Source organism: Megalobrama amblycephala, linkage group LG22 (assembly GCF_018812025.1).
Source record: "Megalobrama amblycephala isolate DHTTF-2021 linkage group LG22, ASM1881202v1, whole genome shotgun sequence".
Taxonomy (NCBI): Eukaryota; Metazoa; Chordata; class Actinopteri; order Cypriniformes; family Xenocyprididae; genus Megalobrama; species Megalobrama amblycephala.
This window is the reverse complement of record NC_063065.1, coordinates 33,768,019-33,840,107: the sequence shown is the minus strand read 5'-3', so window position 1 is coordinate 33,840,107 and position 72,089 is coordinate 33,768,019. Positions and strand designations below refer to the sequence as shown.

The 72,089-nt window shown below is 36.8% G+C and overlaps 1 protein-coding gene and 1 long non-coding RNA gene across 3 annotated transcripts; one reads left to right on the top strand and one right to left on the bottom strand.

Annotated features, from left to right (window-relative positions):
- Positions 1-16,603: 16,603 nt before the first annotated feature.
- On the bottom strand, positions 16,604-21,075 carry LOC125257570. 2 transcript variants are annotated; one of them, XR_007182419.1, is made up of 3 exons: positions 20,839-21,075; positions 18,607-18,659; positions 16,604-17,917 (listed from the first exon to the last, which is right to left on the bottom strand). It is a non-coding gene; the product is annotated as an uncharacterized LOC125257570 (long non-coding RNA). The 2 variants fall into 2 exon arrangements; XR_007182418.1 differs by lacking the exon at positions 18,607-18,659.
- On the top strand, positions 19,947-57,684 carry pfkpa (phosphofructokinase, platelet a). Its single transcript, XM_048174012.1, is given in 23 exon segments — positions 19,947-20,202; positions 24,888-24,961; positions 25,726-25,803; positions 27,272-27,461; positions 27,724-27,889; positions 28,023-28,067; positions 28,222-28,330; positions 31,631-31,726; positions 33,585-33,677; positions 34,181-34,306; positions 34,624-34,688; positions 36,121-36,190; positions 37,962-38,108; positions 41,288-41,358; positions 41,476-41,563; positions 42,578-42,619; positions 42,621-42,731; positions 50,105-50,269; positions 50,465-50,526; positions 51,767-51,878; positions 52,163-52,262; positions 55,511-55,616; positions 57,082-57,684. Coding segments are annotated over 23 exon segments (2,364 nt in total). The 5' UTR covers positions 19,947-20,111; the 3' UTR covers positions 57,239-57,684.
- The last annotated feature ends 14,405 nt before the right edge of the window (positions 57,685-72,089 follow it).

The window sequence follows — 72,089 nt, the reverse complement described above, 5'->3', positions numbered from 1 at the left end:
TTGAGACTGACTGTATGTCATTTCCATGTACTGAACTCTTTTTATTCAACTATGCCGAGGAAAATTCAATTTTCAATTCGATGGCACCTTTAAGACTTCTTTATGCAGTATTTATACTATATAATGTGCAAGTAGAGGTTTTTAAAAAATATTTTAAATATACTAAAAGGGCACATTCTATAAAATTAAGCACAAAGCTTAAACTAAAGTGTTACCAAAAAATCATCACAGTATTAGCATGTCCAAAACTGTAGTACATTTCCAAACAACATGGAATTCCTATTGGTACATGTACAAAACCAAGGTAATACCACTGAATAACTGTAGGATCTTTCTAAGTGGACTAAGTATTTGGACATGCATTCAGCGATTCAAGAGTGCTGTACGTAAGTGCATAGCAACCCATTGGTTTCAGTTTTATAAATTAATTCGCCATCCCTGTAGTCGTAAAGCAAGAATACATAATGTACATGTCAGCTACTGAAAATGTAAAGTTGAAATGCTAGCCCAGAGTAAATTTCTCTTCCCTAACTCGGTTTCATTTCCCTCTTTCACTCTAGCTCTCCATTTTTTTGTCTCAGGATCTGAAGTGTGTCCCTGGGTAATAATTGCTGACACGCCAAAGCCAACAGTGCACACGGGGCCCCTTAATAGTTTTCATTTTTCTTCTTTACAGGCTAGCCTCTGCGCTGCCATTATGAATGATCAGGGCACAGCAGCCTGCCATCGAGAACTCTCTCTCTCTTCTCGGAGGCTGACCCACGCCTCGTTGACCATTATCTCTCCCTGTGTCTTCCCTCTTTCCATTTACTCGATCTCCCCACACAGACAATTTATATAAAAGACTTTCCCCTAGCTTTCATCAGGGCCCAGGTAGCAAAGCCCATTTCGTGACATTAATTTGCCACCTTTGCTGACCCCGACACATCAATTCGCTACTTTATAAACTATTTCGAGAATCAGATTTATCAGGCCTGACAGAACTTTTTGCGCCGATATAAACAGCGTTAGCGGCCTGGCTAGCTCCCCTGCGCCAATTCATCATTATCTTATTTGGAGGGCCTAAAAATTCTTTGACATTATTAATAGTAAGATGAATCACTGGAAAACTACAGATTCTGTGCCTGGCGAGGCCGAAATAATCCACTTGGGGTAGAAAATATCTGGGTGGAATTGTGTTCGGTGATGGTCGAGCTCCCTGTCATTAGCATTGGTCTATGCATGGGTGGTGAGCTACTGAGGCATGGCGTTCTTTGAGAGAATAACATCGCTGTAGTTCTCCACCAGCTACTGCCTTAACAACAACAGCACACGCTGGGACTGATACTTGATCCTTTGGACTGGAATTTGAATTCACCTGTTCAAGTAGAATGGTTGATGCTAATCTACTGTAGAATGAGGAATACTTGATAGTCTGAGTTTGCGATTACACAAGGTGCCCCCGGTAATTTTTTCCCTACACATGAATAGTGCATTTGAAAAATTGGTTTAAAATCATGTACTCTAATAACAAAATCTATTATTGTAAATAATTTTGGCCATGATACCGTGTAGTGAAAATCTAATGTCATGACAGTCCTAACGTATACTCATTTGAGATGACTCTAGTCATATCAGTAGCCTAATGAAAGCAGTTATCTTTCGAATGGAACTCGCACTGCGTGCTAGGACACTAATGGGAATGCCTCCGGCATGCAGGTGTCTAAAGTACGTGTCAAATCATGACAATGACATTGACCGGCGACAGCCCATGGCGTCACTACTGGTGTGACCAGAGTATAAATTGGGCAGCTGTAGTATACATCATCCTCTTTCTAGTCTTCAGGAGCCCTTTGTTGTAACATGTTGAAGGCAGTATGGCAGCTAAATCTTTCAGGAAGTGTGTTCATCCTTGCAAGTGCTCTCTGACACCTGATGACACACACAAGCAATGTGTGATTTGCTTGGGCAAGGAGCATGCTGGCTCAGTCCTCAAAGGGACTGAATGCGAGCATTGCAAGAGTTTTTCTATGAAAAAACGCTTTCGTTTGTCCCTTTTCTTGAGGGATTTGGGACAATCATCTGTTCCCTGTGGATCAGGACTTGCTTCAGCTGAGGCAAAGAGGAGACTGAGATTGTGTGGCTCTCAGATGGAGCTAACCAAGGAATTCGAGAGAGGTATGGCTATTTCTCATTCTTCGGTAGCTGACAAGGGTGAGCTGATGTGTTATCGCTCACATTCTCCAATCTGGGAGTGAGTGAACTCCTTGCTTCAAGCCAAGAAGAGCAGGATATGGCTGATGAGGATAATGTTATTTCTGAATTCTTACAGCCGTACAATGAGTTGCTGGAGTTTGTCTCACAAGAGATGCAAGCTTGCTCGCAGCCGGTTAAATGAACTATATCTTTGCTGCCATAATCTCCCAGCACTCGTGAGCCTTCCAGTTCTTCCCGATCTGCATGCTGAGGTGGAAAGATTGCGGAGGAAGCCATATTCGGCCCGAATTCATCCATTTCAGCATGCTAATTATGCCAGAGTGGAAGGGATGCGTGAGCATGGATATGAGTCGATGCCACCAGCTGAAGAGACGCTGGCTAGCTATCTCTTGCTGGGAGAGGCATCAACATTGAAGGTTCCCACTCTGCTGACCAAACCGCTGAATGAGATGTCACGTTTAAACGGCAGAGTGTATGCCAGGGCTGCGCTGCACACTATGGCGGTGTTGCGGAGAAAGACCTCTGTTATAAGAGCCCAGCTGGTGTGGTTGTGGCAGGTTATATGGCTCTCTTTGAGCCTCCTTGGTGCAACCACCCTTTTGGGGATTGTTAAGACCTGGTTTCCTGAGAGAGTCATCATGCTAAAACCTCTGCTCCTCCGCTCCTCAGAGCTCCGCATTAGATACCCGTCTGAGTTATGTGAGGTTATCACCTCCTTGGTGAGGTGGTCTTTTAGCGTAGAGCGTATTTAGGTTTCCCCTCGCTATAGAGGGTTGTTATGCTGAAGCCTCCCCTCTGAGAGCTCTGTGAGGGCAGTAGACTGGGTGGTTGGCTCTCTTTTGGAGCCTCCCTGGTTTACTGCATTGCTAGGCTTCCTTTCTTTAGAGAGAGATTTTTTCTGCAGAAGACTCTGCCCCAGAGGTCCGCTTGGATAGCAGTATCAAGCATTAGACTTCTTTGGGCCTCCTTGATAAGCAGTCCTTAGCGTAGAATGTAGTTAGGTCTCCTCTCACTTTAGAGAGTCGATTTTGCTGAGGCTTCCATTCTTTGAGTTCAGCTGGGGTGGCTGTGAGCCTCCCTCATCTAGCCACCACTTGGGAAGTGTTGTTAGGTTTCCTCTTGATTTAGAGAGTCAGCTCAGCTTTAAACATCTGGTCTAAGTAGCATGGCTCTCTGTGACCCTCCTTGCTGAGGTGATCTGTTAGTGTAAGCGTAATTAGGTTTCCCCTTTGCTATAGAGAGTCATTATGCCGAAGCCTCCGCTCTGAGAGCTCTGTGAGGGCAGTAGATAGGGTGGTAGCTCTCTTTTGGAGCCTCCCTGGTTAACTGTCCTCAAGGTGGCATTGTTAGTCTTCCTGCTGAAGCCCAATGGGCTCCGCTTAGATGGCAGTATTGAGTGTAAGGCTTCTTTTAGTCTCCTTGGTTGGCAGTCCTTAGCATAGAATGTAGCCAGGCCTCCTTTCGTTTCAGTGAGTCTTTCTGCTGAGTCCTTGAGTGTTGCTAGGTCTCCCTTCGTGAGACCTCCACTCATCAGGAGTGCTTCCTCTGCGGTGACTGGCAGGATGTTTTACCCTTGGCCATATTCCCTTAAAGGTATTTTTACCAGGCCCTGTGCTAAGCTGCCCTTCATAGCCAGGGGTTGACTGTCCATGTCTCATTCAGACAAGAAGTGGATGACATGTACTACAGGTGACCTGTTTATATTCTGGTTGCACCGGTAGTGACGTCATGGGCTGTCGCCGGCCAAAGTCATTGTCGTGTTTTTACACATGCTTCAGACACTGGCATGTCGGAGGCATTCTTCATTAGCATCCTAGGGCGCAGTGTCTCATTTTCCTTCTCAGGGAACCATGGTTACATTCATAACCCAAGACATTTTAGCGCACATGGAATGGGTCGCCTCATGGTGGCCACCATTTTGAAATCACATGAATACTACTTGCTTTAACTCAGTAACCTAGTCTTGCAGACTAGGCAGATGAACTTGAGCTTGCAGAGGTGGATTTAAGTGCACTAAAACTTCTGTTAAATTAACTGTGGTTTGTGAATGTAGATGCTTTAATGACAGATAATTTATTGGAAGCATTTATGCTGTGATTTATAGGTTGTGCAGCGACATGTAAATTTAAACTATTACGGGGAAATATATGTGGTTTTTTAAAGGGGAAGTATGCAGATTGTTGGTAACAAGCGATGCATCTCAAAGATGATGACAAACTCCAACTGAATGTTGCCCTAGTTTTTCCTTACTTTGTTCCTGTCCATTGTGTGGGCACAGGATCCATCACCTTAGGTCAGGCTCTCTCTGCTCGGGCTCAGAAGTTTTGGCTGGTCCCTGAGCCTCTCAAGCCGCTGGCTGCTCTCCCTCATGTGCTGGATCTCTCACTATAGGCTACTGAGGGTTGAGCTTTGAGCCAAATGACAATTTGATTATTTCCTTTCCACTAACAGTTATATTTCGATGCTTGTCAGTGCCGATGGGCCTTAACAAATTCTCAGCTGTACATCAGTCAAGCTGGTAACTGATGTTTTCTGTTCTGTTACTACTCAAAATATCCAGTTTTAGTATTGTGATTTATCATTCATTGGAATGGAATTTAGAAACTTTTATTTATATGGTGTTTTTATATAGATTAATTGTGCCCTTAATGTTTTTGAGATGAAAAATAATAAACATAATTATATATACATTAAAATAAATAAATAAATAATAAATAAATAAATAAATATTTGTTTACTTTGGTTGGTCATGTCCTTTCAATTCTACCAGTCCAGTTACCAAATAGTGGCCTGAAAAACTACTAGAGTTTGGACATTTTAAGTAAGATTCCATATCATGTGGAGTGTATGTAAGGAATAATCGATGACGGGTTGTTGAATTATTAGAAAAAAAATAATGCACACCCAAGATGCATTATTTTTTTAATAATTCAATGGTCCTGAGTATACTGATATATGGCCCAGGTATACTGAACACTATGTAGAGAACCTTTAAAAATACACTATTATGCATACAATGCTCATGGCTTCATTTATCATGGCTTCATTTATCATGGTATTCATTCATCTTCACGCTATCCACACCTGATTAAATAATTAATAATACATTAATAAAATGAATTCTGCTGTTGTATTTCACTAGTAAGTCAGAACAAATGCAGTGAAGTTTTTCGAGACAATTGATTTGGTATTTATCTTGTGCATTTTCTGTTTAAAATAACCAGGTATTTCCATGTTGATAAATATTTTACATGCATATGGCACATTTGTGCAAAATGACATTAGGATGCAACGTTTTGCAAGTTTCATGACACTTGTCCAGCATGTTCAGCATGTTCAGTTTTATCCAAAACAGATAAAAGTGAATCTATGTTGTCTTACGTTGTTTGTTGTACATATCACGGCATTTCTTAATTGAAATGGCACTAAATGCTTAGTTTGTACCACACTAAACCCTAAACTAGTCACTCTGTAAAGAAGAATTGCTGGTTTAACTTAAAAAAGTAAGTTACCTGGTTGCCTTAAAATTTTGAGTTCATTGAAATGAAAAATTTGAGTTAATACAATGAAGGCGATTGGTTTCATAAACAGAAACTCAAAATATTTTGTTATCTGAACCACATTAAATTAAGTTGATTTGACAACAGAAAAAATTTTTGAGATAAATCATGAAAATATTTTTACAGTGCAGTTCAGTGTTGATTCAGTTAGTTGTGAATAATTTATTTGAACATACATATCCCAAATTAATATCCAGCTCATTTTTCATTGTTTAAAACCCAAAAGTATAGCTGTAAAAAATCCTGTTCCTTGACACACATGGAACCTTTGCTAATGATCTGATGACATCTAATAATATTGAATAATAATAATAATAATAATAATAATACATTTTATTTATAATGAGCTTTTCTTAAACACAAAGCACAACATCTGAGTCATATATTAGATATCAGTCCATCATTTAATGTCATGTTGGGGCCTCCTGGAGACTGCAAAACTATTATTAATATGAATATTATTAAAGTTTGTTATTATTTTTTAAAATAAAAATATATCCTTTCAAATATTTTGATATTAAAAATAAAGTTTTTTCTCTATAATCCTTTATTGCAAAACTCAATGCAACTTTTTAATGTACTGTGGCATTTGTGCGTACTTTTTAATATGAAGTCCTGTACTTTATTAAACAAACCGGTCGAAGCACTCAGCTAATACTCACCGAGGCTGCTGTGGATACGACAGAGAAAAGCTTGGTGTTCTGATTTCTAACTGCTTCTCTTCTGGCTGCGAATCCATTTAAATTCACTTTGAAGAATTTGAAAAATTCACTGTCCTTTGTTTCTTTATTTAGATACATGTAATGTATATTTCTCTTTTGATGTATAAATGAAAGTTATATGCAGTTTATTTTGGAACATCAATGTGCCTAAGGTAAATATAATAAACTAGAATGTATGCATTTATGTATACATATTGCTTATTTAAGCTACTCATTAGGTTGTATTCATCCTCTTTTGATATGGCCAGCTACTTTTCTAAATTAGAAGAAATGATTTAGTTACTGATGACTGAATTCTTCCTTTGTTATGAGAGAAGCACAGCCTGTACTTAAAAGCTTTTTTTAGTAAACACTTACGGTTGTGCTTTATGAGTCATACAACAAGCTTGTTCTTAATATTCTTCTCAGTATAGCACAATATCTCAGTATAAAACAAATTAAGTTGCATTCTTAGAAACGGTAAATAAATGTGTCTATTTTTGGCATGGCAGTTTTTCTTGCTATTTTGTCAGAGGCAGTGTAGTTAATCTTTTCAATTATTCTAGTCTGGGAAGGAACTTTGAATCAGCTATTAGTGAACTCTCATGCTGCTCTTTGTGTCTAATGACATTGGGGAAACGGTGAGAGCAGAAGTCACTTCTATGTGTCACTGCTGCCCTCTGCTGGTCACACTGTTACATGATATGCAAAACACCCCTACAGTCCAGTCAAACCATTGCTAGGTACAACACATTCATTTGTGGAGGCCTCAAAACATACACAGAAAACTGTTCAGATCCATTTGGTGTCAGAGATTATGTATTGAGTCTGATTAACTAGAGCCAACTAAGTGTAAAACTAGTTTTTGTCTTATTTTGAACAGTTTTATCACTGCAGGCATATACTGTACGGTAATAATAAATTTGTATATTGTTAAATAAAGATTATATCTGATAGGCTATATGCTGAAGTTTTCATTATATACTGTAGGCCTACATAACCGTTCAAAAGTCGATTTCTTTTTGAAAAATTAAATAACTATACTTTTATTCACCAAGGAAGTGTAAAAAAAATGTTAGGTGAGCATCCAACTAAAAATTTCAGAAAGAAAAATAAAAAACTTTCATGAACAATGTATAAATAATATTTTTGTACTAGCGTTTTGAGATTATTATAGACCTGATAACTTTGAATAAACATTTAATGTAATGTCTGTTCATAACTTTGATGCCAGAACATTAGCCAAAACACAAAAACAGGAATAAATTACACTTTAATGAAATATTATATAATAATGTTATATAAACATTATTTTTATTTTGAAGAATATTTTTAATAAAATATATGTTATATTTAATAACAATTTAAAGGTACATTATATAACATGTAACATTATTTAAAAAAAAAAAAAAAAAAAGTAAATGCATCATCAATCCTACTTCCAAAATGTATTATTGTCTTACCTTGATTCACTATCTTAAAGGATTAGCTCACTTTCAAATGAAAATTACCCCATGATTTACTCACCCTCAAGCCATCCTAGATGTATATGACTTTTTTCTTTCTGATGAACACAATCAGAGAATTATTAATAAATATCCTGATGCATCCAAGCTTTATAATGGCAGTGAACAGGGTTCACGAGTATGAGCTGAAGACCAACTCTTTCCACTTTTGATGTCACTTCTAGCTAGAAATTAGTATTGTAGTAATTAAAGGGGTCCTTAATTATGACTTTAGTTAGTTTGATCATAAACAACATCTGCAAAGTTACAACACTCAAAGTTCAATGCAAAGGGAGATATTTTCTTTTACAGAAATCACTTTTTAAGGACTACAACAAACGGCTGGTAGGGACTACAACAAGCTTCTTCCCAGGTTGATGACATCACAAACCCACAATTTACATAAACCCCACCCCTGAGAACACACAACAAAGGGGGCGGGGCCATGTTGGGCTGCTTTAGAGAAGAGGAAGAGTTGTTGTAGTAGAGTGTTGTTGACATGCCGTCATTTTACACCGGACTGCTTCACAAACGAGGATCAATTCAACACAAAAGATGAACATGACGGCACATGCTAGTGGATGAGTTGAATCAACTCCACAGCAACTACATAAATTTATCCACTATTACCATTCAGAAACGTCTAAAAGTTGGAACTTCTTCCTGAGTCTCTCCATCAGTGTCGACTCCGGTTTGAACAATGTAAGGCTGAATATACCGTTACTGACAATCCTCATTTTGGCTGCGTGAGATTCTCCAGCTTTGTTGTTGTTGAGCTGTTAAAGCTCCGCCCTCTTCTGGAAAGGGGGCCGGGAGCAGCAGCTCATTTGCATTTAAAGGGACACACACAAAAACGGCGTGTTTCTGGTCACAACCAAAAAGAGGCAAATTTGACAAGCTATAATAAATTATCTGTGGGGTATTTTGAGCTGAAACTTCACAGACACATTCTGGGGAAACCAGAGACTTATATTACATCTTGTAAAAGGAGCATTATAGATCACCTTTAAATATTTGCTTATAGTCATCACCAACGCACTCCGTTAAACCGTTACGTTGCCTCAGAAGTCATCCGAAATCAGTTTCATGAGGTATCTTTGTGCGCAAATGCTGCCTGCAAAGTCATTGCCTGATAGGGCAGCGAGACAAGTCAACAGCCTAAGCCTTCGGACACAGCCTATAGTGTAAGATGTTTCCTAATAAACACTCCAGTATCATCAATCTACATCATGAGGAGGTAGAACTGATGTAGGTGCATTTTGAGTGATCATATTAAACCATTAACAATGCATTTAATATGTATTCATGTGTTGTTTGTTTATATAATTTATTGTTGTTATATTAATGTAATCCATTTGCTGTTAAATAAATAAAATGAACATGTGAGTACAAACACAAAATCTGCTTTGCTGTGAAAATGCACGCAGGTCATTAATGAAAAATGTCTGTCTCACACATGACAACCTTCTACTGGCTGTCTTCATCTGCCACATTAAGCACAGATCTGTGAGCCGTGAGCTTTCTATGTGAAAATAACCATCAGCTCATTGTCTTCCTATCAGACACCCACGCAGCAGTAATATGATTCTTATTACCATGGACTAATAGTTTATTTAATGGGCCAGCAAGTTCCCGCGGATGGCTGGTCAATGGGGGCACTGCTCATTAGCCAAACAAATGTTAAATTACACTGCATCATAAAATCTCCCTTATTTGTGAAATGCAACATGTATTGGCTAAAGGGAGATCGCATCTCACTGAACAGTGTGCTTTCAGCGTTTTCAACCACTGTATTCTCCATTATAGCAAAAGGAAAGAGTAAGCAGATAGTGTCTGCAGTGGATACATGATTCACAACACATGATGAGTTAAATAAAAAAAAACACCTGCCATTACAGTGTGAAAGATAGATGATATCATGATATATGTGTGGAAAGAGTGTCTAGAGGGAGACACGGCTACATGCGAATCTCTGCTATCTCAATGCTTTGCATTTACTTATGTTTTATTATTATTAGTAGTAGTAGGATTTTATAGATTTATTAAGATTATTTCAAAAGATTTGGTCTTTTTTCAGTTTTGAATTCAACAGTAACATTTTTTACTCTGCCCATTAATGCTACACTATGTAAATGTTTTGCCGCTAGAGGTCGCTCATTCAAAACAAAGGTGTAGCTTGATGACGCGGATTTCACTGAATCATGGGAGATGTTGTCTTCACTTCTACAGCCGGTGGAACAGAATCAGGATGGCACTCGGACAGGAATCATGTTCATGAGATTACTATAGTATGAAGCAGAGCAGGGCGAGTGCTGTGAGAGCTGAACGAGGCCACTGGAGCGATTGCTAATGAGAGACGAGTGCGACATGTTTCAAGAGTAGCAGATACCACGGTAAATCAAGAAAACGAGATTTAAAGAATAAGACTGTGTTGAATTATAAAACAATAATTAGTTTTCTGTCAATGAATGTATCCAAACAGTTGCTCACCTGTCTAATAAAACCCATCAAATATTAAAGCGTCTTTGGTGTTTCCATGGTTTCTACAAAATAAAAATGGAAATCGAGCTGGGTAACGTGGGTATGATGTCATTGATAAGCGACATACGAACACTTCCCAAGTCCTGGTTAAAATTGCTCTGGATTTTGAACATTCTTGGATGCATTTGAGATATTTTTATTGAAATATATTTAATTGATATATATTTTTATATATATTTTAATCCAAAAATTTTACATATTGTTCCTCTATGTCTCATGCAAAGCATGCTGGGAACTCCAGTTTCAGTTATGTCAACATCATAAATCATCTTTGAGAACTTGATTGGTGCAAATTCTCTACAAATTTTTATCTAGTAGATTGTACTTTTTAGAGCATTACATTAAAGGGTTTGTTCACCCAAAAATGAAAATTCTGTCATACACACCCATGTCGTTCCACACCTAAATTAAGATATTTTTGATAAAATCCGATGGCTCAGAGAGGCCTCCATTCCCAGCAAGATGATTTCCTTTTTCAACACCCAGAAAGCTACTAAAGACTTATTTAAACAACTACTACAAAATAATGACTTATATCTAGTGATGGGCGATTTCAAAACACTGCTTCATGAAGCTTCGAAGCTTTACAAATCTTTTGTTTCGAATCAGTGGTTCGGAGCGTGTATCAAACTACCAAAGTCACGTGAACCATTAGAATTTCGAAACACTTATGACGTAACGAAGCCTCCTTTACTGAAATCACGTGATTTTGGCGCTCCGAACCACTGATTCCAAAGGAAAGATTAGTAAAGCTTCAAAGCTTCATGAAGCAGTGTTTTGAAATCGCCTATCACTAGGTATTGTTGAATAAAGTCATTATTTATTTTTTTGGTGCACAAAAAGTATTCTTGTCGCTTCATAACATTAAGGTTGAACCACTGTAGTCACATGAACTCTTTTAAATATGTCTTTAGTACCTTTCACAATAAACAAAAGCTCAATTCTGAAAGTTTTCACCTCAAATCAAAAACTGCAGTTCCTTGTTGCACTTAATTCTGTTAAAAGTCAGTATGAAATCAAAATGTATTATGCACGTTATTAAAAAAATACTCTTCTACTCCTCAAGCACTTTGCTACACAGAAGAAAAATGACAAACCAATTTTGGGATTGAAAAGACATGATGAGCTGAATAACACTAAAGCTAGTGTGTATGCATGCTATATGACTGTTAATTTGCATTTTGCAGGATATGGTTCAAACCCTGTGCTGGGATCCCCCTGTGCCCTAGAGCAAGCTGCCTGACTTGCGGGACTGTCCTCGGAAATGCATGTTGCTTTGGAATGTGAAACGAGAACTCTGGAACTTTACACATTCCATATAATTTGCATGTTGGTTCATAAATTATTTTAAACTGATAATGCTTTCAAATACCAAATGGCCCTTTAGTTGTGTTATGTGGCATAGATTTCCACAAATAGTGTGCTTTTCAGTAAATATGCTCATGAAGTGGTAAAAACGATTGGATATTACACTGTAAAAAAAATCCCGTTGTTTCTACGGAAAAATACCGGCAGCTGTGGTTACCAGAACAATACTGTAAAAATGACATCAAACCGTAAACATACTTACGGAGTTACATGTGAATTTTACATTTTAAATATGTATATTTAACATTGGATTTCAGTACACTGTAAAAAAAAATCCCAGTAAAATTTACGGTAAAATAACATATTTCATTAACTGATATAATGTTAATTTACCAGCCTAATGAAGTACTAATATCTGTTTTGTATCTTTATAATACACTGACAGTCACCAAACACAGTGGTGATAAGAGTCACATGATGAATCAGAGTTCATCACAAGCAGCTTTTCCACAAGCTGAGGAGGACAATACTAATATATAGAAGGAGCACACAGTGTCATTCACACACACACTAAACACCATCATGGTAACATGCATGAAATTTTAAAAATGCAATAAACATTAATTTAACAACATTAGATGTAACATAAAACCCTAATGTACATAACTGATTAGAAAAAAATGAGAAAAACTAAGAAGAAACAGAGTTATTTCAACAAAAATATATCAAATGTGAAGTGTCACGCAGGGAATTGTGGGAATTTACGTTTTTTCACTGTAAATTTTACAATGAATTGTTATTTTTCACTTTCAAAAACTGTGAATTTAACGGTATTTTACCGTAAAATTACATTAAATGTACCGTTAGATCTATTACAGTTATTCACCGTATATAGTACGGAAACTTTCTGTAAACCAATTAACAGTTTTTCACCACAGCATTTTTACAGTCTTTTACTGTTAAAATCATGGTAATTTTTTACAGTGTATATCCTTACGTGGAATAAAAATGAATTTCAAATGTGTCTCAAAGTCATCTGAACAATGAGAAACCTCAGGTGATAATATTAGTGTAAGTGAACAGAACTGTTCCTAACACAACTATGATGGAGATTACTGCAAACTGACCTGGGAATCTTTTCCTTTGATACTATTTTAGCAATCATGTAATGTGTTTTGTATTAGCTGTTTAGAAATTCGCAAATAACACACTCTTTTGATTCGTTCGGACAATTCACTCACATGACAAAATAGTAACTGGATAATTTATTAGACAGAAAACAAACCCATGTGAAAAATAAGTGCACTTAATTGTATTAAATGTGCACTTAAAATCTTTAAAGGATATTTAAAAAAAAAAAAACTGTATCACAAAACTGTACTTGCAGATAATAATAATGAAATAAAAGGCTACTTAAAGAGAGTTCACTTTCATGACTGTTTCTTACACTCAAGTTCACTGAAAAAACACACACTCAACACACTTAATTTTGTATGTTTTAATAATCTTTTGTCATGCTTTATTTTGATGTTTTGACTAATATACTAAAGCATACGTAAGTACTTGATTACAATTTTGTAAAACTAGAGTGTGATATTAATATATTTTAATTGTACTAAATTGCAACTTCATTATTGCAAATGTGTAATTACAAATTTATTTAAGTACATACAAGTTTCAGTAGAAACTGCATTAAAGTATATTTTAGTTTACCATAAATGCTTGTCAGTACATTCAACAGTACGTTAACTATATTTCAAAGACAATAGAAGTAATTATGCAATGAAAAGATGTACTTAAGTCTTATTTAAGTGCGTCAAAAGTTCATTTGCATTTATTGGAAATTTTTAGATGACATGCAGTTAAGAAGCACATACAAAAGACCTGAACCGAAAGTGATGCGACCTGTTTTACAGAATACAGAAGTTTGTTGCCATAACTTAGAAAAAGGAGTTCTGCACAATAAACTAATGTGACAATTTCGATTTTGATTGACTTGTTTTTGACATCTGTTCACATACTGTGTCTTACTGCCCCAGCGGGTTTGAGGATTTACATTAATTGTGGCTCTTTCTTGAAACACTGACATCACTGTTGTGCTTGGAAGATTGTTTAGAATTCCTATCCACTGCTGGGATTTTTAACTGAAACCACAGACGGTTTCAAAAAAAAAACAAACAAAAAACATGCAGGATGCCATATATATATTTATTTTAATTCAGTCCCAGACTTCTGGAATTTTATTTATTTATGAAATTTATTTATTTTAGTAAAAAAAAGGCAACTTCTCACATTCAACTTGTTAAGTTAACTCAACTTAAAGGGGTTAGTTCACCCAAAAATGAAAATTCTGTCATTTATTACTCACCCTCATACCATTCCACACCCGTAAGACCCGTAAGATTAATCTTCGGAACACAAATTAATATATTTTAGTTGAAATCTGATGACTCAGTGAGGCCTGCATAGGGAGCAATGACATTTCCTCTCTCAAGATCCATAAAGGTACTAAAAACATATTTAAATCAGTTTATGTGAGCACAGTGGTTCAATATTAATATTATAAAGCGACAAGAATATTTTTGGTGCACCAAAAAAAAAAAAACGAAATAACGACTTATTTAGTGATGGCCGATTTCAAAACACTTCTTTAGGAAGCATCGGAGCGTTATGAATCAGCGTATCGAATCATGATTCGGATCGCGTGTCAAACTGCCAACGGCTGAAATCACGCGACTTTGGCGCTCCGAACAGCAGATTCGACACGCTGATTCATTTATGCTCCGAAGCTTCCTGAAGCAGTGTTTTGAAATCGGCCGTCACTATATAAGTCGTTATTTTGGGTTTTTTTGGTGCACCAAAAATATTCTTGTCGCTTTATAATATTAATATTGAACCACTGTACTCACATGAACTGATTTAAATATGTTTTTAGTACCTTAATGGATCTTGAGAGAGGAAATGTCATTGCTGGCTATGCAGGCCTCACTGAGCCATCGGATTTCAACTAAAATATCTTAATTTGTGTTCCGAAGATAAACAAAGGTCTTACGGGTGTGGAACGACATGAGGGTGAGTAATACATTACAGAATTTTCATTTTTGGGTGAACTAACCCTTTAAGCCTTCAGTATATCTATCTTCAGTCTCATATCCTTACCTGTTCTGCACTGCCGCTCAACTTTGCTTGCTTTCCACAAATAAAGACTGTAATTTTGTACTCACCTTGTCTGCCTTCTTCTGTTTGACAGATTTATTATTAGTATTATTATTATACTCTTAAATACAGAGGCAAACATTTTACCCCAATAGGCAAATATATTGCATACAAAATGACAGCTAAATAACAGTGACAACAACAGCAGCAGCAGCAGCAGCATAAATTAAGCCAGTAATTGCAAAGCAATCCTCATTTTTTTAATAATAATAGTTAACAACTTACCACATAATTTTTTCCAGCTGCAATGCATGCTGGGAAATGGCACTACATTGTTCAATGTAAAATGGTTTGTTCAGATAACTCACTTTGGACACATTTGGACAAATACTTGAGAATCTAAGTAAGTCAACAAAGCAACTTTTGTTAGCGCCATGTTTAGTATAATCATCTTTGTTCAGCTACTTTTTTTGAAGAACATTTTATAAGTAGTATTTTTACAGTGTGGACACTGCTAATTTTAATAAATGCCTTTGAATATTGTTGTGGTCAGCTGTGGAGCCAATAAAGTTTAGAATCACTTATCTAAACAGTGAAAACCAGATCGTTTATTTCTTCTTTGATGCCTCTTCTAAATAAATAAATTGCCTCTGGACACAACTACTGATAACATGAGGGATAAAAGTCATCCTGACCAAGCACTTGGCAGCTGAAGATCAATAGAGTCAAGGTGCTAGTCAGATAACTGTTTCAGATCAGATCAGAGTGCTGGAGCTTTTTTCCGATTCGTTTGTGCAAAAATGCAGTTGCAAAGTTGTTCTTTATTGTTTTTATTGTTGCTAGGGTGTTGCTATGTAGGTGGTTGCTGATGTTGGTATGATTGCAGTAATATCACTCCTTCTCCTCAACAAGCACCATGACATGTACTTTCCACATTCTAAATAAAGCACTAACCTGCATTTTTGCTGTCAAAATTGCATCACCGGGGTAGATTAATGAATAGATACAATATTTCTACGTGGTTTCCAAGAAAGGTGCTCTGCAGTGCATGTTGGGACAGGCTTTATTTCGTATAGTGGTGTCTTCTGCATGGAAGAGCCTGTTTTTCTCCACTGGATTTCAGTTTTCTTTTCCAATAATGGAGCTTCGGCTCAGTGCATCATCACAATTTCCAGGCAAATAGTTACATACGTTTCAAGTAAACAATGGTTTAGTGGAGGTTCAAACAGGGATTCCACACCGTTTGACTGCTAAATTTCCTTGAGCTTCCAGTCATTCATGAATTTATATTTAAATATATACATTTTATTTATTTAAAATGTTGAAAATGTTGCACTGTTTTATTTTTATTAAATATAAAAATTTCCATGACTTTTCCAAGATTTGTTTTTAATGATTTTATTGATTTCTATGATTTGGCCTGGAAATAACACTTTTCAAATGTCAAGTTTTCCCTGACTGTAAGGACCTAAAACTATTTGTGCAGGATTTGATTGTGCAAAACAATGTTTAGTGACAATCTTTGTAATAAATGAACGTTTTTCACATTGCTTTGCGTATGCTTCGCCACATGGTGCATGTTGTAAGAGGCCATTAAGAGGAAAATGTGCAGTATATGCATCTCCACCAACTGCTGTTCAGTTCCACTAAAGTGATTCTCTTGTGTCAGCATGAACAGTGAGAGCACTTTCACTTTCATTTCCAGCTACAGGCCTTCCAACTTTCACCATAACACGTCACACGTTTGACATGAGCAGGGAACCTTCAGTGCCGAAGGGAAAAGAAATGACGTCAATCAGAACAGAACAATGCATCTTAAGCTTTTGATAAAATGATGCTTTACCGTTACACCTGGGTGACTTTTCTCGTAATACATCTCAGCTTCTCGTACTCACAACGTGCGATCATTGTTAGTAATTATGTAATTACTATCAAAATAACTGAATTAAGTTCAACTATACTTGATAAACCAAAACATGCATCTGCCTAATGCATTTATGTGCATAGCTTTTCCACTACATATTTCCACCTTTCCAACAAAAAAATATGGATAATGTGTCTAAAGTTTTATGAATATTGTTTAAAATGTTGCTTACTCATTATTTTGATGGACATTCTGTTCATATTTAAACTTTATTAACTATAAAAACTAGCTTCCGGCAGACGACGCATCGATTTTGTGGTGGAAGAGTGACCTCTGACCTGATGCATGACGCAATGATGAACGCGGAAACGCAGAGGAGAGAGCAAAACAAAACACCGGTCACGAGTTAGAAGTCTAAAACTATCATTTTAGAGAGAAATGTCAGAGGATTTTGATATAAGAGGAGCTTGAGTTTGTTGACCAGCCCATTTGTTTGAACCGCAAAGACATCTAAGCTTACGATACTCATACATTGCATGTAAAATGCAATTTAAAAATGGACATTTTTCTTACAAAAATGCATCGCTTCACTTCAGAAGGCCTTTATTAACCCCCTGGAGCCTTCAAAAATCTGAATGAGCAAAAAATGGAAGAGCAAGGATATTTTTAAACTGATTGTGTTCATCTCAAAGAAGATAGTCATATACATCTAGGATGGCCTGAGGGTGAGTGCATAAAAAGATTGTTTGAAAATAAAAAAAACATCTAAAATATATTCAGAAATCATATTTATTTAGTGGAAAAGCAGTTGCAACGATGCTGTAACATGCCGCCCACAGTATCAGTTAAACACCCCCACACTTTCACACTGACAGGAACTTCCTCCAGGAATACCAGAATTTAGGCATTCAAAAAAGATGTCCTGTTTCATTTTTACCTTACCTGACAGGTGTGGTCAGTGTTTTTGGCCCGTTTCATTTTGACCCAGCCTGACTGACAGGTGTGGTGTTCAGGTGACATTTCTCAAGGTATAAAAGACACAGCACAATGTCACATCAGCATCTCACAGCATCTCATCTCCACTGCCTGAAGCAGAACAACAGAAGGTGAGAATTTTTGCAAACTTTGTCATTTCATGTTAAGTAAAATCTTTTGCATGATTGTGTGTAAATGTGATTAAGATTCTCACTCTTCCTTCTATGCTTTCAGAAAATATGGTCTGGATTCGAATCATCGTCATTTGCATGTTCATATCTCTGCTGCAAGCCCATAAGGAGTGCACAAGAGACATAAAATGGGGACATCTCATTCAGTCTTTAAATTCAATGGTGAGTGTCCTTAATACAACATAACTCTGATTTACCCTGTGTATTTTCTGTTAAACTTGCAACATGAACTTAACATACATGCTTTGTCTTTTCAAAGGGCACTGCGATATCTCACGATTGTGCATTTGATTATGAAGAAGACAGTCTGTGTGATCCACGTCACCTGCTCAAAATGGTTCGTACATCTGCAATCCTTCTGTATGTTGCTGATACAAGGTGTTTTATAGAAGTACAAAAAAGATTAATGTTTTGCTATTCACAGGTGGATCATAATGCAATCCTTATGATCGACATTACTAAGAAAGCAGAAACAATGTACAGGGAGAATCCGAAACCACAGGCGTTTATTGAGGCTCTTCATCACACCCGTCATACCCTGAGCAATTGTGTAAGAATCACAAAAAGTTATAATACAGTCACATAGCTTATTGTCAACATGATAATCACGTTGTCTGTATTTCTTCGGTAGGTTCATCACTCTGACAGTGTTGAAAAGGAACCTGTGACCACATGCTTCAACAAATTAGAGGCTTTTCTTAAGAAAAAGGTAAGAGTATCTATCTATCTATCTATCTATCTATCTATCTATCTATCGTATTATCGTATCTAAATGTCTATATATTTCTATTGTTTTCAGTCCCACTCACATTGTGCATGGGAAATCATTAATTCAAAACTGAGGGAGATTCTTCAGAGGCTGGAGAAACGCTCCGTCAGAAGGCGCCGTTAGAGACTTTATACATGTCTTTTGATGCATATTTTAAAAATAATATCCATATTTTATGAAATGTACATAATATGCAAAATGTTTCAAAGTCTGTTGAGTCATAATTGCTGTGTGAGATAAACTTGATTGATATATGTATTTTTTTCTACTATTTTTAAAATAAAATGATGTTATGAAATGCACATATTGTAATGCACAAAATGTTTCAAATTCATATTTTGATCCATGAACAGTTACTGTGTGAGATTATTGTGTACTTTGTATATTCTAGATTATTTATTTTTACTGTTAAAATGTGTCTTCATAGTGCTGTATGTCTATATGATCTGTACTTGAACAAACATAATAAAGAATATGAATTAAATCTCTTTTACTATATTACTATCTCTTTTAATATTTATTAAATTTTATATATATATATATATACATACATACACACACACACTGTAAAATTGATTTCTTTTTCTTTTGTCAAATCAACTTAAATAATCAACTTAATATAATCAACTTGTCAAATCAACTTAAATAATATAATAAATGTATAATAATACAACTCAACTAAAATAATAAATGCCATTTGATCAGGTAAGAATAGCCTACATCAGAATATGGTCTTCATTCTTAGAAACAATTTGTTTCAAAACGGTATTTGTTGTCATTCATTATTTTCAAGAAGACATACTGCATGAAAATGATGCTTCTCCAGTGGAAATTCCCTTGCAGTTCTTATACTAACCAACAGACGACAGCATACTCTAAAAATAACGTTTTAAAAGCTACCAAAATGACTAGCAGGATTGTAATAACGCCAATGTTAAATTTAATTTCTAATTTCATTGCACGGCAAACAAAATTATAAGTGCAAACCTCCCAGAGATAAACTTACTGTAAATAAAATGTTCAGTTACCGGATATAGTAGCAGGACCATATTTGTCCAATGCAAAATTATCGTCCCGTCTACATCATCTTCCTACACGGAAACGTCGCCGAGAGCGTCTACTATTGGTCAACATTCTGACAAGAATGCGTGATCTAATCAGCCATTGGCTGAGAACGCTGTCAATCACAAGGACTGTGCTGCAGGTTGAGGAGAGGACGTGCAGGAGGAGACCGCTGGAGAGAGAAGAGGAGAGGGGAGGATAGAGTCCCCCAACCGGCACACTCTCATACAGAATTTAATTTATTAATTATAGTTTTAACATATTATAAATATTAAAAGGGAAAATGGCTCAGCCAGACAATAAGAAGTTCTTTGAGAACCTGACGGGCGCTGGGAAAGCCATAGCAGTGCTGACGAGCGGAGGAGATGCGCAAGGTACAGTAGAAGAGCACATCTCATGACTGTAATACTCGATTATCAGTGTTATATTCTATTAAAGTGTTCAGAATCATCTCTACATTGTATTATTGTGACATCTGATGCTGAATGTTGTACAGTGCGGTTCACGATATCATGTTAAACGGACTGTTTGAACCTCATACTTGGATTTGCTTCTCGTTAGGATGGATGAAAAGGCCCTTGAGGGTCTGAAGGGATGGAAATGTAACCATAGGTTAATCACAAGGTCATAAATATTGCGTAGCGATACGTTTGAATGTCACATGGTTGACGTTTCATAGTGTCTGTCATCAGATCCACCACAGCTGGCTGTTCAGCTGGCTGTTTATTTATTACAGTCTACGGTTCAGACTGGCTAATATTAGTAAAAATGCAGGTTGAGATGATGGTGATGAAGCATACATACATTTGGGCTCCTCCTGCCACATTATGGATGAAAGTGAAGCTTTCATTTCTGTCATATAACGGTCAGATTTTTCTCACGTCTCTCTATAAATGTCACTGCATTGCGGAATCATGTGACCTTCACGAAGATCACGTCCAGAATCGAGCCTAAAAGATTCGTATGCTAGCTTATGTTTGCTTAATATTAATAATCTCCACATCTTTTACCTCATGTCAGCGCTTTTCTGTCTGTCAATCATCGATATGAAGATTTGGCGTCTTCAACCAGGAAGTTGCCGCGCTTTTCACCGTCACTTTCGCATGTTTATCGCGTGCGGATGCTTTTTAAAAGTCATGTTTGTTTCTTCATTAAACGATTGTGTAAAGAAGAGGTGATTTCAGGTGACTGTAGGGTGTTTAGAGGATGCGTACGTGAGGGTGAGGAGCCGCGTTTGAGCCGCCGAGATACGTCACAGGAAAGTGAGTCATGTGACCAACGCGCGCTGCTCATAAACCGAAGTCACGTTTCACTCAGTCATGTAAAACATCACATCTTTGCTGTAAGGATTGAATACGAGCATTGAATACTTTAAGAGGATGGTTGACCTTTACAATGACTTTTGTAACCCAGTCTAGTCAGGATGATTCAGTCATATTAAACTAATAATAATAAAAGTGGTTAGTGTTGATGTGCACGTGAAGTGCACTTTTATAACCAGCTTGCAAAGATTGTTAGTTTCTTTAGAAATGACAATCTAGTTTATGAGATAATTTCAGGCACTACTGAAAGAGGAGTGTGCTTAATTATATTGAATGTGCTCTTGTACCTCTAATCTTAAAAGTATATTTTAAGAAACTGCACTTCATATAAAAATAATTTAATAGGTGTACTTAAAGAGAGTACACTGTCACGACTATGTTTCTTAACACACTTAAGTAGACTTTTTAAAAAAGAGCACTTTATAGTCTAATCATTTTTTAAGTCATTTTTTTTTTGTGGTTTAAAGAAGTACGCTTATTTTCATGTAACAATAAAGCATATCTATCTATCTATCTATCTATCTATCTATCTATCTATCTATCTATCTATCTATCTATCTATCTATCTATCTATCTATCTATCTATTCTATTTGACCTACAAGTTTCATTAGAAATGACAGCGGATGTAGGGCAGGCTGTAACTTATTCACAATTCATGTCCTTCTTTCTTCAGTCGAAAAGAAATTACGGTTTTTGCTGAAAACATTCCAGGATTATTCTCCTTATAGTGGACTTCAATGGCCTCCAGACGGTTGAAGGTCAAAATTAGTTTCAGTTCAGCTTCAAAGGGCTTTAAACGATACCAGATGAGGAATAAGGGTCTTATCTAGAGAAACCATCAATCATTTTCTAAAAAAAAAAAAAAATGTAAACAATTTAACCATAAATGCTCATCTTGAACTAGCTCTCTTCTTCTTCTTCTTCTCTATTACAATTCCAGCAGTGTAGACACTAAGTGTATTACTGCCCTCCTCAGGTCAAAGTTTGAACTAAATTGTCATGTACAATATGCTAGTGCAAGTACATAACAGGGGTTATGTACAGGGCAGTAATACACTTAGCAGTGTCTACACTGCCAAAATTGTAATAGAGAAGAAGAAGCGAGCTAGTTCAAGATGAGCATTTATGGTTAAAATGTATATAATTTTTAATTTTTTTTTAGAAAATGAGTGATGGTTTCTCTAGATAAGACTCTTATTCCTGGCCTGGGATCGTGTAGAGCTCTTTGAAGCTGCACTGAAACTGACATTTGGACCTTCAACCATTTGGAGGCCAGTTGAAGTCCACTATATGGAGAAAAATCCTGGAATGTTTTCATCAAAAACCTTCATTTCTTTTCGACTGAAGAAAGAAGGACACGGACATCTTGGATTAAATTATCAGGAAATTTTAATTTGAAAGTGAACTAATCCTTTAAGTATAGTATTTGTAAGCATATTATTTCTGTAATAAATACTCTTTTTAGAAGTATGCTAAAGTGCTAAAGGGACTTCACTGCAGCTCACATGAGAAATGCAAATGTTCTTGTTTTGTAAGTTACTGTGTGGAAAAATGCACATATAATTTCATAGTAGTTAATGAGTCACCATAGATGCCATGTGTCACTTCTGTAGTGACTCTTATCTGATGTAACTTACATGCAATATTAGTCAGTTCAGAGGCTTGTATACCTGCATGTTTCTCAATCAGTCAGTAAATGTTATAGATGAATTCACTCGTTGACACTTTAGATCACTTTAAAGCAGCTGCAGGACATACATATCAGGACTGCATTCTTTGTCTGTTTAGATAAACTGACAGTGACAGACTCAAAAGATTGAGCTCATGTTGACAGTCATTGACGCCTTCAGTCATTGATTTGAGTTTTTTGAGTCTCTTTTGACATCAATCTTAATACTTTGTCTGGCGAACAATGAAACAGGTGGAAATCCCAAAGACTTACATTGTAGGAGGAACACAAACTAGCATATCAGAGAGACTCTTGAGCACCTGCATTGTTTTTCCCATATGATTTCATTTCTCCCACAGAACACAAAATAAAGGGGAAAACATATGAAATGAAGATTGTTTTCTTAGGGCAGGGCTATTCAATCTTCTATCACAGACCCTCAAATATGATCATCCACATGCAAGCAACCCCCTTCCTAAAATTTAAAAGGCAGCTATATATTTATCTTCATGTATAAATTATTACTGTGAAATACTGTAAAAAATAAATTTAGTTTGTATTACATTACATCATTGTGTTTTTCCACTGTAGAACTGTACTGTAAGAAGTTAGATGCATTTTATATTAATTGTAATCAAAATTAATTATGCAATCAAATCTTTCAAATTGTTATTCAAATTATTTATTTATTTATTTGTTAATTTAATCAATTTATTTAGTGACAGTTCAATTTTATCTTTATTTATTTTACATTTTACACTGCTTTTCTTTTTTATGTAAATTAAGCTTTATTTTGTAATTAAATTGTTTTTATTTCTTTATTTTAATAAATTTAATAATTTATTATTTATTCATTTATATACATAATATTTATTTAAATAATTTGTATCTATGTATTTTAATCAAATGTTTTCATTTATTTATGTTTATTTAAATAAAAATGCATTTGTTTATTTTTAATTTATTTAAATAAGATTCATTTATTTAGATTTATTTATTTATTTATTTTTGGCACACTGTTTTAACTCTTCCACAGACCACTTAGCACTCCTTAGTTTGAAAACTCCTTAATACTCACTTAAACTCTAGTTTAAATTAATATAAAGAACTTCTTATCTATAATAACCTCTGGAGAGAAATGGCATAGACACTGGACAGATATGAAACTTTCTATGTGTCGAGTGCCTGTGTTTGTGCACGCTATCAGATTGACTAAAATGCTGCACATTTGGCTGTATGCAAATGCTAAGCGTTCACATCCGAACTGAACGTGAAGATTAACAGTAAATAATGACACAAATGACAGCTTGTTTGTCACATAAAGCTATTATATGACTTCAGAGGACTAGGGATATATAGTGCATGAGTGTTATGAACTGATGTTATGGTGCTTTTCCTTCCTTTTTGAAGCTTGAAAACACCAGTTTTTTTTAATTTACATGGAAAGACCACGGAAATCAATTTTCACGTTTTCTCTTTTTCTGTATTTTTCAGAAGAAAAAAGTCATAAAGTTGAGTGAATTATGAATTCATTTTATTTTTTGGGTTACTGTCGATTCAGTACAAATTCTTTCTTAAAACTGCTGAAATTTAATCACCTACAATATTTATCCTTAAACTGTGTTTGTGTTTTTAAGAAATTGAGCTGTTCTGCTTTTCACACTAGTTCTTTCTTACTCATTTCTTCCTAGTCAGTTGTAATGTGTTGTGTAATAACAGATTTCAGTGAGCAAATTATATTAAACCAGATTAAACTTTTTTTTGTTATGAACATCACTCTAGCATACAGAAGGACTGTATTGAGATTGAATGCTATATTTCTAACCCATTGTTCGCACAGAGAGGTACTTTAAGTTTGAAGTCCGAGGCTAGCAACAGCTGACCAAATATGGCAGAAAATGCCTCCAGAGAGGCCTGCAAGTTTTTATAATATGCTGCATATCAACATTCCAGTAATCCTCAAATTACAATATCAAGTGCAAATCCTCAGTTCTAACCTGTTTTCCCAGTATTATGCTATAGATATCACTCCATAAATTGATTTGTCTGGTGTTTCTCTTCATCCAGGGATGAATGCTGCTGTCCGGGCTGTTGTCCGTATGGGAATCTATGTGGGAGCCAAAGTCTACTTCGTTCATGAGGTCTGTCTCAAGTTAATTCATACAGAATTCAGATGATACTAGAAGATTGGTATGTCTTTACAAGCTGTATACATTTATATTGATGTGTAAACATTAATAAGACAAACTGGTGTCAGTGCTGTATAACATAGGAGCCTAATGGCTCTCAATGTTGCCGTTCACCCTTTCCAAATGGCCAATCATTTACTGCCAATATAAAAATGTTACTACTCAAGACGTATTATGAATACACATAGCCTTTTTAGTCATGGATTATAAATAATATGAATCTACTTCAGAGTTATTGGCATAGCAGAACTGTTTTGAATTGAAGGCTCATATATCTGGCCTCATATAAACATGATTTTTCCTTTAGCATCACATGGCATGTAAGCCCCGAGATGTCTGGCTGTGATAGGCCAAATATCTTCGCCCACTGTGCTCTTATGCAACGGCTTTAGTGAAGAACCCACACATCCATTTTCTCCTGATTCCACCCTCATTCTTAAAGGTGAAACGTGTCATTTGGTAAATCGTTTGCTAAGGCAAGCATTTGCAAGTGCTGCTAATGATGCAATAACACACATCACCTTTAATATCAAGATCGTGCCATGTAGAGACATTTTGTAAACACAGTCTTTGCCAAGCCAGATCATTGCTTGCCAATCTCAGTAAGCTGGTTCATATGATTACCTGGAGAATTGAATTCATTTCTGGTGACTAAGAGGTCATTGAAGGATAGGAGGGAGAGGGATTTTAACTGTGTTTGTGTGTGTCTCTTACAGGGTTATCAGGGTATGGTGGATGGAGGCGACAACATCAAGGAGGCGTCATGGGAGAGTGTGTCCAGCATGCTGCAAGTGGTGAGTGTGATGAGATTCATACGGCCCCTCAAAGCACATACCTTTGCCTGTACTGTCACAAGGTTACCAGTTAATATTCATGGTCCCCATTTAAGGCCACATAAAAGTCTTAGATATCTTAAATGATTTAAGAAAAGTCTTAATTATGATTTCAAGAGGTATTTGGGGATAGGACAACAGGAATCACAATACAGCTTAATGTGATTGATTATTTAACTTAAATGTTAAATGTTAGCGATGCAAGATTCAAAGTAAAAATGCAGCGCTGTTGCGCATTCTATAGGCTGGCGGTTTCAGAGCAGTTCACAATCAATGTATACCATGCATTTATGCCAAGCGATTGCTTATGATCAACTCTTGATGAATTATGACAATGTTTACCTCATGGTGTTTATATCATAGATGCAAACTATTTGCCTCTTTCTAATAAACGTGGTTGCTTTGTAAACGGGTTACCAGCACCACCTACTGTCAGAGAGTGGATTTACATTTTCATTCAGCCTGTCTGCTTTTTTAGTTCAGACCAACATGAAAATCAGCCCATATTTTTATGCAGACATCGGAAAAACGTTAATGTGCATAAGGTATATATAAATTATAGTATCACATATATAATCATACATTTTTAAATTAATATACATATGATCATTTCAATCATGACAACTCTGAATAATTTTAGCATGTTCTTGATTATGGCAATTTTAATATATTTGTTCTTGGTGGACTAGATCTGCTATGCTGCTGTTGATTATTGCTGCTGTATGTATGGACTTGCAACTGCTAATAGATACACAGACATGTTGCTGTGAGCATGTAAGATAAGCTGCTGCTGCATAAATAGGCATATATAAATCCCATAGCAGATTTAGGCAGGTGGAGCTGGGGGAGGTGGAGGGTTTCAGAGGAACTCTGATAGTGCATCGCAGGACTAGCTTACAGCAAACAGTCAACCAGTTTAAATGTTGAGCAAGCAATCTCATTGGCTGCAGGATCAGCAGAGTCCAGTCAGCTTATGTCAGGCAGTAATGATGTGATTGCTTGAAGATTGCATGGAATCAGCCTGCGCCCTCTAGAGTTTCATGCCTGAACTAGATATTTATAATGTTGATTTTGATCCATTTTCTTAAAAAAATAGTTTAAAGACTCAAATGTGAGGTTTATCATTCTATAAAAGTTTTTGGCTTTGTCAAAACTAGTATTATTTGAATTTGCATTATCAAAATCATTATATTCACAGTCATTTTACTTTTAGGATGTTAACATAGACATTGCCCTACATTACCCATATGTTATTAATTTTATAAGTCTTAAAAAAGTCTTAAAAACCTTAAATTTGACCCTGCAATCGTGACCACCCGTGATCAGAAATTGATGCATTTAAATGTCACAAGGTGCTCTGACCATTCAGCAAACACCCTTTTCATTCGCATGTTTACAGGGGTTAAGATTTTGTGTGATTGTTTTTTAGGGCGGCACTGTTATCGGCAGCGCACGATGCAAAGATTTCCGCTCGCACGAGGGTCGTCTGAAGGCGGCACATAACCTGGTGCAGAGGGGCATCACCAACCTGTGTGTGATTGGAGGAGACGGCAGCTTGACTGGGGCCAATCTCTTCAGAGAGGAGTGGAGCGGCCTGCTGGCAGAGCTGGTCCAGCAAGGTATGATCTGCAGACACATAGTAAAAAAATAGTTTATTGAGGATGTTGTTTGTTTTACATACAAATTTACACATAAAGCATTTTAGCTGTTTAAAACCTTTACTTGAATTGATTTTAATTTAGAAAATATCAGTCAAGAACTTTTTTATGATTTCAATTAGGCTTAAATTAGCCAAAAAATAAAGATCAAACAGAGCAGATAGAGAATTTGATCTTCTAAGCTTTTACATTGCATTTTGTTGCTGTTTTTTTTTTATTGTAGGTCTGATTGATGAGGAGGCGTCTCAGAAATACTCTGCTCTTCACATTGTGGGTATGGTGGGCTCTATTGACAATGACTTCTGTGGCACCGACATGACAATAGGAACAGACTCAGCCCTTCACAGAATCATCGAGGTGGTGGATGCAATCATGACTACAGCTCAGAGGTACTGCAACAGTCCATAACAAAGCAGAAAATTTCAAAAGTTACCAGATGTACCAGATGTTTTTTTGTGCAATAATATGCCTATTTTTGAACGATTCCCATTTATTGGCTAAACATTTTTTTGTGGATTACAGTCACCAGAGGACATTCGTGCTGGAGGTGATGGGCAGGCATTGTGGGTAAGATTATTACATATTATCACCAGCTATTTTGGCCTGGATTTGGCCAAAAACATATTAATGACATGGTTTTTGTGCTTGATAGTGAAATGATGCTGTCTACTGTCAAATCAGACACTGTATTCGATATATCTGTGTGCACTTGTGTATGAAGCTATCTAGCATTGGTGAGTGCCCTGGCATGTGGAGCTGACTGGGTGTTGATTCCTGAAATGCCCCCTGAGGATGGCTGGGAAGAGAAAATGTGTGAAAAACTCTCTGCGGTAAAACAAAAATACATCACTTCTCAGTTAATCTACATGCAGCACACACTTGATATACTTCTTATGTTATAAGTGCTCACGTTTTCATTCGGATTAATTCTTACTAGTTTTTTACCTGGGAAATTGTCAAAACCTTTAAAAGTATGCTTGTGGTTGTACACAGTGTTGGGGAAGTGACTCTAAAACGGTAGCTTATTAAGTAAATTAGATTAACTACAGTTAAGCTTCACTTATGATAAAGTAGAATGTTCACTGGAATTTATAGCTTTACATCACTACTTGTTAGAGACGTAGCTTGCTCAGTTAAGTAAACAGACACACTACTTGAAAACAATAAGTTAGCACATCACTACTCTACAACATTGGTTATACATACACATTTACAGATTACATATGGTATTTATCCCAGAGTCATCTGTGTAAAATTAATCATTTTTCCACTAGCCCCAAAATGTATTGTTTATTTGAGCATATTCTTTATGTAACATGCCTATGTTTTTGTGGAACAAATGTGTTCACCGCCCCAGACTCGATCCAGAGGTTCAAGGTTGAACATAATCATAGTCGCTGAAGGAGCCATTGACAGACATGGAAAAGCTATTACTTCTAGTATAGTCAAGGATGTGAGTACTGAATGTTTTCAAAGGGAGAGAGCAAAAATCTGGAATCCTCTAGAACTGGAGTTGCCCATCTCTAATAAAACTAAAAAAAAAAGGTGCAAAGATTTGCTGCAAAAACATGCTACAAATTCTACTACATGCCACACTGTGTACAAGGGATTTCACACTGACAGCAATTTGCATAAAGTAGTTGAAAAAGCAGTCCACTAGTCTTGCTGGCCTTGACCAAAAGTACAGTGACTTGGAAACTTTTACCAAAGGTACAGCGACTTCAATCAACAGTACACCAACAGTATATGACCTGTGACTTGGTGACCTCAATTGACAGTACAGCAACTTGCCGATCAACAGTATATTAACTTTAAGACCTTAACTAACAACATTAGCTCTGCGAAGTCTGCGAACAACAGTATAGAGCAAGTGTGGCCAACACCGGTCCTGGAGAGCCACAGTCCTGCAGAGTTTTGTTTCAACCTTGATAAAATCTCACCTGCCGTAGCTTTCTAGTAACCCTTATGACCTCGATTAGCTTGTTCGGGTGTGTTTGATTAGGGTTGGAGAAAAACTCTGCATGACTGTTTATCTCCAGGACTGACGTTGGCCATCGCTGGTATAGACACTTGGAAACCTTGACCAACAAAAAGTATAGCGACTTGGTGACCATGATCAACAGTAAAGGGACTTTTCAGACCAAAAAAGTAGTTACTTTAAGGCCTTGACCAACAACACAGACATCAAACAACAATATAGCTACTTTAGACATTGACCAAAAGTACAGCAACTTGGTGACCTCAACCAACATTATATCAACCAACATTATATGGACAGCCACTTGAAGATCTCGACCAACAGTACTTGGTGACCATGATCAACAGTACTGCAACTTCTCGATCAACAGTATAGTTACTTTAAGACCTTGACCAACAGCACAGCCACTTTGGGACATCAGACAACAGTATAGCAAATTGTAGACATTGACCAACTGTACTGCAACTCCATCCTTATAGTTACTTAAAGACCTTGAAGAGTGCAGCCACTTGGAGTCCTCGACCAACAGTACAGGGCATTGGCAACCTCGACCAAAAGTACAGCAACTTGGCAAACAATTCCAGACCTTGTCCAACAACACAGGCATGTGGGCACCTCGAACAAAAGTATAGCAACTTTGAAACCTAGACCAACAGTGTACGGACAGTGACTTGGTGACCTCTATCCACAGTACAGCAACTTGCTGAACAACAGTATATTGACTTTAAGACCTTGACCAACAGCATAGCCATTTGAGGACCTCGAACAACAGTATAGCGACTTTAAGACCTTGACCAAAAACACAGCCATTTTGGGACATCAGACAACAATATAGCGAATTGTAGACATTGACCAACAGTACAGCAAATTGCCGACCAACCATATAGTGACTTAAAGACCTTGAACAACTGTGCAGCCACTTGGAGTCCTCAACCAACAGTAAAGTGCATTGGTAACCTCAAAGAAATGTACAGCAACTTGGCAAACAATTCCAGACCTTGACCAACAACAAAGCCACTTGAGGACCTCAAACAAAGTTACATCAAATTGGAAACCTCGGCCAAAGGATACAGTCAGTGACTTGACAACCTTAACCAAAAGTATAGCGACTTGGTGGCCTTGATCAACAGTACAGCCACTTGGAGTCCTCAACCAACAGTTCAGGGCATTGGCAACCTCAACTAAAAGTACAGCAACTTTGCGAACAATTCCAGACCTTGACCAAAAACACAGCCATGTGGGCACCTCAAACAAAATATAGCAACTTGGAAACCTTGACCAACAGTATACAGACTTGGTGACCTCAATTCACAGTAAATCAACTTGCTGACCAACAGTATATTGACTTTAAGACCAACATCATAGCCATTTGAGGACCTCGAACAACAGTATAGCGAATTGTAGACATTGACCAACAACAAAGTCAGTACAGCAACTTGCCAACCAAAATTGGAAACCTCGGCCAAAGGATACAGAGTGACTTGACAACCTTAACCAAAAGTATAGCGACTTGGTGGCCTTGAACAACAGCCACTTGCCTCACAGCAGCCACTTGGAGTCCTTGACCAAGAGTACAGGGCACTGGCGACATCAACCAAATATACAGCAATTTGGCCAACATTTCCAGACCTTGACCAACAAAAAGCCACTTGGGGACCTTGAACAAAGGTACATCAAATTGAAAACCTCAGCCAACAGCATATGGACTTGTGACGTGGTGGCCATGATCAACAGTACAGAAACTTCTTGACCAACAGTACAGCGACTTTGGGACATTGAACAACAATATAGCAACTTGTAGACATTGAACAACAGTACAACAACTTGCCGACCAACCATATAGTGACTTAAAGACCTTGAAGAGCAGTATAGCCATTTGGAGTCCTCGACCAAAAGTACAGTGACTTGGTGAACAATTTAACTGAATTGCTGTCAGGGAGAATGCACCTTAACTGGGTCATGTGGTGTAGAGGTTGAAGATCTGTAATCTTGTTATTAATTTGCTCTTGAGCAAAAGTTGCTTCATTAGGAATGGTGTTCCAGTAAGTGTCAATTTCCTTCATTGAGCCAGTTCTGCAGCCGGAATTCCAGCTTTTTGAATCTCTCGCTTTGTTTTTGTCATCAGTTTGTGACGTGTCTCTTACCCTCATAGAAACGGGCAGGAATGAAAAGGCTGAATATCATAATAGTAGCTGAAGGTGCGATTGATCGTAACAACCAGCCCATTACCTCAGAACATGTAAAGAATGTAAGTACATGAGGTGTATAGAGATCCAGCTCCTGCATTGATCCCTGACCTCTCTGAGCTCTGTATGTCCTCCCTCTCTGGCTTTGTCCTGTGTGGTTTGCTTAAACACACCCACACTCTTTTCTGGTAAGGCACTTGTGGTCACCTCTAAACATAACCAGCTATGGCTATCCTCTACTTACTGTATATCTTAACTGCTGCACGGCATCAGTGCATAAGTGTTTTGAATGCTACCTGAAGCAGGAGCATGCACATTTCCAGTGCTTTACAGTTCAGTCTTATCTGTTCTTTTTTTTAGAATACTTTGTGTTGCAAGAAACATTAGGTAAGCGCCACTATTAGTATTGCTCATACTTTATTTTTAAAAACGTCTATCCCTAAATTGTAAAATTCATTGCACATCTTGTCCTACTTTATTTGTGCAACTGACATGAATGATACACTTGCAACAAAAAATTTGAAAAACTTTCCAGAATATCATAGAGACACAGGGGTAATTTACTGCACATGCGTGGGAACCCAAGCCTTATCCTGGCACAAAATATCTTAGAAATATGGGAAATTAACAGGATTTTCTTTACATTTTCTTCTTTACATTTTCATTCAAAAATCGAGTTATAGTCGTGCTTGTGGAAACATTTATGTTTTCTTTGTTCAGATTATTGAGTGAACGGAAGTACATTTCCTCACCCTGAAAAAGGTCCTACAGGAGTTGAATTATTTACAATGTTTAACACAGTCTCTAACACTAACCACTAAAAAATGGGTTATAATTTACTGACTAGCATGCTAAATGCTAAAATGCTAAATTTCTCTATCTCTGCATGTGTGTTGCAGCTTTCTTGTGAATCTTTCTGCTGAATGCATGCAGTATTACCATTGATTTGTGTCTTCTGTGCTTGAACTAAGGTTTATCATTAAATAACTTTATACTGTATAAAATTTAAATTCAGCAAAACATAAAAGAATAGTTCACCAAAAAATGTAATTTCTAGCATCATGTACTCATTAACGTCTCATGTGACATTCTTTTTTCAGTAGAATGCCAAAGGAGATGTTATATGTTAATGCAGCTCTCTTAAAGGGATAGTTCACCCAAAAATGACAATTCTGTCATCATTTACTCACCCTCAAGTTGTTCCAAACCTGTATGAATTTCTTTCTTCTCTTTCTACACAAAAGAAGATATTTTAAAGAATGTCAGTAACCAAACAGTTGATCCCATTTACTTACCATAGTATTTTTTTTTTTTTTTAGTATAGAAAGAAATTCATACAGGTTTGGAAAAAAAAATGAGGGTGATTAAATGATGACAGAATTTTCATTTTTGGGTGAACTATCCCTTTAAATACAATGAAAGTGGATTGTGACCAAGGGCCATCTAAAAAACAAACAAACAAAAAACAAATGTATCGTAAAATTGGTCCATACGACTATAAACCATACAATAGCTTTGTGTTAGGAACAGACCAAAATTTAAGTTGGTAAATCTTTAAGTAAATCTTATAACTACATCTTTTTATTGTTTTTTTTTTTTAAATGGTGTGGTCACAGTTGACTTAATTGTTTGGAAAAGAGCAGCTTGAACATTGATGCTATGAATAACTCCTTTTTTGTTCTGAGTAAATGCCGTATTTCAATTTTGGGTTTAAAATTCATATTTTACTGAGATTAAAAAAACATTATGGAGACATTTTGTTCTTAAAATTCAAAATGCTCATAGACATTTGCTTTATTTGGAATTAAATGTTATCGTGCATGATGGACAAGAAGTTTTGTTGACAAAATATGACCTAAAACCTCTAAATTCCCTTGATTCCTAGAATTCAGGTCTAAATCTTCTTTATTACTCCCACAGCTGGTGGTTCAGCGTCTGGGCTTCGACACGCGCGTGACCATCCTGGGCCACGTCCAGAGAGGAGGGACCCCCTCAGCTTTTGACAGGATTCTGGTGAGAAAGTCTTTGGGATAAAAACAGGAGGGTTGGGGAGGGCTTACATTAAGTACATAAACAGATTTGATGTCCACACGCTGCATGTGCTCCTGGGGAATTGAGAAAAGGATTATGCCGGAACAGAAAGACAAGGTTTTTCCTAAGTGGTCCATGTATTTTCAACATTATGTTTATGAACATCTTCTGTGGCACGCTGTCGATTAACAAACAACACTTACAGTTGCTTGGAAAAGTATATTAACCCTTGGTCCTTGAATAAGCAACAACAAACACAGTCTGCTAAATAACAAATAACACACAAACAGTATTCCCTTTTGAATATCTTTATTGAACACATTCTCAGTGCAGGGAAGAGTATGTAAACCCCTGGCCTAGGGTGATTTAAAATGCCATTTTCTGTTTACATAGAATATGAAACAATTTCTATGCATAAAGCGAAGATTGCATTAGAGCAGGCTAAAGCACTACAGATTGCAATGCTTTTTTGTGTTTGTTGTCAGGCCAGTCGAATGGGTGTGGAGGCGGTTCTGGCGCTGCTTGAGACCACTGCAAACACGCCAGCCTGCGTGGTGTCTCTGTGTGGGAACCAGTCTGTGCGGCTGCCCCTCATGGAGTGTGTGCAGATGGTAAGGCTTGGACAGATGCCACGTCGGGTTTAGTGCTGTGATAATAAAGATCACACTCACGCAGTTCAGCAGAGAAATGAGAACTGAGCATTACTGCAGCACTCATGAATCATTCTGGCATTTGCATCCCTATGAGCTGAATTTAATTGCATTTATTTATATTTAAATATTTAAGAACATTTAATTTAATAAAAAATATGTCTGGACAGGATGATTTACATTACTTCATTATAGTAACAAAAATTAGATTTATTTCAACCCAACAAATCGTATGTCATAAAATCATTATAATGGAAGTGCTTTTGTTTGTCTTGTAGACTCAGCAGGTGCAGAAGGCCATGGATGAGAAAAGATTTGAAGAGGCCGTGCGGCTACGTGGCAGGTGCTTTTGCTACATTTTGTTTGTATCTTGTAGTGTTGCTAACTACTTTTAGTAGCTTGATTGTAGTTTGACTATGAGTGGCATGTAGACTACAATTCTAAAGTTTGGGGTCGGTAAGATTTTGAGGTTGAAATCCCCCGAGAATCGCCACCACCTTTGATATTCAGTGTCCCATGATCCTTCAGAAATCATTCTAATATGCTGATTTGGTGGTCAAGAAATATTTCTTATTATTGTCAATGTTGAAAACAGTTGCGGCATAATTTTTTATGGAAACTGTGATACTTTTTTTAGGATTCTTTGATGAACAGAAAGCTCAAAAGAACAACATTTACTTGAAATAGTTTTTTTTTAATTTTTTTTTATAACAATTTAAAAGTCTTTAAGGTCCTTGCACACCGAGTGTGACTATATGACCTCACGTTGTGTCAATCACGTTTACACTCTGCCTCCGAAACTTTCATCCATCATATTCGGATCTGTTTCAATTTTTCTTTCGAGAGGTGTTTTGACACTTCAGATCCACCGTACAAGCGAACTGCAAAATCCAGAATGGCTTCTGACAAGTTGATCCACTTCGTCTCTCAACACAAAGCACTGTATGACAAACACAGTGCAGAATACATATACATTGGTGGTCTTCTTTTTAATATGTGGCTCCAGTATCGCTAGCAAAGCTTCAAACTGAGCTACGCATCCTGAAGTAAACTTTGAATCGCTCGGGATAATCCCGCAGCTCCTTAATAAGGAGGTGGAACTCTCCTTCCTCTCTACGCAATCTCAGGATTGGATGGACCCAATATTTCCTCTTTCTTTTTCTCTTAAGAAGAGAGAGGACAACAAAATCTTCCTAACTGCTTGAAGATTCCATTTTGTATTGTTTTACGAATTTTTTCACAATGGATTAATTATTATGCATCAGACTCAGTGTGCAAGGCTTCTGTGCGTGACTAATTTTTAGGATGACAAATACGAAAAAAATATATAAGAAAATTAGGTCTAATTATTAAAATGTGAGAGTTCTTTTGCCTTGAAAAACGATATTGGCATTACAATTTGCCATAGGAATGTAAAATTAATTTTAAAAGTTAAGGAAACTTTAAACTGGTTCAAAGTTGTCTACATTTAGTAAATATTCATTGAAAATATTTCCTTGCAGTTTCCTTGTTTTCTGCAGTTAAGGGTTAAAAAAAAAAAAAAAAACAGTTGCTCTCTGTATTTGTTTGCCTTTTGTTTTTTTGAAATCAGACTTAGAAAAATGTATATCAAGATTTATATTTTATCTATATATCGCCAATATATCGGTTATTGGCTTCCAAATATAAAGAATTATCGGTTATTGGTATCAGACAAAATTTCCATATCAGTGCATCCCTATATCATATGTTATTAAATATATCAATAACACTTATTTGTTTGTGTATAAATGCAGGAGCTTTGAAAACAACCTGAAGACTTACAAACTGCTGGCTCACCGCAAACCAGAGTCTGAACTTCCTCACGTGAGTGTCGCATCCTCAGAGGGACACTGTTTGTTTTAGCCTGGTGATCTCAAACACCTCTGTTGACTGCCATCAGCATGCTGTTGGACCAGACTTTGCTTTCACAACCCTCAGTACATGCTGTGAGACAGAATTCCACCCCTAGCAGATGTTTCCTGAGGAAACCAAAATTAATTAGTCCTGTCACACATCCTGTGTGAATATTTCTGCTTGTGGATAGTTATTTTTAACTCTATTATCCAGCTATTATCATCTCAATGTCACGATGTCCTTAAAGGGCCCACTTTTTGTTGTGATCGGGAATTACAATTTTCACATAGTTAATGATAAGATCCATATTAAAGGAAGCAAGTAATATTTAGAGACCATAATATCATAGAGTTTTTGAAATGGACTCTTTTGACTTTGGGCAATTTCCCCAAACACCCTAGGAAATACATAGCAATCCCTTGACAACCATACATGACACATTAGCATCATGGCGGCAACAACAATTTGACAATTTCCCACCAACAGGCTATTTTTGCTACTCTACCTTTAGTGCATCTTTATGCAAATGACCTCTTTTGTGATTGGTTACCCTTCACACCACTTCACACTGTTGTTAATCAATTGCTGAATTTTGAATATTCATTGATAAACAAGTGTAAACATGGTTAATAATTATGATTGTGACATCAATAACTTTTTTTTTTTTTTTTTTTGCCGAATACAAGCAGTTTCTGCAGCTTAGATTTGATAAATAGTCTGTATGGAGCATAACATAATTAAATAAAATAATTATAAATAATTGAAATAAGGAAATCCCATAATTCCAGACATTTCAATAACTGATTATTCTTCAAGGTGTACACTTTTTATTACCAATGAATTAGCATGATTTTTTTTTTTTTTTTTTTTTTTTTTTTCTTCACAATTTCTTCACATAACTAGAACATCATTAGTTCCATAAAAAAAAAAAAAAAAAAAAAACAGTGGATTTTGAATGTGGCTAACATTCTATTTTAGAATGTTATGCAAACTAGTGCATATTTAAATAATGCCTTATTTCCATATTTAATCATAACATTTAAAAAAAAGCTAAAACATTTAATACGTGTGGTGTCTTGCCTTAAAATAATAATAATAATATTTTATTAATAATATAATATTTTAAATTATTTGAAGCTATTTTGGGGGCCCCTTGGCTGAGGTCCTCTCGTGAGTCCCAACCCCCTGGATGAGATGCATATTATGATTTCTGTTGCTTTTCTAAAAGCCTGGTGTAGACCAGAGAACAGGAGTCTTGATTGGAAAAGCTGCTGCATCACAGTCAGAAAAGTCAAAGGGCTGCTTGTCCAGAAGTGTTTAGTCAATAATCATTCTCTCTTGCTCTGGGCTGTGTGTCGAGTTAACAAAAATTACCCTGTGCCTATTGGAATGGAAAACAGATTGATGAATGCCAACGGCTGGTTGGAAACATTGTTAAATTCTTAATAGGCATTGAGTGGTAAAAACAAAAACATGATGATAAATAAGAAGTACCAAACCTCAAATCTATAGACATTTCTGCTAGTTATAAAATGAATACTGCCATTTTAGTTTACTTTTCACGTCAGACCATGTATATATCCAGCAGGACTCTTGTTGTATTTATTGTAGACAACTGAACATAAGTCAATACTATAGCTGAAGCCTTATGCTTGCAAATGCTCGAGAAATGACCTACATGTAATTTACTGTCATATTTGTCAGAGTAATAAGAGATGTTATGTCTTCATCCCCCATTCAGAGCAATTTTAACGTGGCTGTGTTGAACGTGGGCGCCCCCGCGGCGGGCATGAACGCAGCCGTGCGCTCTGCTGTCAGAGTGGGCATCTCCGAGGGACACAAAATGTTTGCTGTTAATGACGGTTTTGAAGGATTCCATAAGGGACAGGTAAATAACTATTTATTTTACATTCCATTTTTAAGAATCATCCAGTATGATTTAAATTCAAGAAACATTCTGGGAGACGTAACGCAAGAACCACAAACAAGCTTTACATATGAACAAAATCTTGTCCCACTTGGACCCCAAGGGGAAACCGTTTATAACGCCAAATCAAAAATGCATATCATGTCTTTTTGTATGTAGTCCTGATTGAACATGTAGATAATAAATAAATAGTAGGATGGATGATAAAAGACTTCTTTCATATGAGACTTCTTTCAAAAACATTAAAGGATTAGTTCACTTCAGAATTAAAATTTCCTGATAATTTACTTAACCCCATGTCATCCAAGATGTTTATGTCTTTCTTTCTTCAGTTGAAAAGAAACTCCGTCTCATTTTCTCCTCCAACTTCAGAATCGTCCGACATCATTGTTTTTGACTAAGTCTTTTAATTAATCATTCTTGGTCAAACGGTTTTTAAAAACTGTCCATGATTCAGTTTTGGGGGCCGCAACAGAAGTTTGATGCTGTCGTGGAACAAGCAACAGCCGGCATTTTTCCTCCTCCCGAGTGCCTCATGTTCTTAATCTCCTCACGTAATGATTAGATTTCGATGACTTACATTTCTTTCCCACCACAGAAACCACCACAGGTTCATCAATGGCGTCAAAATTAATCATTTTTCTGTTTTTGTTGATCGCAAATTACAATGTAGATAAGTAAAACTAGGATGCCGCGTGTATTCAGAGCGCCGCCATTACTGTTTACAGTACATGGAATGGTGCGCTGTGATTGGTTTAGCGGATATATCGCATTCTGCAGAGAAGGAAGACGTTTGTCGCGGTTTTGAAAGAAAGGGAGAAAACATGACAGAATAACACGGCGGATATATATATATATATATATATATATATATATATATATATATATATATATATATATATATATATATGGTCATTGAAATTGCTAGATAAGACTCTTATTCCTCGTCTGGAATCATGTAGAGCTCTTTGAAGCTGCACTGAAACTGACATTTGGACCTTCAACCCGTTGAACCCCAGTGAAATCCATTATATGGAGAAAAATCCTGGAATGTTTTCCTCAAAAACCATAATTTCTTTTTGACTGAAGAAAGAAAGACATAAAACATCTTGGATGACATGGAGGTGAGTAAATTATCAGGAAACTTTCATTCTGAAGTGAACTAATCCTTTAACAAATGTTACCGAACACAAACGTTTGATGGTAGTGTATATTCATATTTAATTCATATTTTCACATGCACACATGTTTTGTTGTGTGCACATTTACCACATATTAACATCAAGTTTCAATTAAAAGTACCCTTTTTACAGGCCACATATACAAATGTGAACACAAACACTGTCCACATCCAGTTGTGCTAAATGTACTGCTTCAGTAATTGCATTAAGAGCAAGAAGTACTCAACACATTAAGACGTTTAACCCAAGTAGGTGTTGAAAACAGCAGCGTTGCCACCTCTAGCCCTGCACTGCTGCTCTTTGCTCTGACGCAGAACACGACAGGATTAACATAAACCAATTTACCACTGTAGTACCACGCTGTACTGATAGGGGGCGATGTGTAATCCCATTAGCCGTATGCCGAGAGCTGTTGGAGGAATCGAGATAAACACCGAGCAATTAATTACATTACATGGGCTGGGCTCTGGTGAAGATTAAGACATGATCCACTAATCGTCTTGTTGAACAAACGCAAGGAGGATTACAAACTCGGGTAGAGTAAGCAGTGCCTCATCAAATCCATATGTGTTATTATCAATAGCTTCAAAATTGATATTCTTTTAACAACTTCTAGCGATTTTGAATTGTTATTTTCTGCACGGCCCTGAAACATGAACTTGTTATTTTTGACTAAGAGATGTCTCATCCATGGCTGATCTCCATTATGATCTCTTCAGCCAGTTTAATCCAATAAACCAGTGAATTTAGAAAGCACATAAGTGGTGATCACATTTAACCCATTTGCATTTCCATTTGAAAAACTACATTAAAAAAACAAATTACCCTACGGGTACGTTTACACGACAATGATGTACTAAAAAAGGAAATGTTTTTCCATTGTATTTTTTCGCATACAGACGAAAAAACGATCCCCGTTCAAACAGATCCGCAAAAATGAGTAAAAATGCAGTATTAAGCTGCCCGGCCAGTAGTTGGGGATGTCACTTTGTAGTAAAACACTGTGCACCTATAGGGCCCTATTATAACAATCTAAGCACATAGTCTGAAGCGCATGCCACAGGTGCACTTAAAGCGTGTCCGAATCCTCTTTTGCTAGTTTAACGACAGAAAAAATGGTCGGCGCGCCAGGTGCATGGTCCAAAAGGGTTGTACCTATTCTTTTAATGAGTCATGGGTGTGATTTGGGCGTTACGTGCAATAAACCTATCAGAGTCTCATTGCCCTTTCCCTTTAAAAGCTAGGTGGCTCGTGACATGGCGGATTAATATTTACATGGCGGAAATTAGACACCCTCAACCTGACGAGTTATGACTATGCATTATGACATGTACATTATGGCATTTTTTTATTTTAACAAAAAAAACTGCACCATTGACTTTAGACCAGGTTTCAGTCGGTCATTGGCACTGTCGTTTTCAGTTGCCTCAAAATAGCAACACGCCAACAATGCACCTGAACACACCTTGTTTTCAGACCAGCACACCCATGGGCAAACAAATGGGCGCAAGTGTATTTGCTATTTAAACAACATGGCGTTGGACGTGAAAATGATAACTGCGTTGGGCTGAAACTAGCAAAAAATACTTGCGTTGCGCCTGGCGTCACATTGCACCGGGTGTCTGATAGGGCCCTTAGACTAAACATGTAATACGCATATGCATAAGTAGTTTACACTTAAACGATAATGGTATCATTTTCAAAAACTTGCACTTTGAAACCCGTTTTCATGCGTTTGCGTTTTCAGGCACTCAAAACACCATTGTCGTGTAAATAAACGGCCAAAACACATACGTTTTCTGTTTTTAGTTGAAAGTAGGATGGTGTAAACAACCCCTTTGAGGATAGCTACCCATGTAGATAACTAAGCTGCTCATTCGCATTTTGCAGTTTTAAAGCACCATTATATGAAAACGTTGGCCCAACACATTTTTGATCCACTCCGCTCTCTTTTTTCAGATAAAAGAGATCAAATGGGCAGATGTAGGTGGATGGACGGGCCAGGGTGGATCCCTCCTGGGAACTAAACGGTATTTATCCCATATACAAAGTTTATATTGCCTGCCGATTTCAGTAATGCAGCTGATTTTGAATGTAATGTGCTGTGTTGTGCTTAGTGCTTCTCTACAATGTTTTCAAATTTGCAGAACGCTTCCTGCAAAGCACATTGAAAAAATTGCAGAACAGATGCGGAAGTATAACATCAATGCGTTGTTAGTGATCGGAGGATTTGAGGTATGTTTTCCAGCCCAGGCTTTAGTCGTTTTGATGTTTTATCTTGCATTTAAGTGTGTTGACAGGGTGGTCATTTTAATGAATGATTTAAAAAAGTAGTGTGCTTTGGTGTTAATATTTATATTGCATAATAAATATATATATATATATATATATATATATATATATATATATATATATATATATATATATATATATATATATATTACATTTATTTATATATTAAATATATATAAAATTAAATATACATTTTATCTTAAACATTATTAAATTATTAAAAAGAAAAGTAATATTTTTAAATATTTTAATTAATATTTATTTAAAATGTAATTATATATATATATATATATATATATATATATATATATATATATATATATATATATATATAATTTTACACTTTAATGACTGTACATTTAGTTTTATAAAACTTAATTCTCAATTTAAAAAGTCTATGACTAAGTTTTGTTAACTTGCCTGCCCTTTTCATCATGTTTTTCCTATGTAGCATCACCTAAAGCTTACTCAACTTCCTGTGCTCCTGTGCTTTTCATAATGAACATCCAAAAGCATTCAATAATGAGGTGATAATCACCTTCTTAGCAGGCACTGGTTATCTTCCAGCTGTTGGAATATAACATTCACACAGCTGAGAAGACAAATGATGCCATTAAAGACTGATTAATAACCTTCAATTGCAGAATATCTCCCTTGCTTTTCTGAAGTCATTTCATGCTGCTGAGTTCAGGCTCATCTTCTCTCTTTCTATACAGACATCATCAGGATGTGTGTGTATGTATTTTAAACAAATGTTTCTATTTGAAGTGTGTGTACGGAGTGGATCCTCTGTCTCATGCTCTCCGTCGTGATGGCCATGGCTTTCCACTTGGTTCCTTCCCAATCCTGCCTCGTCTCTCTCTCTCTCTCTCTCTCTCATTTCCTTTCTGTCCCCTCATTCCATCCCCGTTTCCTGCACTGGTGGAGGTTCACTAAATCCCCGGCTCTGCCCTGCAGGCCTACCTGGGGATCATGGAGTTGTTAGCAGCCCGCAGGGACTTATGAGGAGTTGTGTGTGCCAATGGTCATGGTGCCGGCCACCGTCTCCAACAATGTGCCCGGCTCAGACCTCAGCATTGGCGCAGACACGGCTCTGAACGCTATCACTGATGTAAGTGAGGATGGTGGACGCCACCCACCAGCCAATCACATCAGAGGTTCTGTCTTCTCTTTACAAGCCAATCACAGAGGCTCCGCCTTATGTTTACCAGCCAATTAAGCTACCAGCAGCAGTGGTTTCCGTAACCTAAAGGTGCGGTCACATTTTCTGCAGTTCGGAAAATTTTCATGGGCGAAATCTAGTAATTTCAACAGGATCTTGAATTTTGTGTGAGGACAAAAGGTTCACTGCTTGGTATTAAAAGTGACTTCTGTGTGAGCTGTGCTTCATACATTGCCACACCATTGACAATGGATGTTTTTAGTCACAAAAAATAAAATTTTGCTATCGTGACCGCAACTTTAGTCAGTTCCTTTACTGCCAGGTCAGTCAGTTTCTCAACAGGATCGTGTATGAAGGCACCACTTAAGGGAATTGGTTTCATACAGGCATCCAAGACACCGTAATGTCATGTGTAATGATCTAAAATAATAAATTCAAGTGAGATTTAGACAATTTAGTGTCTACAGTGCTCATTTGTGAGTATATAGGATAAAAAAAAATTAAATTGGACACTTATAAACATCTGTGCTGCCTTCAAAACCACATGAAGGCATCTTAGTAGACAAGATGTTACAAAATTAACTACTTTAACAAGCACGCAAGCCAAGAGCATCCTTAAGAAAAGAAGGATGAATCTCACAAAGAAATGTCATATTTAGGCTTTTTTTTTTTTTTTTTCGCCAAATATTATTCCTTATCGACTTTGGGGTAAAATATGACCTGGACATGTTTTGTGATATTTATCCTGAAGCATATCTACACTAACCCATTAATGTTTTGGCTGGTAAACGCAAAGGCGAGTCGTTAGCTAACAGGTAAGTGGAGATGACATGATGGCGGCATGTTTTGAGCTCTGCTTTTTTGTGGCTGTCATGTGACTGAGCCTGCGCTGTGCTATGATCACACTGCATTAACCCGTCATAACAAATCACTGACCCCAGCTAATGCTGGCTGAACTGGAGTCTGTCTGCATAGTTTCATAGTTAATGGGTTAAATGAAGCCCTACAAAAGCACAGGCCAATACAAACTAACTTTATTCATATAAGAAATAGTTCAGCTAAAAATGATTGGTCATTTGTTCACCCTCTTGTCCTTACAAATTCAACTTTATCTTGTCTGTGGAACTGAAATCCAGAGGTGTTTTAAAGATATATTGGATGTTTACCTTGTTCTTTTTAATACAAAAAAATCAAAATTTACTTTTAAAAGTAATGCATTACAATATTGCGATACTTGCTAAAAAGTAACTTAGTTACATTTTTGTGGAAAGTGATCCGTTATGTTACCTTGGCATTATTTTTTTCTCACCTGGTTGAGACTCGTTCTCTTTATTGCAAGCGTTTAACACAGTAATGCATTCAACAAAATAGCTTATATGCATAAGATACGCTTTCATTTTCTTTTAAAAACAAATATTATTATATTCTGACCACTTAGAATATTTCCTGACCCTTAAAGCCCTTTCACACTGAACGCGATGCGAAAAAGCAGATGAACGAACCTTTCGCACCGAACGCAAAACAACTGATCATCTGCACGCTAGGTGGCGCTGATCAACAATGCATTTGTCCTCATGTATGTGTCTTGTATGTGGCTTTAACATCATCCTGCTACATAATATACAGCATTAAATTAAGATGAATAAAGTTACTACATTAGAATGTCTATCTATAATGCTTGCAAGAAATCTATAATGCTTGCAAGAATACATCATAAAATATAATTAGAGGTACAATTAGCATCAAGCTACATTTCAAAATGTATATGATTATTAATGTCTTTGCTCAAAAGGCACTTTAAACCATCATCGAGTTATTGTAATAACTTCTGATATGATCTAAAGTGGTTTTTGATTCGATAATGGGCAGACATGCATTCTTTGTACATTTGGATTGAATGCTAAATCTGCTTGCCATAAGCATCCTTTATTGTAATAAAAAAATACCATTAGCTGCATAAAAAACAGAAAACATATTGTCATAGTCATATGTCTATTTATCTTATTTTATCTGTAGAAAAATGTTTCTCTCAATTTTTATATACGGAAGAGCAGGAGATAGGCTATGATTACATGATGATTGATGGATGTAAAACGCGCTCTCATAATCATAACACTCGTGCACATGGAAGAAAACGGACAGTGATCACATAATTCAGTGGAAAATTAATAGAAATTATATTCTGTATAAAGAACATGTGAGAATAAATCTGTTCTCAGATACCAATGATAATCACCTCCTGGATACTCTTCTTTGGTGTTTGTTTACACTAGTTTTCGAAACAGCACCACCACTCTCGCTCTTTTGTGCAACAGCAGCTGCTCCGAGCATGTGGTTTTAGATGCAACTGTAATAGAGTACCACAGGGATGACGTGTTTTTGTAGGCCAACCCGAAAGTTAGCGGCGCACGGGTTCCCTCGATCGAAAGCCTATGCATTTTTCCCATAGACTTTTGGAAAATCACAGAAAATAAGCTCTGTTTTTAACAAAGGGTTATGACACACGTTTTGTCTATCAAGATAATCTTTACAAGTTAACACAACATTTATACATTTTGAAGCCTAAATAAAGTCATCAGATATAAAGGGCTTACAGTAGGCTATAAACGGACTACAGCACACCAAAGTCGCGGATCAACGTCGTCACCACCAAGCGTCCTCACACTTTATTTAGAAAACAACTTTATTTATAAACATGCTCGCTGATTATGATCTGTGCTGTTATGAATACTTATCCACTTTTTCATGAGAAATGCTGTCCAAATGTCCCATTTTTAATGATGACGTCTAAAGTCCCCGCCAAAGGAAGTAGTCCCTCTTAGCAATTTGTTAGTAACCGCCGATTTTAAGACACAGTAAAAGTTTAAAAAAATCACAAGCGGGTTATAACTGGTGTGTTTTATGTCATAGATCAAAACGTGAAAGTATTTAGAGGCTTTGTTAACCACAGACCTTATTTCAGGCGATTTAGCAAAAACCCATTCAAAAAACCCACTGACTTTGGGGCGTTGGAACCGGAAGTCCTAAAATGCTAACTCGCTTCCGGGTTTTGCCTACAAAAATGCGTCATCCCTGAGGCACTCTATTGGATGGCCCGTTTCATCGCGGAGCGACGGGGTAAAAAACACACAGGTCGGAAAAAAAATCCTCGCTTTTCGTGTTGCGAATGTTCGCGCCCAGTGTGAATAGCCCCATAGGGATCTATTGTTTCGATTCAAGAGCGGCATCGCGGCGAACATTCGCATTCAGTGTGAAAGGGCCTTTAGAGTTATTTATGAAGAACACCAAACTGTAAATCTTCTCTTCCTCTGCAGCTCCCAAATACCATTCTCTCATACATTTAACCATAATGCATCATTGATGTCAAACCTTGTGTTTTACATATTGACATGCCATGTTTGAAAATTATCAGCAAATAATGGCTTAACCCTTAAATGCATACCTCGGGTCTTTAGTGACCCGGGACGTCATTCATTACCCTCCTCCTCGTTCATTTTTTAAAGTTAGACATCAACCTTCTTGGTATTCCTCAGTCAATTCATTATAAAGAATATAACAAGAAAAAAATCATAAAATTATAAAAGAATGCCTATTTTTGTATTCATTTTTTTGTAAAAAATTGCATAGGGTCGCAAACGACCCGAGGTGTGTATGAGTGTACATATATTTTTTTCTGCACAACAATAATTGAATCTTAGATGACGGAATAAGTGCAATTCACCTTTTTTCCACAAGGTGGCAATGTCTGATACACAATGCTGAAGTGACGACTCATTCAGACAGAAAACGAAATAAGAAAAACATGAAATGGCTCAGCGATTTACTGCAGAACAAGTACTGAAAGCAATAAAATATGACTGTAACTGTTACTGGATGGATCTGGTGAAGCGGTTAGCGATCGAAATATTGATTTTGAAGGTGTTGAAAATTATATAGTTTTGAGAATACGTCTGAGATCGCGAATGGGCTCATATTCGTGACCTCAAACATAAAACTAGCCCATTATTTGCTGAATTTACTGGCAAATGAGCTCTGACGAGGACAGTGATGATGGCATAAAACATCTGCTCAAACTGCTCAAAATCTGCTCCCCTTTCAAGCTCCAAAAGGTAACAAAATATGATTTATTTTATTCTTCTGTAATTGTTATTGTAATATCAGAGGAGTTTTATATTATCGCGACAGGTAGAGATCCTTCCGTGTTAGATATAGATCCGGGTCGATAAAGACCCGAATATGTAAGAATGATTGGCGTAACAGTCATGCATTTAAGGGTTAAATTTGTTTGTTCCTCCTCACACAAAGCTATTGTACTTCTTCAGAAGATTTGGAATATAGTACCCAATTCATATATAATTCTGGAAAACATTGTGGTTTGTGTTTTATGGAGGAAATAATAGCAATAATGGCATGAGGGTGAGTAGTTTTGGGTGAACTATCCCTTAAAGTGTTAGTTCACCCAAAAATGAAAATTATCCCATGATTTACTCACCCTCAAGCCATCCTAGGTGTATATGACTATCTACCTTCAGATGAACACAATCAAAGATATATTTAAAAATATCCTGGCTCCGAGTTTTATAATGGTAGTGAAGGGGGAGCCACATTTTGAAGCCAAAAAAATGCATCCATCCATAGTAAAAGTAATCCATACGGCTCCAGGGGGTTAATAAAGGCCTTCTGAAGCAAAGCGATGGGTTTTTGTAAGAAAAATATCCATATTTAATATTTTATTGACTATAATGACCAGCTAACTAGGCCGTATGCATTGATTTGTGACGGAAGAGTGACCTCTGACCCGACGCATTACATAGAGGATAGAGCAAAACAAAACACTGGTCATGAATTAGAAGTCTAAAATGATCATTTTTAAAGAGAAATGTCGTAGGATTTCGATATATGAGAAGAAGAGCTTGAGTTTGTTGCACAGCCCTATTAGGTGTCTAAGCTTACGATACATCATCACGTCAGGGGCGCAAGTCGACTTTAAGTCGATTTTAAAACACTACCATTCACTGCCATTATAAAGCTTGGAGGAGCCAGGATATTTTTTAAATATATCTTCGATTTTGTTCGTCTGAAAGAAGATAGTCATTATACACCTAGGATGGCTTGAGGTTGAGTAAATCATGTCATAATTTTCATTTTTGGCTGAACTATCCCTTTAAATATACTGATACTTTAGTATACAAATGGATGTAAGGAAGAAGACCAGCCGCAATTCATCATACAGATGTTGCATTACTGCATTATTGCTGTACATTTCGAATGTTGATGTGTGAACTGAATCATCTCGCTGCTGCTACAGTATGCCTGTTAAAAGTGTGCAGAATCCCTGCCTTCTAGCTTCAGTGTCTTGCCACATGACTGCCCTGTGTGCGTGTGAGTGCAAACGTCGAACCCATCCCCATCTGTACCCCCTTCCTCTTCCCCTCGACTCCCAGTCGGAAGCCATGGCGGCCATCACACGGTGGGTGTCCGATCAACAGGGTCCGCTCCTGCACCAGTACTCCCTCTGCTGGTCTAATGTGTGCATTGTCCTGTCCCCTGTGGTCCCCTGCTGTGTTGTGCTGACCTGCCAAAGGCATTAGAGTGTCTGCTGCAGCTGAATGAGGCTCGGGCCCACTATGAGGAGTTTTGCATCCCGCTCTGTATGCTGCCTGCAACCATTAGTAACAATGTGCCCGGCACTGACCTTAGTATCGGGGCTGATACTGCCCTCAATGCCATTGTGGAGGTAAGAGAAGAAGAAAAAAACTCCTTTCTGTCTGCTAATGGGCCATTCTTAGGAAACATCACTACAACCGTCACATTACTTTTGGAATTCACGGTACAGTCCAAAAGTTTGGAACCACTAAGATTTTTAATGTTTTTAAAAGAAGTTTCGTCTGCTCACCAAGGCTACATTTATTTAATTAAAAATACAGTAAAAAACAGTAATATTGTGAAATATTATTACAATTTAAAATAACTGTTTTCTATTTGAATATATTTGACAAAGTAATTTATTCCTGTGATGGCAAAGCTGAATTTTCAGCATCATTACTCCAGTCTTCAGCGTCACATGATCCTTCAGAAATCATTCTAATATGCTGATCTGCTGCTCAAGAAACATTTAATGTGTACAATTGTACGAAATATTTGTGTACAATATTTTTTTTCAGGATTATTTGATGAATAGAAAGTTCAAAAGAACAGTGTTTATCTGAAATCTAATCTTTTGTAACATTATAAATGTCTTTACTGCCACTTTTGATTGATTTAATGCATCCTTGCTGAATAAAAGTATTCATTTCTTTAATTTCTTTTCAAAAAAATAAAAATTAAAATTCTTACTGACCCCAAACTTTTGAACGGTAGTGTATAATGCTACAGACGCTTTGTATTTCAGATAAATGCTGTTCTTTTGAACTTTCTATTCATCAATGAATCCTGAAAAAAAAAGTACACAACTGTTTTCAACATTTGAAAATAATCATAAATGTTTATTGAGCAGCAAATCAGCATATTAGAATGATTTCTGAAGGATCATGTGACACTGAAGACTGGAGTAACGATGCTGAAAATTCAGCTTTGCATCACAGGAATAAATTACTTTGTCAAATATATTTAAATAGTACACAGTTATTTTAAATTGTAATAATATTTCACAATATTACTGTTTTTTACTGTATTATTAATTAAATAAATGTTGCCTTGGTGAGCAGACGAAACTTCTTTTAAAAACATTAAAAATCTTAGTGGTTCCAAACTTTTGGACTGTACTGTATATACAATTTATTTTACATTACACAATAAGCAAGACTAAAATATGTCAACTAGTTGTGACTGATTTAATTATAGCACTAGTAAATGGGAACACACACATTGCACACATAATGGAGTTTCCTAAGAATGTCTCAGAAAGATGCTCTGTAATACAATAATTCAGTGTAAACAGCAATATTTTTGGAATAACACATTTAATGTTGTATACAGTTTAGGATGAGGAGTGTTATTGTGTATCATAAATTGTTTTGTCAGTCTGGAAGGTGCTTCATAATGTCATGTACAATAAGCTCCTAAAAGCCCCTTTAGTGTAGTTTATCTTCCTAAAAGCTCTCTGTAAATGCAAAAGAATTGATCTTGGCTTAGATTTACATGAGAAGTAAATATTCCATGTTTTTTGTTCATAATAGTTACTAAGAAGAGACATTTTAAGTTGCATTTGTTGAAAAGTTGTTCTTGTTGCATTGCATGCCAATCTGGCATGACTGTGATTCAGCAGGTTGTAGCATTACTCTACAAGAAACCAAATGACTAATTGTGCATGTGTTTGTCAGACATGTGACCGTATCAAGCAGTCTGCCAGTGGTACGAAGCACCGTGTGTTCATCATCGAGACAATGGGGGGCTACTGTGGTTATCTGGCCAGTGTTGGAGGTCTAGCGGCTGGAGCAGATGCTGCTTATATCTATGAGGAACCGTTTGACATCAGAGACCTGCAGGTTACTAGCACACGCACATTGTTTAACCGCCAGCGCCCTAGTATTGAAATAAATTGCGTAACATGATTTATGCATAATTACACATATGGTTATATAAACTTTGATTTAGTGCCAAGTTTAGTGCACGTTATTAAACAGTGAGCATTAGTGCCATCTGTTGGTTAAATGAAGGAACTGCTTTTCTCTTTGCTTCAGTCGAATGTAGAGCACTTGACAGAGAAAATGAAGACCAGCATTCAGAGAGGACTAGTCCTGAGGTATCTATCTATCTATCTATCTATCTATCTATCTATCTATCTATCGAAAAAACACTGGGTGAATAACAACCCAATTTCAGCCCAAGGGCTGGGTAAATAGAGGACAGAACACATGTTGGGTTTATTTAACCCAGCAAATTGGGTTGTTTATTTAACCCAGCATAATGGGCTTGATTCATTTTTACAATAATACCAGCTTTTTTTACTTCATACATGATATGCATGACAATTCCTTTATGTTCAATCACATTTTATAGTATAGCATATTTTATATTTTTTTTAATACATATTGCCTACATTTATTATAACCTTTATTTAACCAGGAAAGACTCACTGAGATTAAAAATCTCTTTCACAGGAGTGACCTGGCCAAAATGAGCAGCAAAACAATTAGTTTCGACACAAATTTACACCATACACACAAATTCATGGTGTAAATTTACACCATACACACAAAATTAAAAACAATTACATTTCATTTAACCTTGTTTAACAAATATTAGAAGTAAAAATGAAACCATTAGAAGTAATTCGAAGTGTAATCGTGCAGTCTCTGTTGTCCTGTTTCCACCGTAACAGCGCTGGATCTCGTGCCGGAGATGGCTTACGTTTGGCGGAGAAACTTTTATTTAAGGCATCAGGTGTTTTCATCATGCGAAAAGACCGACGCGACACTCGTTTATGTGACTCACATCGAAATCCCTGTATGTTGCTTTGCATAAAATTAAATTATATATACAGAACAATAACAAATTTTTTAGATAAAATAAAATGCGTATTAGTGTATTTTACCAAAGACATGCACCAGTTTGACGGAGCTGCACTGCTCTTTCCTGAATAGTGGCGCAAAAACCCTGCAAAATAAAAATAACTTAACCCCTGGGTTATGTCTGACCCAGGATCTGGGTAAAACAAAAACTACCCAAACACTGGAAAAATAACCCCCTCAAAAATGACCCAAAAAGCTCAACTCAGGACTTGGGTAGAAAAAATAACCCAGGATTTTTTAGAGTCTGTCTGTCTCTCTCATCTATCTCTGTCAGTCTTTCTGTATATCATGCAGCACAGAATCTCTGTCTCTGTATTTAGCTTCATTCCCTCATGTTTGGTCTCGTCTCAGCTCAGATGAGAGTATTTTGGGTCAGTGTGATTGAGATGTGGGAGCAGAGCCTCAGGCATACTGTCAGTCACAACAGCCGCTCCTCACTCAGCCGGTTTGTCTGTGCTTGTGTTCATGCAGGAATGAGAACAGTAATGAAAACTACACCACAGACTTCATCTATCAGCTCTATTCTGAGGAAGGCAGGGGAGTGTTTGACTGCAGGAAGAATGTTCTGGGTCACATGCAGCAGGTACGACACATAAATCATAAATCAAAAAACACAGTGGCCTACAGGCACCATTTAACTCCAGTCGAATTAATCAATATTCTGTAGCAGACATACCGTTTTCTTTTGCCTGCTAATTCAAGTGAACAAGCAAGAGTAATTATGATTGCTTAATACAATATGTGAACAGCTCTAATCTATAAACAGAAACAGACATTAACAGTCAGTTGATCATACTTGTGTTGGATAACTGCATTTATACATGTATACTGTATACTATTAATTCATTAATATTTATTTTTCACAAGGGTGGAGCTCCTTCTCCATTTGACCGTAACTTTGGGACCAAAATCGCTGCTAAGGCCATGCAGTGGATCACCAAAAAACTGAATGAAAGCTACAGACAAGGTATAAATTACAACAGTTATGCGTTTCATGTGATAATGAAGTAAATTTTACTGAAGCGGTTTTCACCACTTGACCTTCTTGTTGACCTGTGCTGTTGTACACAAGGCACTCAGTAACTGTCATATTGTTAGTGTAATCATGACTGCACACATAAACCACTGATGTGGCATAGTACTCAACATAGTCCTTGAGCTTAATTGACTTGATTTTGAAATATTACTGTACAGTCGCCGCAGTTTTTTCAGCTAGTTTTGTGTGTGTGTGTTTTTTTACTCCTTTTGCTGTGCCTGTGGATGAATAAAGATGAAGGTAAACATTTGTGTTTTATTCAGTCTGATTTGGTGACCTTAGTGAAAGACTGTCCTTCAAGGTTTAGTTCACTTTCAAATACAAATTTTCCTGATAATTTACTCACCCCCATGTCATCCAAGATGTTCATGTCTTTCTTTCTTCAGTTGAATAAGAAATGAAGGTTTTTGATGAAAACATACCAGGATTATTCTCCTTATAGTGGACTTCAATGGGCACCAGACGGTTGAAGGTCAAAATGACAGTTTCAGTTCAGCTTCAAAGGGCTTTAAACGATACCAGACGAGGAATAAGGGTCTTATCTAGAGAAACGATCAGTCATTTTGGAACAAAATACAACTGTATATGCTTTATAAACACAAATGATCGCCTTGCACGTGCTTCCGCTTTCCGTATTCTTCAAAAAGCTGCGTTCATTACGTAAGTTGAATAGGGAAAATGACCGATCGTTTTGCTAGATAAGACCCTTATTCCTCGTCTGCTATCGTTTAGAGCTCTTTGAAGCTGCACTGAAACTGTAATTTTGACCTTTAACCGTTTGGTGCCCATTGAAGTCCACTATAAGGAGAATAATCCTGGAATGTTTTCATCAAAAACCTTCATTTCTTTTCGACTGAAGAAAGAAAGACATGAACATCTTGGATGACATGGGGGTGAGTAAATTATCAGGAAAATTTTAATTGAAAGTGGAACTAATCCTAGTTCAAAGAGTATTAGTGAATTATCATGGTGTAGCTTTAGTGTCATTGTAAATATTAACTCTAAAGTAATATACTAGTCTATATGGAAGTTTGTTTCCGCCACAGAATTAAAAAATATATACAAAGATAATTGCAACTTTTTCTTTCACAATTCTAACTTTTTTTGAGTTTAAATCTCCTAATTCTCACATTTTTTCTAAGGGTGCGTTCACACTTGTAGTTCGGTTTGTTTGGTCCATTTGGTCGTTTTGGTCCCAAAAGATACCGAACCTTAAGTCATAGGGATATGTTCACAACCTATTTTGAGACGGTATTTACCGAACATCCAAAACAATGCTGTGTGCTGAGATAAATGCACTCGTTGTATGTGCGAAGCCTAAATATGACGCTATTTTGGCCAGCTGGGAACTCGTGAAGAGCTTATAAAATGTGCAAAGGAGTCAAAACAGTGGCGAGAATCTCTCCGTCACACATAAACGAAGATCTGCTGCAAAGAGAGGAGGTTCTGATGCCTGTGATGGGCAAACTCGCATCTATGATCAGAAAAACCTAAGTGCGTAAGGATTCTGTCCATTTTAGGGTCTCATCTTCCTGTTTTGGTTAGTTTACATGTCTTTGGTCCGCGTTGTGTTCATATACTGTATCATTTGAACCGCACCAGAGTTCATTTGGAAATGGACCGAAACCCATTTTTTCAGCAGTCTCGATCCGCTTGTTTGGTGCGCAGCAGGGTTCGGATGGCAGTATTCACACATGTTCAAATGAACCGCACTAACAGAGCAATCACACCAGGGTTCATTTTAAATGTAGTTTCAAACGTAGGTTCAGGAGGAGCCTAAACATTCAGTCCTGTCAGTCATTACGAGTGTATAAGCAGCATTCACTGCGTCATCACAGCGACAATTCTTCCAGCATCCCTCCTCCTCCCCATCTCCTCCTCTATTTCTCTTATTCTCCCTCTATGCAGTGCTGTTATAGGGGGGTTCGGGTTCGAGCCTGCTTCGAGGACAGCAAGCCAAGTTTGTTTTACCATTAACCATTCAGACTGAACGGGCAGGCAAACTTGTGAATTCAAGTGTCAAGTGTGAACACACCCTAATTTGAGAAAAAAATCTTTTTTCCTTACAATTCTGAGATGTGAACTCTTAATTGCGAAAGAAAAAAAGTCAATTCTGTCACAATTTTGACTTTTTTGTTGTTTTTTTTTATTGCAAATGCAAGTTTATATTCCACAATTCTTAGGAAAAAGTCAGAATTGTGAGATATAAACTTATATTTGCAAGAAAGGTCACAAATGTGAGATAAAATGTTGCAATTACTTTTTTTTTATTCTGTGGCAGAAACAAGCTTCCATAAGTTTTTATTTATTTATTTATTTATTTTTTTTTTTTTTTTGTGGATTTCCTCTACATTTATAAATACATTTTATTTAATTTAATTTTTTTTTTTTTTTAATTGCAAATAGATATTGTGCACTATTGTAAATGTTCGGTCACTATTGTAAATGTTTGAATATAAACCATGCATTTATTTGTTATTTATTGATATAATGCAGTTATTCTCATATGCAAACTGTGACACTGTATCAGAATCTTTTTAACTCTTTCCCTACCAGCGTTGGTTTTTTTTGTGTTTTTTTTAAGTTGCCAATCAGTATGGAGCCCCAGACATGACATGCAGGAAAAAAAATAGTAGGCTAACGATTTATTAATTTGATCCCTCGATTTACTAAATCATGTGCATGATTTAGTAAATCAAGGGAACGAATTAGTAAATTGTGCGCACGATTTATTTTTTTTTTTTTTTTCATTGTCATGTGCAGGGCTCTGTAAATCAGTGCTAGCATTTTTGATAATTTTCACAAAACTTTCATGGCACCCAGAATGCTTTTGTTCTATGAAAATCTGAACATGCAGTATATCAAAAGAAAGAACAGAGCCTTCTGCTTTTAAACAAAAACACTTGAATAGTAAGCAAGTTGCATTAAAACTTGCAACATGTGTGTAAGCAATGCTTGTAGAAAATTGTTTCTGCTTCTTCTTTAACTTGTGTTTTGATCCAGAGATTCTGTACTCTTTCAGAAGATGTGTAATCACATGGATTACAGTAAAAACATGGATTGCCAGGAAATGGCAGGGAAAGAGTTAACATTTCCTGAAATGCTTAACAGTCTGATGTCAAGACAGTGGTGATTGTGTGAGCGTGTTTGAACCTGTGTGTGTGTGTGTGTGTCTGTAGGGAGAGTGTTTGCTAACTCAGAGGACTCAGCCTGTTTGCTGGGCATGCGGCGTCGTGCTATGGTTTTCCAGCCTGTGGTTCAGCTGAAAGATGAGACCGACTTTGTGTATGTACACACCACAGTTCTTACTTAACCCTTATGCGGTCTTCGTTTGGGAAGTACACTCAGGGTCTTCGGGCTCTCCACTGACCCCAGGCAACAAAATGCAATTTTGTAACAAAATACTTGTTTTTTAAAAAAACAAATGTAATTTTACTCTGTTTATTAATGTTTTTACTCCATGTTTGTACAGTTTTTGGAGGATTTATCCTAATTTTTTTAATTTATATAAATTTAAAAAATATTTTTTTAAATAGGTTTTTATACAAAAACAGCTTTTTATGTAAAATTCACTTTATAAAAGACCCACATTTCTAAATTTCATTCATGGGGATAATATGGATAATTTGACATGGTTTAGTGTAAGATTTTTGCCCATCTTTTGGAAAATGCAGTTTTAAAAGTAAAAAAAAAACTAATTTTTACCAGTAGATGGCTGCAGAGCTCCACTATATACTATGTGCTATTTGACTGACTGAAAGACATCTTTTCATAAGTTTTTTTTTCAGTTGGATTCATATCTAAATATTCTGAAATCACAATTATAACAATAAAGGCTACTTTTCGTCAAGGTTTAGTATTTTTTGTAATGAAAAAAATCTGTTTTTCACTATTGTTACATTATGATGAGACTCCACTTAGAAATTGGACAAAATTCTTCCTCAAAATCAACATTTTTTAAATACTTATTTTTTCAGTAAAAAAAAATGCTAAACTTTGACAAAAAGTAATTTTTATTGTTATAATTGTGATTTCATGACATTTAGATATGAATCCAACAAAAAAAACTTATGAAAAGATGTCTTTCAGTCAGTCAAATGGCACATAGCAAATAGTGGAGCTCTGCAGCATCTACTGGTTAAAGTGATAATTTTTTTACTTTTAAAACTGCATTTTCCAAAAGATGGGCAAAAATCTTAACACTAAACCATGTCAAATTATCCATATTATCCCCATGAATGAAAGTTAGAAATGTGGGTCTTTTATAAGGTGAATTTTACATAAAAAGCTGTTTTTGTATAAAAAATATTTATTTATTAATTTATATAAATTTAAAAGATATGAGAAATCCTCCAAAAACTGCACAAATATGAAGTAAAAACATTAATAAACAGAGTAAAATCACATTTGTTTTTTAAAAAACAATTATTTTATAACAAAATTACATTTTGTTGCCTGGGGTCTGTGGAGACCCCGAAGACCCTGAGTGTGCCTTTTTTTTTTACAGTAACATAAAAACAAGCTATCACTCCAATTTTTTTTTTCTTTGTAGATCTAGAAAGTGTTAACAACGGTACAAAGTTTCATGTCATTTGGACAAAGATATTTTTTTATTTTTTATTTGAGCAAACATTGTTTAGGGTCTAAAAAGACCCCAAAGACCCTATAAGGGTTAAACAGGATCATTTTTTTTTTATATATATATATATATACTTATATAATAATCTGACACTCTATTCTGTGTGTTCAGTCACAGAATCCCTAAGGAACAGTGGTGGCTGAAGTTACGTCCACTCATGAAGATCTTAGCCAAGTACAAGACCAGCTACGACGTGTCAGACTCTGGACAGCTGGAACACGTGGTCCTCAATCGACCCAAAGAGTCCGAGGCCACGGCTGCCATTTAAACTCATCCAAATAACAGCGGTGTTTAAAGGTCACACTTTAGACGGGCCCGTCTGTCCTGCGAGCGCTGTTGTCAACACTTTTGTTCTCTGGGCCCGCTCCTTTTTGTTTTGTCATCGCTTTGTTTGAAAAATGTCACCTTTTGTTATTTTACAGAAATCTGTGTTAATCGTAGGAGAGTGTGATGTTTGGTTTTGCTGTTTTATGCCCTCTCACTCCTGTCCCCGCTGTCACCCTGCCATGTCTGCAGTAGTGTTACGCTTCAAAGCACATTTCTCTCTCTCTCTGAAGTTCTCAGAAAGAAGCAAAAATTCCACTTTCCAGTGTCAAGCGCTGTATGCGGTGAAGTCCACATTGCTAGAGCACCGTTTGATGTTTGAATGTATTGCATCATCAAAGTGTTAACATTTGCCTGACCATTAAAGACCACAATCACAATGTGTGAAAATCAGTGTCTGCTGTTTGATTATTCACATTAGTTTGCATGTGTTTTGGCACATGTATGCAAAAGAGTTAATACAATTGTCTACAATAACTAAATGCACATGGCTTGTTGATCAAAACTGAGTTGATTCTCAGTGAAACTGTCAAACTCTTTACAAGTTCTAAACATTATTTCATCGTGTGAGCCTTCACATGCAAAATGATCCATTCAGTTATCAAAATCTGTCAGATATGCATGTATATTCCATAATTACCTAAGGCATGGAATATTTGTAATGTCTGCTGAATTTGCAAATGGCCTGCCATTGTAATGAAATAAGAATAACAATCTTACCAATCAAGTTTGAAGCATACAGTAGGCTATATGGAGTTTGCAGCACAATCACTGACATTTTTGAACATGCAGGAACGCCTAAATCCCTAAACAGCAACAGCAGTTTATTTATTTATTTATTTATTTTTGTAGAAATGTGTTACATATACACCATGTGCAGAATTATTAGGCACGTTGACCAAGCACATTTTACCAATTCCAAATCACATCAATCTTAATAATTACTATTAATTTTGTATTTAATCATTTATAAGTGATATATAATTATTCATGAAGGCTGGAAATGAAAAACGCCTTATATGCAGGTGTGCATAATTATTGGGCAGGTTTTCTTTTCCAGGCAAAATGAGCCAAAAAAAAAAAAAAAAAAGAAGAGATTTAACTCAGACAGAAAAGTCAAAAATTATTAAACGCTTATGAGAAGGATGCAATACTAATGCAATACTAGAAATTGCAAAGTTAAGGCATGACCAACGGACAGCAAAACACTCATTGGGTCTGCAGGGTCAGTCAAAAACAGGTGGAGAAGAAAAGACACATGTCAACTGCAAAAGAATTAAGTGTGAAACCATCAGGAACCCTTTAGTCTCCAGTGCCACCATTTTCCAGAACTACAACCTACCTGGAGTCTCCAGAAGAGCAAGGTGTCAGGATCTCAGAGACTTAGGTTAGGTAAAGAATCCTAAAAAATGGATTCTTTATCTAACCTAAGGTGTGGGAGTTCATTTATAGTCCACCTCCAACCCTGAAAAGTCCATCTTCTAAAACTTACTGCCAGAAGAAAAATCTTCAAACAGTGGTACAAGAGGATGTGGTGCTGGTCCTTTCAAGAATCATTCTCAAACTGTCTGTCTATAAAGGCTATTAAAAAAACAGTCTTCATGGATTTCACAACACTTCAGCTTGTGATCTTTATTAAGCGGGAGTAATTTTTTAGGATTCTTTACCTAACCCTACGGGGCGGGCCCTATCATACACGCCTGGCACGGTGCAAGTGTTTTTTTGCTAGTTTCAGCCTGACGCAGTTATCATTTCCATGTCCCGCGCAACGTTGTTTAAATAGCAAATGCATTTGCGCTCATCTATTCGCCCATGTGTGCGCTGGTCTAAAAACGAGGTGTGTTCAGGTGCATTGTTGGCGCATTGCTATTTTGAAGCAACTGAAATATACTATATTGCCAAAAGTATTGGGACACTCCTCCAAATCACTGAATTCAGGTGTTCCAATCACTTCCATGGCCACAGGTGTATAAAATCAAGCACCTAGGCATGCAGACTGCTTCTACAAACATTTGTGAAAGAATGGGTCGCTCTCAGGAGCTCAGTGAATTTAAGTGTGGTACCGGGTTGCCACCTGTGCTATAAGTGCATTTGTGAAATTTTCTCACTACTAAATATTCCACGGTCAACTGTTAGTGGTATCATAACAAAGTGTAAGCAATTGGGAACAACAGAAACTCAGCCACGAATTGGTAGGCCACATAAAAATCACAGAGCGGGGTCAGCGCATGCTGAGGCGCACAGTTCGCAGAAGTCACCAACTTTCTGCAGAGTCAATAGCTACAGACCTCCAAACTTCATGTGGCCTTCAGATTAGCTCAAGAACAGTGTGTAGAGAGCTTCATGGAATGGGTTTCCATGGCCAAGCATCTGCATCCAAGCCTTACATCACCAAGTGAAATGCAAAGCGTCGGATGCAGTGGTGTAAAGCACGCCGCCACTGGACTCTAGAGCAGTGGAGACGTGTTCTCTGGAGTGACTAATCACACTCATGACTGCGCACCAGTACACAAAGCAAGGTCCATAAAGACATGGATGAGTGAGTTTGGTGTGGAGGAACTTGATTGGCCTGCACAGAGTCCTGACCTCAAGCCGATTGAACACCTTTGGGATGAATTAGAGCGGAGACTGTGAGCCAGGCCTTCTCACTGCCTGACCTCACACATGTGCTTCTAGAAGAATGGTCAAAAATTCCCACAAACACACTCCTAAACCTTGTGGAAAGCCTTCCCAGAAGAGTTGAGGCTGTTTTAGCAACAAAGGGTGGGCCAACTCCATATCAAACCCTACGGATTAAGAATGGTATGTCATTAAAGTGCATGTGCGCGTAAAGGCAGGCGTCCCAAAACTTTTGCCAATATAGTGTATATTGTGCCTTTGACCATCTGAAACCTGGTCTAAAGTCAGTGGCGCAATACTTTTTTTGTTATTTAAAGGGCACGTTAGTAATATGTGCCTATAGGCGGGTGCACAACGTGCGTACACTCTACTTATTACACACACAGGCTTGTTACACACATTTTGGCACACAAACATGTCAAATATTAACAATAAAAGGATTACTATGTAAAAGATTATTATTGTGTGCATAAAGATAAAAATCCTGGCTTGTCTCGTAGATGGTCCTTCTTTTAAGAGGGTATGGACTGGCATTTCACTCCGTTTGGCATTAATGGCTTCCTCTAGCATTCTTAATTGCCAACTCAGCAGCTTGAGTGTGGCATAATGGATGAAACCACAGCCGTTGGCTTCTCCATTACTGTCACACAGCACACTCTGCTCAACAGAACTTCCCCAAAGCACGAGGAAGTGTTGCTTCCAAAGTCAAAGCCAGGTTGTTAACGTTCATTGCAAAGCCCTTAATAATTATGTTACCAATTCCACTTTTTCTCAAAAGTGGAATCATGTTGGGCCCAAATAATGTACATCGCCCATGCGCGCTGAAAAAAATCAGAGTACCTAGGGTGTTTTCCACAATAACAAAAAGTTAAAATTAAGTGACTTGCATTAGACAAAATATTGCCAACACTGACTGTTTTTGCTCTATTTCTCCAAAGAAAATAGTTCCAAACAAAGCCACAGAAGAATCATTGTGTCTCTGAGTAACACAGTCTGGTGTGTCGTTACTGAATTAATCAGTATTTTTCTAATCTCATAATATAGTGCGATTCTAATTGCAGTGTTAATACATTCACGTCACCTCTAAGCTGCATTAAACAATGTGTGTAAAAAAACAATCAGATGGAGCTTCTGTGCATTTCAGTTTCTTAAATAAAATCAGTAAATTCAACAAGAATAAGGTTGTCTGATAGAAATTTAGCCTATTCATTAAATGTAACAATTTGACATAAAAAGATGACGCATTCAATTAGGTTTGAAAACAAAAACTCCTTATGAAATTGCAAATATCGCCTCTTAATGGAAATATTAATCACATAAAGTGGTCATGTCTCTTCAGAAAATTTGGACTAAACTGCTCAATTTATTTAGTTTTACGATGTCTTTATGAACTCTTTGAAGCATCAGAGGTAGTCGCGTAGCTGAGAAATCAATCAGATTTCATCAAAAATATCTTCTTTTGTGTTCCGAAGATGAACGAAAGTCTTACAGATTTGGAACGACATGAGGTTGAGTAATAAATGACATAGTTTCCATTTTTGGGGTGGGCTAACCCTTTAACATTGCACATGTTTACATGTATCGGACCCGTTTGAATTCTGCACTGTCATTCGCTTTCTTGTTTGCTAGTTTTGCAATTGAAAAATCAGATTTGATAATGCGATTGAATGCTTTCGTTGCTTTATTCAAGTGAGCAGAGAAAGCTTGCGCAGGAAGCTCACACCGGACGCAGTTTTGTGTGTGTGTGTATATAATTAGTATGATGTAATTATCCACACACTGATTAGCAGCGCATTCCTTTCAGCCAATCAGCAAAGTCGCTTACAGGGCGAACGTCACGTAATGGAATTAATATTCATGAGTAAAGAAAACTTATACAATAAAGCATACAGACTCTATGGCTGTATCTGAAAACTGGAAAATGCTGCCTTCGGAGGACACATTTCAAGGTAGGAAGGCATCAAGGCACGTCTGAATCCAATGATCGCTTCACTTCCTGTTTCCTGAGATACCTTCATCTGATCAACATAGATGTATCCTTCGCTGCCTTTGATATCCCACAATCCTGTGTGTTCCTTTCGTGACAGTTGAGCTAGAAAAATAAAGATGGCATCTGAAAGTTGCGTTTGCTGGTCAGTTTGTGTGTAAATGTATGTTTTTGACGAATTTTCCACTTTTGATGTCATTTCTAGCGCAAAATAGTAGTAATTAAATATGTTGTTTACTTCTCACCAAAGCTCATGCTATTTTGCTGTAGATCATTAAACGGTTAAACTGCCTCCGAAGTCTGTCCGAAATCAGTTTGGTGAGATGTCACCAACCTTACAAGTCGCCTGATAAGGCATCAAAGCATCAAGTCAGCTGCCTAGGTTTTCAGACGCAGCCAAAAAATGTGAGGTGCATGCTCTTTACAGCACTGTGTAAATAAATTAGTTAAAATAAAGTTTGGTGAGTAAATGTCTGATTATTATTTTACATAATTTTTTTTCACTTTTTCAATAGAATGGAGTTTTAAATTAATCATTTGTCTACATATTACAATTTCCCAATGGATGGCAAGATCACACAAGCAAGGGTGCCTTTGCTCTGAACCTAAAGCTTGTCAGGACAGCCTTCATTATCCAGGAGTGAGAAAACATTGATGGTCTGACTTTCAAGTCAAATTTTATTTATATAGCACAAATTTAACACAGCTGCAGTTGATCCAAAGTGCTTTACAACAAATCAGACATTTGAATAGAAAAGGAGGGGGGAAAAAATAAAGAACAAAATCAAACAAATAGTGTATACACAACATAGAACACCAACTATATAAGGAAATACATGCAAAGCATCACTCGAACGCTTAATGAGTAAAAATAAATCTTTAAACTGGTTTTAAAAGTGTCCAATGATGGAGAAGCCCTGGTACTCAAGGGTAGATTGTTTCAGAGCTTTGGGGCGACTACAGAGAAAGCTCTATCACCTTTTTGATTTGCAACAAGAACGAGGGACATATGAAAAGTAACTGATCATAAGATCTTAATGACCTAACATATGGCTTAATAAGAACAGCAATATAATCCGGAGCCAAGTTTTGCAATGCCTTGTATGCAAAAAGAAGGACCTTAAAGTCGACTCTAAGTTTTACAGGGAGCCAATGCAATGAGGCGAAGGACAGGGGAGATTATCTGGTCTGAAAAGCAGACAATTTGAGTGACAAAATATCCCTCCCTTACTGCTGTTTTTTTTTATTTTTATTACATTTTTTGGTACTTTTAAAGATTAACTTTAAAGTCGGCATGAAATGGAAGTTGCTTTTTTTTTCCCCCTGTTGTAAAGTATATCCGAGTGAAACGACTTCTCGAACAAGAAAAATGTAGGGTGGGGCTTGATTTTGTCCATGTGGAATTGAGTGGTTTGCTATTGGTGGATCTCATGTGAGTGACAGATTGCACTCACACCAGTAGAGATGTTGCTGCAAGAAGGAGGGAAGTTATTTTGATTAAAGATTACAAGAAACATGAATTTAAAGATAAATCATTTATAATAAATACTGCAAAATACCATAAAAAATTATAATGATCAATTTTTTGATTTCATGGTGACTTTAAAGGTGCCCTTGAATGAAAAATTGAATTTATCTTGGCATAGTTGAATAACAAGAGTTCAGTACATGGAAAAGACATACATTGAGTTTCAAACCCCATTGCTTCCTCTTTCTTATGTAAATCTCATTTGTTTAAAAGACTTCCGGAAAACACTCGGATCTCAACATAACACCGACTGTTACGTAACAGTCGGGATCATTAATATGTACGCCCCCAATATTTGCATATGCCAGCCCATGTTCGAGCATTAGACAAGGAAAGGCAGTATTAACGTCTGGATCTGTGCACAGACAAGGTAAGCAAGCAAGAACAACAGCGAAAAATGGCAGATGGAGCAATAATAACTGACATGATCCATGATAGAATGATATTTTTAGAGATATTTGTAAATTGTCTTTCTACATGTTTCGTTAACATGTTGCTAATGTACTGTTAAATGAGGTTAAAGTTACCATCGTTTCTTACTGTATTCACGGAGAAAAGAGCCGTCGCTATTTTCATTTTTAAACACTTGCAGTCTGTATAATGCATAAACACAACTTCATTCTTTATAAATCTCTCCAACAGTGTAGCATTAGCCGTTAGCCACAGAGCATAGCCTCAAACTCATAGAGAATCAAATGTAAACATCAAAATAAATACTTTACTCACATGATTCGATGTATGCACACAGCATGCATGACGAACATCTTGTAAAGATCCATTTGAGGGTTATATTAGCTGTGTGAACTTTGTAAATGCGCTATAATATAGTCAAGAGCTCCTGTGGCAGGGAGCACATGATTTAAAGGGGTGGCGCGCTGAAAAAATCAGTGTATAGTTAATGATGCCCCAAAATAGGCAGTTAAAAAAATTAATTAAAAAAAAATATATGGGGTATTTTGAGCTGAAACTTCACAGACACATTCAGGAGACACCTTAGACTTATATTACATCTTGTGAAAAAGCATTCTTGGGCACCTTTAAGTTAGCATTAAATGACTGATTCAGAGATATAACCAATTAAACTGAAAACAAATTACAATAGATGCTCAGCTGTTAAAAACACAAACTGTTTGTTAACCATCACAATAGGTCAGCTCAGAGCCGTATGTCATATGATCCGCGGGCCTTTCCCATCATCCATCCGATCCGTCTCTCTCCTCAGCAGCACAGATTCCTCCTTGAGTTCACGTGGAAAGGACATAAGACGCCTTTTCCCTTCCCATTTAAATCTTGAATGACATTTATTGAAATCAGATTAGCAGGCTTGCATTTCCATATCTAAGTGAATTGCATTGAATAGCATGAAAATGTCATGAAGAGTTACACGTTGCGATAGGTCGTGGCTACTGTTGCCTTGGCATTTGAAATGGCGAGTCTGATTGGGTTCACTGGCTGTTCTGTCTTGTTGGCTTGTCCTAATGGCTTGCTTCATTGTTCACTGCTTTTGCTTGATATTTCACTTCTTTGTTCTTCATATTGTGTTTTAGGACAGCGGTCATGAACCCTTCAGCTTAATAAAATGATTGCTTTCTGCTTTTTTTCCCCCAGTCTGTCACTGATAATGTGCACCTCAAAAGCCTCTTGTTGTCTACTTTGAGATGTCTGGAAGTGTTCAGGTGTAGTAGTTGTTCTCAGCCACAGCGGGGCAGTATGGGGTTGTGACTCAATCGATGAAACCATCATGAAGCTTCTGTGGAATTTTGCCATTATGTTGTCAGATGAATGTTAGGACAAGAATCTATTTATTTCATTTTGAATTTGTCCATATGCACAATAATATTCAGTGATGTGTATGATTTTTAATTGCCTCAAATGTAGCAGTTATGAGAAAAGAGTGTTCTTTGGTGTTTTATTACATTTATTTATTGGTCTCTGCAGAGAAATTTGCCTTTGGCAACAAGGTGTTACATTTACACACTTTCCATATACATATACACCATTACATTCATATCCTCATAAACCCACAATACCTCAATCCATGGGAAGCTTGTTTCCACCAAAGGAAGTGCGACTTTTCATCTCAAAATTTTTTCTTCTCAGAATTGCAAGTTTATGTTTTTATGTTTCAATTCTGCCCTTATATCTTATAACCTCATATCTCACAATTCTGAGAGAGAGAAAAAAGTCAAATATAGAATTGCCAAAACTCACAATTCTGACTTTAATTCTTGCTATTCCGAGTTCATAACTTGCAATTCTGACTTTTTTTCTCATAATTGTGAGATAGAAACTGGCAATTACCCTTTTTTATATTTCGTGGTGGAAACAAGCTTCCATATCAATCTCGTCACCACTCTTTATTCAGTAATTTTGTTTAAAAAAAAAAAAAAAAAAATGACATTATAGAAAGTTTTCTTACTCTTCCCAGTGGCGTTAAGTCACAGTCAGTATGTTAGATGTGGTCTAGATGTGGAACAATTTTCCTATCCTTCCAAACCACATCTTCCTCAAATACATCTTCCAAAGAAGAAGGGGACAAAATGACTTTCACTACTGTTTTATTCAGTCTTAGTATCTGGACTTTTAGGTGTAAAGTACCATGTTGAAATCCCAGTTTGACAACATCTGATCTATCAAATAATATCTGTGTGATGCTAGTATTTACTCAGAAAAGATACAATCTAAATAGAAATTACAAGCATTGATGTATCTGTTTCAAAAGAAGTCTCTTATGTTCACTGAGGCTAAATTTATTTAATAAAAAATACAGTAAAATTAGTAATACTGTAATATTTCTACAATTTACTCCTGTGATGCATCTTTACTCCAGTCTTCAGTGTCACATGATCCTTCAGAAATAATTATAATATGCGGATTTGCTGCTCAAGAAACATTTCTGATTAAATGTTAAAAACTGTGATACATTTTTTTCAGGTCCTTTGATGAATAGAATGTTCAAAAGAACAACATTTATTTAGAACAGAATTATTTTGTAACACTATAGGCTGATTTATACTTAAGCGTCGGACCTACGCCGGAGCCTCTGCGCCGTAGGCTATGCGTCTGTTTTCATTTATACTTCTGCGTCGTTGTCCGCGTCGACGTGCATGCAGACCACTAGGAGGCGGTGTCCGCGGTCATGTTGAATATCAAAACAAAAGCCGAAGAAGAAGCAGCTCGTAATGTACGTTGTCAGAGAAGCTTACAAACAGAAACGGCAGAGAAGCAGCAAACAGGTAATGACTTTTGTTGCATGTCGACTTCATGTGTCCTCTGAAACAGAGTGTTTTTTCATTCATAGTGAAGTTGAAAGTGCTCGCTCTTCTCCGAGTGCTCCGCGCCAGTTTTTTGACCCGAGGGAGGGGTTCTAGCAGACCAATCACAGCGCTTGCGGTCCGCGTAGAATTGACGCATTGTTACATTTTTGAAGAGGTGCACGTCAGGCTACGTCGTAGGCTACGCGTGCTACGCACAACCTACGCCTTTGCTACGGCGTACACTCGACGCAGAAGTATAAATCAGCCTTATGTCTTTACTAAAACTTTTGATCAGTTTAATGCATCCTTGCTGAATTACAGTTAATTTTCATTTAAAAGTAAATTATTTAAAAAAAAAAAAAAAATACTGACAAAATAAATACTGAAAACAAAATATGGAGATGCAAGGTTTCCACTTGACAGCGATGTAATGGAGGTGTTTGTCTTTAAAGGGGACCTAAAATGCCCCTTTCACAAGATGTAGGCTAATATAAGTCTCTGGTGTCCCCAAAATGTGTCTGTGAAGTTTTAGCTCAAAATCCCCCACAGATCATTTATTATAGCTTGTCAAATTTGCCCCTATTTGGGTGTGAGCAAAAACACACCGTTTTTGTGTGTGTCCCTTTAAATGCAAATGAGCTGCTTTCCAGAAGAGGGCGGAGCTTTAACAGCTCAACAACAACAAAGCTGGAGAATCTCACTCAGCCAAAATGAGGATTGTCAGTAACGGTGTTCAGCCTTACATTGTTCAAACCGGAGTCGACACTGATGGAGAGACTCAGGAAGAAGTTACAACTTTTAGAATGAAACTGGACGTTTCTGAATGGTTAGTGGATAAATTTATGTAGTTGCTGTGGAGTTCAACTCATCCACAAGCATGTGCCGTCATGTTAATCTTTTGTGTTGAATTGACCCTCGTTTGTGAAGCAGTCCGGTGTAAAATGATGGCATGACAACAACACTCTACTACAACAACTCTTCCTCTTCTCTAAAGCAGCCCAACATGGCCCCGCCCCCTTTGTTGCGTGTTCTCGGGGGCGGGGTTTATGTAAATTTTGGGGTTAATGATGTCACCAACCCGGGAAGAAGCTCACTGTAGTCCCTACCAGCCATTGTCGTAGTCCTTAAAAAGCGTTTTTTTATAAAAGAAAAAAATCTCCCTTTGCATTGAACTTTGAGCATCATAACTTTGCAGATGTTGTTTATGCTCAAACAGCAACATTACACACTAACTAAAGTTAAAAAAGCGAAATCATAATCAAGGACTCATTTAAACAATGATGTAACATGGATTTGATCAGGTATGAAACTGAAGACGGTGGTTAAAATGTTTTTTTTTTTTTTTTTTACTTTCCTGTAGGATGACTCATTATGTAGGCTATAGTTACATCTCAGTCGTGTTTTCCATTTATTCAGGTTGTTGTCCAAGATAATCTGAAAGCCATAACACTTTATTTTTAGAGCTTTCAGCAAATATTCTGACCATCAAGAGTCATTCTGTATTAATCCAAACATATGCAGGACTTCAACACGGCATTAACACGACCTAAATGAGGAGCTGGACTTTATTCTGAGTTCAGTTGATTGTGATCAGAATTGTTTGTTGCTCTAGTTAGTGTGATGCTTTCCTTTCCTAACAAGAATTGACATTTCCTGTTTTACACTATATTTAAAAAAAATAAAATGTGATTAGTTCTGTAAGTAAACGTCCTCACTAATGTCTCATCATTATTCTTGCATTTATTAAATTAGGATGATTAATGGCCGGTTTGGCTTGCCGCGGTTTATTACGAAATTACTTCTGAACTGAACTGGCTGTTTCATTAACTTCTGACCTCCAAAGAACAGATTATATTGTCTTCTCTGAACTTGGAGGTTCAATTTATTCCAAAAACTGCACAGAAGTTATTCTTTTTTTTTTTTCTTTTTCTCCTGAAAAGTATGCAATGTGCAGTTTTTAAGATGCAATTTTATGCTAAAACCACTTTGCTCATTTTCCCGCAAAGGATGTCAACATGTATTTTATTCTTGTAACTATGTAAGAGTGATTTTATGCTAACAAGACAGCTTAGAAAATGTCTAACAACCTTAAAATTACCAGTACTACATGTATTATTTCATATGCTATTGTATATTTCTATAACAGTCTAATTTATAGAAACACATTTCACTAAGACAGGAGAAAGCATTTCACAAATCATCATCACAAACATTTCCATCATTGTTTGTATCATTTTAGTTTGCAACACTTACAATAAAACAACCTGTTTAACAGTGTTGAACTTTCTCCTAATAGTTATATATTCTAAATCATTTATGGACATTGATTCGTTGTTACAGAGTTTGGGATGTGAGATTTCCTCATCTCTCTGAAGGAGAGCTGCTGGGAAGAGAACTAAAGTGCTGCAGCCCGCATACATGAATATGAATGCTCCTCACCTCTATATAATCAGCCAGCAAGAGGCACTGATTGTCCTCCTCCAAGCGCGCGGGTGAATTTTAAATAGCAGTTTTAAGCTGGGTAATTCACCTGGGAGAGAAAATCTCAACACATTACCTGGAAAAAAGCCATCATGCTATCACTCAAGTCTTACTGGTGGGAGATCGGACTAAGCCCTCTTTCTGTACCCCACTCCCAAGAGCTTACGAGCCAATCAGATGGACAGATGTGGATGTAAAACTAGCCCCCGTTTAACCCTCTCCGGGGTTAAACTAGAGCAGTCATGCCTTTGCCCCTTCCTGTAGGTCACAGCCCAGTCAATAAAATGACATTATCTTCAGGACAGACATTGTCTACATGTTTATTGCATGTCAGCCATGAATGCGCGAGATGGTGAGCTCATGAATATCATAGAGTGTCTGTACGTATCAGTAGCTTTATGATTTTGTGCACTATCTTTCTCCCTCCCATGCGAGTTTCCTGTCTGGCCTTGAGGAGTTCACCCCACCGGGAAATCTGACAGAGCTGTATATTCCTATTTCAGAGATGATGGTAACATTGCTCATTGTATTGGCAGCTGTCAATGTCAATATGCCGCAATAGTCCGAGCCAGTGTTTTCACACAGTATTCTAATCTAATTATGATGCTTTGCTTTCTGCGTGTATCTTGTCACAAAGCAGAGCAGAGGACGCTGTGGAAAAATGCCCTTTATTTTATTGGAAACCGTTCGTAAGCTGCTGAAATGGTCTGTGGACAAAATGAGGGAAGTTTTTAAAGGGATAGTTCACCCAAAAATGAAAATTACTTCACTTATTTAATTCATCCTTTGTGTCACTGTTTGTATATTTTATTTATTTATTTAATTGCAGTAGTATTTACACAATGAAAAGTCATAAAATCTAACTTACAGTACACATGCATTGTAAGTTTTGAGTTAATATAAAACATGGTTCTGACTCTAAAACTCATATGTCACAAACATTATTTTGATCTCAGTTTAATTTTCGATTTTTAGATTATTTTCATGTTTTCCTATATGTTAAGTTTTCCACCACAATATTATATATATATATATATATATATATATATATATATATATATATATATATATATATATATATATATATATATATATATATATATATATATATTGTGGTAGAAAACTTAACATATAGGAAAACATGTTAAGCCGCATATACATATATATATGTATCGTTATTTTAGCTGTGTGCTTAGGGTCATTGTCTTGTTGGAAGGTAAACCTTCGGCCCAGTCTGAGGTCCTGAGCACTCTGGAGAAGGTTTTCGTCCAGGATATCCCTGTACTTGGCCGCATTCATCTTTCCCTCGATTGCAACCAGTCGTCCTGTCCCTGCAGCTGAAAAACACCCCCACAGCATGATGCTGCCACCACCATGCTTCACTGTTGGGACTGTATTGGACAGGTGATGAGCAGTGCCTGGTTTTCTCCACACATACCGCTTAGAATTAAGGCCAAAAAGTTCTATCTTGGTCTCATCAGACCAGAGAATCTTATTTCTCACCATCTTGGAGTCCTTCAGGTGTTTTTTAACAAACTCCATGCGGGCTTTCATGTGTCTTGCACTGAGGAGAGGCTTCCGTCGGGCCACTCTGCCATAAAGCCCACGACTGGTGGAGGGCTGCAGTGATGGCTGACTTTCTACAACTTTCTCCCATCTCCTGACTGCATCTCTGGAGCTCAGCCACAGTGATCTTTGGGTTCTTCTTTACCTCTCTCACCAAGGCTCTTCTCCCCCGATAGCTCAGTTTGGCAGATGGCCAGCTCTAGGAAGGGTTCTGGTCCTCCCAAACATCTTCCATTTAAGGATTATGGAGGCCACTGTGCTCTTAGGAACCTAAAGTGCAGCAGAAATTGTTCTTTGTGCCTTGCCACAATTCTGTCTCTGAGCTCTTCAGGCAGTTCCTTTGACCTCATGATTCTCATTTGCTCTGACATGCACTGTGAGCTGTATGGTCTTATATAGACAGGTGTGTGGCTTTCCTAATCAAGTCCAATCAGTATAATCAAACACAGCTGGACTCAAATGAAGGTGTAGAACCATCTCAAGGATGGTCAGAAGAAATGGACAGCACCTGAGTTAAATATATGAGTGTCACAGCAAAGGGTCTGAATACTTAGGACCATGTGATATTTCAGTTTTTCTTTTTTAATAAATCTGCAAAAATGTCAACAATTCTGTGTGTTTTTCTGTCAATATGGGGTGCTGTGTGTACATTAATGAGGAAAAAAAATGAACTTAAATGATTTTAGCAAATGGCTGCAATATAACAAAGAGTGAAAAATTTAAGGGGGTCTGAATACTTTCTGTACCCACTGTATGTATTTATTTTATTTTATTTTATTTTATTTTATTTTATTTTATTTTATTTTATTTTATTTTATGGTTTTAGCTTAACTAATAACCCTGATTATTTTTAATTATTCCACCAACAATACTAGTAAGGGAACAATAAATCAAGTTAATTTTTATTGTGCATGTTTTTGTCAAATAAGCTCTGATTTTGTTGAGTAAACTGGGAAAAATAATTCAATTGTATTTAATTTACATAGTGCTATAAATAAAATCAGCTTTAGCAGCAGGATAGACATCTGCCATTTTGTTGCAATAATAATAATTAAATAAATAAATAAATAAATAAATAAATAAATAAATAAATATATACACACATCACAATTTCCATCACAAAAATACATAATTTGAGATATGGTGGAAGTGATATTCAGAAAATGAAAATCACATAATTCTCCATATATGTCCACTGTTGGACCCTGTAACACAGCAAAATGAAAAAAAAAATTAGTAAGAGTTTTTTAAGTGAGTTTATTTTCTAAAAGCCCACAATTGCCCATATAAGAGCCGCCCATGTCCAGTATAGCAATGTCTTGGCTTCACTTATGTTGTCTGTTATCTCAGTTTCCAC